Here is a 72,089-nt window from a genome sequence, read left to right as displayed (position 1 = left end):
TTCACCACACATTATATTAACACACATATAAAATATCCAAACATACACAGAGTTATGTGTAATAAAGTGGAATGAAAAAGTATTGAACGTGCCTACTGAAATTTGTTCAATACTTTGTGGGAAAGCCTTTGTTTGTAATGACAGCTTCAAGACATTTCCTGTATGACAAATCAGGTATGATTTTGGCCCATTGTTCTAAACAGATTCCAGGGGTCCCTCTTGTGAATCCTGATCTTTAGTTACTTCAGAACTGTTTAATTGAATTTAATTGAATTAAATTCTTCAATTCTTTCTGGAGCTTTCTCCGAGTGGTCCTTAGCTCTTGGAATTGACTATCCTTCTGACTCCCTGGTCAGAAATTTTGCGAGGAGATCCTGTGCATGGCCAGTTGATGATGCAGTGATGTTCCTTCCACTTGCAGATAATGGCTCCCATGCTGCTTACTGGAAGATTCTGTTTTGAAATGCATCTGTAAACAGTTTCATTGATATGTTTTGCAACAATAAGGTTGCAAAGGTCTTGGGAGAGCTTTTTGCATATATCCATCATGAAATGTTTCTTGTGTGACACCTTGGTAATGAAAAACATTTTTATAGCCCATCAATATGTAGGCTACTAACCAAGCTTATATTCATTTGCACAGATAGAAAGGATAACTACTCTCTAACTACTTACAGATTCCAGCTCGTTCCTTCCCTTTCCTTGCCTTTATAGTGCTTTTTCTTAGCATGTTCAATACTTTTCCCCTGTGTTATTCCACTTCATTACACATGACTCTACATATGGACTTGTTTGGATTTTTTTGTGTGGATTACCTGAGTTATTACTAATGCCTGGTGAAAATGTTGTGCCCCCCGTATTTCACTTTTCAAGGGCCCTCTCCTCCATTGGGGCCCTATACTTCTCACCCACCCGCCCTCCAGTTCGACGCCCTTTTATCTGCTGAACCTTCTGCTCATTTCCAAATATAAAAAAACTCTCTGCAACTCAACATTGGCCTGCCTGCCTCAGCTGCCTGTGTGCTGGATTACTGTTCACTGCAAAACAACCAAGGATGAGTGCAACTAACTAAAAATCAACTACTGCTCAAACTTAAATGAGAAAATTTTCACATAGATCTCCATTTCTCAACGTCACCGAGTACTGTCGGTATGAACAAAACTGAAACAATCGGTTTTACCTAGCTCGAGTTGCTGCAGCTACAGCACTACACACTGGGAGCATGAACATCGCTGCCTTAGCTGCTGGCTGCAGCAACTCGAGCTAAGACAAAGTCCACAGGCAAAAGTACCTCCACTTTCGGTGGCCATATTGCAAGCAGCTTTTTTTTGGGCTCTTATCGGGCATCTATTTCGGCAGAAATGCATGTGCGTAAGGCTTCACGACACCAATCTTGCTCCAGTGGCGAGATCACAACAGATGATTGGCACGATGTCTTCACAGCACACCATATGATTGGCTCAATGTATTCACAACACACCACATGATTGGCTCAATGTATTCACATGTCGACGTTTTGCCGCGGAAGGGTTGTGATATGTGTAGACAACTGCCATATTGGCGTTACAAACCCCATGCATTATTATGGAGGATTTTTTGAGTGCTGTATCTCCTCATTAGATCTCCTCATTTAGTCTCTGGTAAAACTGGTTGTTCTGGTACCCCCCCCCCAAAAAAGTAACTAAGTAACTTTTACTTAAAAGCCTTACGCACGTGCATTTTAAATGAACTACTTTTTACTTTTACTTGAGTACATTTTTCAGATTGGTATTTTAACTTGTACTTGAGTAATATTTCATCAAAGTATTGGTATTTTTACTTGAGTACAATATTTTGTACTTTTTCCACCTCTGGCAGGTACTAGCAGACAGCATCATGTATGACAGAAACACTTACAGTAAGAGTGCATAACATCGTAAAGTGTTGTGGGGACATTTTTTATCCTGATGTTTTATTTTCTCTGTAGGAACCAGTGTCTTCCTTTATATACATACCCTGTGCTGTGGCTGTCTCCAACATAGGGCTGGACTTGTGAACTCTGTGAATATCTGGCTTATATAATACATCTACTGTAATATGTTAACATGTAGGTTACATAATACAAAGACCTGTCACAATGGCAAGACATAGTTCAAAGCTCTCACCTAAACTACAGATACATATATGCATGCAAATTTAGAACATTTCAAGTTATTTTTTGGCTGAGACTGAGTTCTTAATGCATTTATTCACTTAGTCACTTATGATGTTGCACCTTACTATTAATAGTATATATATATATAAGTATATATACTCTTTTGATCCCATGAGGGAAATTTGGTCTCTGCATTTATCCCAATCCGTGAATTAGTGAAACACACTCAGCACACAGTGAGGTGAAAACACACTAATCTAATGAGCTGCCCTGCAACAACAGTGGCCGAGAGCAGTGAGGGGTTAGGTGCCTTTAAGGGCAAGGGCACTTCAGCGTGTGCCTACTGGTCGGGGTTCGAACCGGCAACCCTCTCGGTTACAAGTCTGAAGCACTTACCAGTAGGCCATGGCTGCCCCATGGCTGATAGCACACTGGTGCTAATGATACAGCACTTTACTATTTTATTATAATGTAGAGATACTTGGTGTTGTGTATGGTTGTTTGTGTGTGTGTGTATTGTGTGTGGGGGTAGTCTATGGTGTCAAAATAGGGTCTTTAATATTGAAGGCTTGTGAAAAGATGTTCACATGTGTAATAAAGTTTTGCCTGTGCAAAGGAGTTCTGCATGTGCAAAAAAGACATTTCGTACCTGTAGAAATATTTTGTAGACCTACATGTGTGAAAAAAACATGTATATGTACTTGTGAAGAAAGAAATGTGTATCACGATGGGGAAAAAAATATGTACCTGCACAAATACTTTATGCGATGTGTGAATCTCCCTACGGACGCTCTGTGATGCTTTCCTAATGAAACACTGAAAGTCTGGCTTGTGAAACTGATTTACAATGCGTCACGGACTTTTTGACCCTAATTTACTAACTTTCAAAGAGCCAATCAGCACATTGCTTACTGCCAACCAATCAAGCGTTTTCCACCGACCACCCAGATTTTGGTGCTAAACAGATTGGCTTCATATCAGGGCTCTCAAGTTTTGAAGTTTGCAGGAGTGAGACTTTGTTTCTCGGCGGGGCGTGGTATTGTCACAGTGCCACGCCCCTCTGATGAATACACATGAAAAGTGCTACGTCTGCTTGAACTACCGATCAGCTCCCCATAACCCATGGACCCAGCTTCATGAGAGAGCACAAAATTCCATTATTTCAAACACACTGTTTTATTTATTCTAGAACCCTATAGTAAATAATAATAAATAATAATAACTATTATTATAATAATTATAATAATAATTTCACCCAAATGGGCCCCTTTGAACAGCAGTGGCTCATTCTGCTCTAAACAAACAGAAAACAACCAAATGAGAAAAAGCACATTTAGCCCCAAAATGGTCTTTTTGAACAGTGGTGATTCTGTCCATGTGTGTGTGTGTGTGTGTTGTGTGTTTATGAGTGATGTTGTGTGTTGTAAGTGTTTGTGGCAGATTTTGATGCCTTGATGACTGATACTGGGGGCTCCACTTAAAAGCATTGTGGTTCAATGTCAGCCATTTTCACAGTCATGAGGCCATCCTTAAAAATATTCTTGTTTTGCAGTAACAGCCATTCTTTTTTTTTAAAAAATGGGTGGGTAAAAGTAGGTCAATATTTTTTATTTTTCAAGATTCAAAGTAAAAAAAAAAAGTACAATTTTGGTCATGGTGATTGCGTGGTATGAATTTAAACAAATGTGCATATTGTGCCGTAACTGACTGGGTCCTCAACCCGTGCCTTCAGGCGCATCACTGCAAACCTCAATCTGATGCAGGTTATGTAGACCAGCCTTTTTCAAACTTTTTTGACCTGAGGCCCAGTCATGGCAGACTTTGGGGTCATAGGGCTCATCTACACGTACCCAACCCCACTCCCTCCAAATTAAATTGTCATTATCATTATCACAATAATTATTATGTCTATATTGTTATCTATGCACTTTCACTTAAATGTTTTGTGACATGCACATCAGAGGACTGCTTTACTAATGTAAGATATAATTAGTTTAATTGCTTTTGCATGGTTGCATGATGCTTGCATAAGAAAAGAAATACTTCTCAAAACAGCAACAATTATATGGGTGCTATTGTTTTGGGATGTTTCCCTCATGCAAGCATCATACATTGGTGGAAATGGGAGAAAAAAAAAACATGTTTTTTTAATGAAGTTTAATTTGAATGCCTGAAGGATTCAGGAAACACAATACCAGCTTTTTTGGCGAGCAGATAGGCGAAAATCACTGATCTGTTGATCTTTAACAGATAGAAAAAAGAAGGCTACAATAGCTTTTGGCCACGTTATATTCAAATTTGACTATACAATACTCAGTGCTATACAGTGTATTATACAGTCTCTGCTCTGTTTCTATGGAAGTTCCAAAAATCAACGTTGTTGTCAAGTGTCGTTAAACAATTAAATAGCATTCAACAGGTTGAAGTGGAGCTTTGATACCAAGCGTTATCGATTAGTTTCCCAGTTTGGGGGCGTTATCGATGCATTGAATGAGCGCTCATACCACCACTTTATTGTATGGCTCCATGTTTAATGATATCGATAGCAGAAACCTTTGTTTTTCTTTTTTTTGTCGGTCGCGGTATCTTGATCAACTGTGCAGCAAATTATCAGCGAAGCACCGGGCCTAATTTCACTCCCGACTCCGGCGGACCAGCAGTCTCCCGTTGCAGACCATACCTCCATGTTGCAGACCCACATCAAAACAAAACTATTTCCTGATTGGTTGAGAAATTCTATTTTCTGATTGGCCGATAGGTTAGTAACTCAACAGCAGCTCTCTGAACTGAATGAGTGCACAGACAGCAACGTTGTGTGACACGTTTGTAAAATATAGCCCTTAGAAATTTCTGTGCGGGCAAGTTAATAATTTCTCGGAGTGAGAAATGCCATGTGTGGCGTGTGAGCGTGTGAAGTCATTGAAATGCGTGTGTCTCACGCTCAATGCGTGAGACTTGAGAGGTCTGCTTCATATCAAAGAGTATACTCAAAGCCCGTCTAATGTCTCATTATAAATTCTCTGGTATACTCTTTGATTGGGGTTGCAAGATTATAACTTAATTAAGAGTGATGTGGTAGCTCAATTTATACTGTGATCGCAAAAAGGGTTGAAGCGGAGCCGTAATGGTAACGTTAGCTATTCCCATCCGCTTTTTAGACTGTATAACGTTATAGGTTAGCTTCTAGCTAGCAGTAATGTTGACGAAATAGTTTAATTATTCATTCCATTTCCGAAAGGGTGATTCAGTGGTGTCATTCATGATTATACTGTAAAACAGTAATACTGTACACACATGTTTATCTGCTATTATTATTTGATATGAGAATACCTTTATTTTATCACCCTTTGCAAGCCTATAATAATAGCCTAGTGGACGGCAAAAAGACGAATCAAATTAATGGGTTGTAATGGGACATCCACAGCTAGGAGATTATAGTGAGATTTAACCGTAGTATCCAATAATATATCCCATTTTCTTACATAGGTACATTTTGTTTTGTTTTCTTTGTGTTTCGGGAGTATCTCATCAGTTTATGAAGCACAGCAGCGGTTGCTATAGCAACCATAGACTGAACAGGATGGTAGACTACCAAGCAAGCAAGCGCTTAGGCAAAGTCTATGGCAAGATCTGAATGTAAATGGATAAACCCGTTCAAGCGTTTTCTTTATTACCTATTTCTTTCAATTCTTTAACTTAAGACATGTAAGAATTAAGCCTACTTATTCGCTGGGCAACGTACAAACGGACGAGTTACATTAGCCCTAGCACTATGAGCTACGATAAATGTCAGCTAGGATAGCTAATATGGCAGCTACACTTATTATTTCATGTTCTGGTATGATATTCTTAACTTTTTGACTATGTTACAACTGATAAAAGCATGACAAATAAAGTAACCAAATCGCTTTGCAATATTTTAGTCCAGAAATACTTATGGGTGTTCATTTACAGTAATGTTACGACCTATCTGCCCTTGCTGTTACCACCGGTTTTAGTAACTAGATCTGTGGTTTAGCGGCAAAATCTGGGTGGTCGGTGGGGAAGGCTGATTGGTTGGCAGTAAGCAATGTGTTGATTGGCTCTTCAGAAAGGCAGTAAAATTAGGGTCAAAAAAGTCCGTGCGCATTGTAAAATCAGTTTCACAAGCTCATTACTTTCAGTGTTTTCACAGGAAAGCATCAGCAGATCGTCGGCAGAGGAGATTCACACCGCATTAAAGTATTTGTGCAGGTACATATTTTTTCCCCACGTGTACAAAATATTTTTACTATTTTTACTAATATTAGTTTCACAAGCTCGTACTTTCAGCAGTGTTGCCAACTTAGCGACTTTGTCACCATATTTAGCGAGATTTCAGACCCCCCAAGCGACTTTTTTTGTGAAAAGCGACTAGCGACAAATCTAGCTACTTTTTCTGGCGTTCTTGGAGACTTTTTGAGACTCTGATGTGGTGGCATGTAACGTCCCTTTTTACTCTTCTGAGTGAGCAGTGAGTTCGGCTGTGCTGTGTAAGAGTCTCAGCGCTGTTTCGTTTGTGAATTAGGCCTATACCCTACTGTACATCGAGTTCGCCCAAAGCGTTGTCACGACCTGGTGACGTAATTGATACGCAAATTAGTGCGTGACATCATCTAGTGACATTTAGCTTTAGCTACTTTCCATTTGAAATAGTTGGCAACACTGACTTTCAGTGTTGAGCAGGAAAGCTTAGTGTAGCGTCGCGTAGGAGATTCACACACATACAAAGTATTTGTGCAGGTACATATTTTTTCCACACGTGTACAAAATATTTTTACAGATCCGCATTTCCCCCCCACATATGTACAAAACATTTCTACAAATACACATTTCTTTCACACAAGTACATAATATTTCTACAGGTACATATTTTTTTCACACATGTAGCCTACAAAATATTTCTACAGGTACGAAATTTGCATCTGTATTTGCACATACAGAACTCCTTTTGCACAGCTGCAAAACTTTATTACACATGTGAACATCTTTACACAAGCTCTCAATATTAAAGACCCTATTTTGACTCCATAGTAGTCCTGTTGTCTGTGGTCTGTTGTCTGTCTGTCTATCTGATAAGCTGTATGGTGCAAGAAGAATTTCCGAAAAGGATCAATAAATGTCTATCTATTGCTTGTATCGCTGACAATAAACTTGTATCTTATATACAGAATATGTTCGTCATGTCCTCGTCATGTCTTAGCCATACAACACTCCCGTTTTTTCCCCGTATTTCAAGGTCATCTCCCAGCACCCTCCCGTTTTGTTATTTCTCCCGGAAAACTCCCGTAATTTGCATGGCCATCAAACTTCATTTTAAAATCATTGATCCATTCAGGTTGCCAGATTATGTATGAAATACACCCTACACATACATCGATCACTTAGTTTCAATTTCAACCGCTTTGTCATAGGCTAAAACCTGGCAACCCAAAACCCAAATAAGGAAGGGTGCCGACTAAAGCCTGAGTCTCGTCATAAGCAAGCGGGCTAGTTGAATGGCCTACTCCAGAACTAGCTGTTGTGAAATTGTTGGGAATTTAATTGATTAACACATCACATAAACTGTTATTGAGTGTTGTTGATACACTGAACTTATTGCCCGAACCAAATCTGACAGCAAGCAGCTTTGGAGTTTTGGAAGTAGGCTGCAGGCAGGCAGCTGGTGGATACATAACTGGCATGCGTAAGGTAATGGTAAAGTAAAAGCAACGACCGAATGCAAACACAAATCCGGTATAAACACTGACACCCAAAAAAAAAAAAAGCTAAATGTTTTTGGAAAGCTAAATGTTGACAGGTAGGCCTATGATAAAAGCAGCCACATATTTTATTTGTGCCGGGAAGGACATACCAGGTGCACGAAAAATACAGATCGTTGTTGAACCACTCATAGCTGGACTCAGGCTCGGATTGGTAATCTGTACAACCGGTGGGCCGGTCCACATGTGGGCCAGTGACCTCCGGGATTTTTTTTTTTTATTTATTTTTTTTTTAAGTTATTTAGCCTATTTGCGGACCGTTATGTAGACCTAGGCCTAGCCTATAAATGCAGTTGCATCCATTTGGATTGGGGGGTGACAGGTAAATAATTTTGGTCTCTTCATGACGGGTTCACTGTGTGTTACGATCGCGCCCCCCTGACCCACCCCTCAAGTGGATTTGTCCAAGCAGCCGCTTGGTTTGTGGGGAAATATAGCCTACGAGTCCATGCATGGTAGCCTAGGCTATACAGTAAGTGCCCTCCGCTGGCTGGTGTTCACATCATCGCAGAGACGTTGGCCTTACGTCACCCACCAACAATGGGCCAACGTCACTTTGGCCGTCCGGGACATGTTGGGCCAATGTTGGCCCAACATGTTGGCCCAATGGTATAGCAGCCGTTGGAATGACTTTGGGCCAACGTCATTTTTGACAGTCATTAACTCGGTTGGCTTATGACCAATTGCCAACGTTGGCTTATAACCAATTGCCAACTTTAGCCATGTTTTTTCCTTATATAGTTATAAGCATGATATTTGAGCTTCTAGGATCTTACAGAAGTCCATTTATAGCTTAAATGTCATAAGGAATTAAAACAGACAGCAGTTATAACCTACAGGTAACAATATAATTTATTATAAACAATACAAACAAACAAACAAATAAATAAATAACTTAAAAAGTCGTCATCATCCATGCTGCTGCTGCTGCTGCTGTCCCTGGACACTGTATCATCACCTGAAGTAAAGAAGATGTTCATTAGACCAACAGATCGGCAGACATTTGGCTGCAGGTAATGTTTGTTTATGCCTCCTAATAAAGTTGAAGGGAGTCAATTGGCCTAATTTTCAATTGTTGGATATGTTTGCAACACCATGTTTGTAAAGAATACTGAATGATAAGGCTGCCATGATGCAGAGCTAGGGAAGTTGAGGACAGAAAACAATCATATTTGATTAGAATTTCTGTGATAAAAAAAGTAAAAGCGCTGTAGTTTTTAGCTCCTAATGCAGAGCTATTAGACAGTCAGCGTGTGCATAAGGCCCTGATCAGACCTGTATGATTCACTCATTTGGATATCCTATTCAATTGAAAAATAATAATAACAATAGTCTATAGGCACAAACAAACAACTAAGTAATAATTGTTTTTTGTATAATGTATTATTGCAGTGTCAAATTGTTTAGTTTTTTATTCAAATAACCAGTGCAGGAGTAATGCATTATCACAAGTAATGTACTGCAACACCTGCATGTCATGACTCATTGTGTCTTCATTTCTTAAAAGCTGAAGGATCATGAAGCTTTGGCTGTGCATACCTCCCTGCTGTCTCCCCAGTTCTCCTCTTTTCTCCCTCCACTCCTGTCACCACTGTACTTTAGCCAGTTTTTTATGACTGCCTCACACTCACTGGCGGTTATTTTCTGAACCGCTGATGCACCTGAACAGGTAAGAGGTTTTTTTTAACTCTTGGCAATGCAGTACAGCAGTACAAAACTCATTAGATGCACACTCACAAGATGCTTATGTCAGCAATAGAGTGATTTGGTTACACACCTAGTATTACAGCAGTGATCTTAAAGGCTGAAAAAGCCTTCTTTCTCCCCCCTCGCCCCAGCCAGTTGAATTGCTGTGAGAATTCGTCATCCATGATGTGGCGCAGCATTCGCCTTACCACATCCCCGGGGTTGCAACCTCCAAGTGTTGCGAGGTATGCAGTCTACAGATGAGAACAGAATGGATACTAGTGTTTTAGAAAGATTAGATTAGATTAGATTAGATTCAACTTTATTGTCATTGTGCAGAGTACTAGTACAGAGACAACGAAATGCAGTCGACAACGAAATAACTTAATGTGATTTACAGAAAATTAACATTGTTGGTCATTTGGTCTTTTGAATCAGGGCCCAGGGGGCTAATATTTTTGACATGATTTTATAAGTGATTAAGAGGGTATATGACAAGTCTGGTTTTATATGGTATTGCCACCATCTTGCAGTCAATATCTTTTTCTGTTATTATTGATGTTTCTGTACACATCTCTTCTACAACAGCTGTTCCCATTTGAAGAGAGTTCACTGGGTAGTTGAAGAAGGGCTGCTGTTGTACATATTGTCGCACCACAAACGAGGTAACACCAAGAGTTGTTTGTATCTTCTCAATTTTGAAAATGGTACTGGCACACGATATTATGTTGTTACCCTCTTGAACAAAGAGTGTGAATCTGTCACAGGTGTAGTGAGACAGTGAGGCAGTGAGACGGATGGAAGGGAACCTGATGGCAGACCGGACTCTGCTGATGTTCAATTGTTCAGTTAGTCGTCTGACAACCTGTTGCAGGGATTGGTTTGGCTTCCTAATTTGTCTTTTCAATTTGTGTAAATTTTTTTCAAAGGGAAAGGCAGACATTTGGGGGCAATGGGCCAAATTTTCAACATCACTTGCCAGGTGAATCAAATTATGGACATTGTAAACAACAAAATCACCATCAATGACTGGGAAATTCTGCACAAAAACCATCAGGACGTTCTCAGCATAGTCGCAGTAATGCTTATGCAGACGGGGTGAACATAATGTAGAAATAGCAACATGCAGCAGGAGGAAGTGGTCATACATTAGCTTAGGCAGTGTTTTTTTCTTTAAAGCAATGGGGCCAGTGTACAGCAAGAATGTTCTGAACTAGGTGGCTTTCCACCGATCAACCTCCCTCAATGACCTTCCCTTTCTGCCAAACTCTTTAGGGAGATTTTTTCCCCAGTCTTATCAGCCTATCTGATATGACCGTTATCGACTGGTTTCCTATTCTTGTTGGGAGTGGGCCTTTCATCCATAGCCATATATGAGCTTTCCGCACCACTCCCAGGCAGACAACAAGGTGCATAAAGTCCAAAACAAATTGAGAGACCATGCCTATATCATATTTGGAGCAGAGCACTCTCACCCTCTTTGTGATGGTGGGTTTGTGTTTGTGCTCTAAAGTGCTCATCTGTCCCTCAGGACAGAATTGGTATCTGGGTAGTTGAGGGGTGGTTTAACCAAGCACCCTCTTGAACACATCGCCTCACATCCGTAGTAGGAGTTGTGGGCTTTTATGTTTTAACAAAGGCTCTTGCCGGTGCATCACACAAAAAATGCTGAAATTTCGATCCTATAGAAATTGGACTGGTACTCTAAGCCAGATGCAAGCTTTTCCCATCTCTGTGACAAAGTCAGAGAGATACTCATTTGCATCTGATGGCTTGGAATATCCACAGTACAGAGATATTACGAATGGAATTCGGCAAGGGTCTTCTTCAATTAGTCCTAATATAGGCCAAAATTGTTGATTGCTGCTCTTGAAAAGAGGCAAGCCGTCAATATTAATTTGGAGATGAAGTGTGTGAGTGCTCTTTAGTATGGCGTTATCATCTATTCTTGCCCTGACCCCATTTGCTACCCCAAAATAGTGCATGGAGCCCCCAGCTTTTGACTGCACCTCTGTGGAAGTTGGAGTTGAGAGGAGAGTGCGGCCATCCTTTGGAAGGTTTACATTAGGCAAGTGCTTCGAAGCACAGAGAGAAGACTTGAGAGGTGACTAATAGGTGTGTTGATTGCAATTGCCCATACTTTTTTTATGTCATCAATGCCAGTTGCTGTCATCAGTTGAGTTAGTGTCACTGTCTCCCTCTTGCTCATCGGAGCTATTATAATCATTAGTCATGCCAACGTCTTCCCTGACCAGAGGTGGCTCATATCCTCTGAGTCAGAGGCCATAAACCAGTCCCCTTCTTCGTCACACTCGCTCTCAGTGTCAAAACACGGGATATGCGAGTACAAGAACAAGAACATAGACATAATATACATAGACGATTGGCTGCTGGAAACAAGAAATGCGCCGCCATCTTGGACCTGTCATACTCCTCATTGCGTTGCAGCAGAAAACACAAGATGACAGCACTGTGCAGCATGTTCCTGCTCAAATCGGGCGGACCATACTGGGGATTTATTTTTCACAAGTAAGATTTAACATTACCATTACTATTGGTTGTATTTTGTATTTTCGAACAATGTGGCCTGTATCATAGCTACATGTATGACCTTTGCAGCAAAAAAAACCGGCGTGAAAATCTGTTCGGGTATTCAGTGGGATATGATTAATTAAGTGTGCTGACAGCTCATTGCACCGGCCAAACAGATTACACTGAGTGGAGTGGATGACCGGTCCAAGATGGCGGCTCCAAATCTCGTCAAGGCTAGTAGGGGAGCAGCGGTCGATCGGGCGATCTATGTATATTATGTCTATGAGCTAGAAGGTGGCAACCCTGTGACGGTGGTGGTAGTTACTGAGGTCGGTGGTGCAAGTATGTAGCCTTGCCATTATGCTTGTCTGTGTTTTTTTCTTAACATGTCGCCGCGAAGAACGACCTTTTTAGATAAAATGTTTTGCTGTCGGCCATGGTTAACAATAATGTTGTTGACAGCTATAAGAATCAGCCAGGCTTAACTAAGCCCGTAACGTTAGCTAACCGATAGCACTATAGCTAACCAGCAAACTAACGTTAAGCGCCGTAATCCGTTAGCCAATCGCACAAGCCGCAGAGAAGGCTTTTGATAACTTTAACGTTAGTCGATAGGCTACGCTTACATTGATGAGGTTAATTACCGAGGTGGTTCTTACCTTGGCTGAATGTGGATCAAATGTATTTTAACCGCTTAAATGGCAGTCAGAACAAATCGCCTGGGCAGTCTGGCAGTTGACATTAACGGTATTTTTTTTTTTATAATAATCGTGTGGCTATTGTTGTTATTCGCATTAAAATGTTCTCTCAAGCGCTTATCTTTCTCTTTATCTGCCATAGCCTAAATGTAGTAGTCTACAATCTGTTGTTAGAGATGCAAGATACATACCTGATCTGTGATGAACTGTAGGTGGAGATGTCCTCGATGTTTAGCCATTTTTTTCTTAGGAGAGCCTTTGTCCCATTATCTTTCCAGGGTCTCACTTCCAGACTTTTTGAATAGTTTTTTTTTATCGCCATATGATGTACAGCACTGCACTTTATGGACTGTCTTCTTTTAGCTACTTATTATGATGTAGTAGCAGGAGACCCATTCACACAAAGTTAGTCATTCTGTTTGTTTCATCTTGCTACTGTGCATGTACCTTTGTATCACTGAATAAAGTGGTCACTATTACATACTGTATCTTGTCTGATTCTTTCAATAAGGACAGCCAGCTAAAATGCATCTACATTGCAATTTCAGATAGTGATTTTGGTACTAAATAGTGTGCATACTGACGATCACCTAACCATTTCAATTATAATGTAAACAAGTTATAGACCGTTGCATTGAAAAGGAGGTTCTAAGTCAGGGGTTCTCAAAGTTTTGATTGGTGAGGGCCAATTCAGGAACCCAACATTGAACTGAGGGCCGCCAAAGGGGCGGGGGGAGAAAAAGAAAGGGGAAAAAACTGGGAAAAAATCCCATTTGTATCATTTTTTTAAGACTAAGAAGAGAGAACACATCACCCCTGTGTTGGCTGAACTGCACTGGCTCCCTATTTCCTATAGAATTGATTTTAAGGTTATGTTAATTACTTACAAAGCTCTGAATGGCATAGCACCTTCATATATATCTCTGAGCTTTTAATATCTTATCAACCACAAAGGAAACTTAGATCATCCAATTCTAATCTTTTAATCATTACCCAAAGTGCTCCACAAACAAAGTGGAGAAGCTGCGTTTATCCATTATGCCCCAAACTATGGAACACCCTGCCTCTGTACATCAAGCAGGCGTAGTTCAGTAAATATTTTAGAAAAAAAAAGATCTGAAAACATACCTGTACAGGAAAGCTTTTAGTTAACTCCTCTTATCCTGTAGACTACATTTTCAGATTATTCTACATCTGCTACTATTGGTATTTTAGCCAGCCAGAAGCAGATGGGCTCCCCTATTAAGTCAGGTTCTGCTCAAGGTTTCTTCCTGGAATATGGGAGTTTTTCCTTGCCACAGTTGCCATATGGCGTGGGTGGGGGGGGTAAGAGGGTTAAGGCTGCCAGTCTTATGACATGTCATTTTCTATATTTTTGATATGTTGCTGAGTAGATCATAAACAGCAAAGAAAAGTGATTGATAATGACTGACTGACTATTATTGTGTTACATGCTTCAAATGTAAAGCACTTTGAGCTGCATTCTGTGTATGAAAGGTGCTATACAAATAAAGCTTATTATTATTATTATTATTATTATTTTAATAACCAGGTTGCATCTCTACAGTTTATATTTATTGCATTAAACACATTTTAATTCATAACTGGGGCCAAACCTGGCAAAACTTGTGAAAATCTTAAGAAAAATTTCAATGCACACACAATCCCTGGGGTTCTCTACCCTCAACAGACAAATTTGGGATATAACTGTTCTGGTTGCAGTCCATTTCAGTCTCAGTGTGCCTTGCTTCTTATCAGCTTAGGCTTTATTCGGGGCCAATTCCAGCTACCAAAGCACCACAGGAAAACCTGAAGGCCACGAAACACCTCTAAACGGAGATTCATTTTTTTCAAAGCACACAGTACAGTTGTACAGTTTTACAGATGTTAATGCGTGCGCCAGAAATGTTTCGCTGGCCGCCATTGGCCCTCGGCGACACTTTGAGAACCTATGTTCTAAGTGATACTGGTAGCAGCAGTGACTGATCAGATTGGATTTGCAGCGGAATATTCTGAAAGTGACTGCAGAGACATGGAATCACACACAAAATTGGCAACATCCTTGATGAATGCTTCAATTTACTCGGTCACACAATAGGAGGATTCGACTTGGTGTAGCCTGCAGCTGTCTTAAGCTGACTGAATAATGTGGTCATTTGAGATTCTTATATGTTTTTCAAAACCATGGCACAATTAAGTGGGTTGAAAAGCGTATCAGAAAAATCAGAAAATCAGAATCTCAGAAAATAATCATGTTATGCAGTCAGCTTAAGACGGCCGCAGGTGGCTACACTAAGTCGAACCCCTAATGTCTATGGCCACCAGTATGCTTTTTAAATACTCATGTTTAAAATTATACACAATGTAAGTGGAAATCAACTTAATGACTTGCTCATCTTGATCAGTTGTCACTGTCTAACATCACTTCCTGGGTTAACTTCTTTCTGGGTTGGGCCATTTCTAGGCTTTTTCCCCGACATTGCACTGTGCACTGTGTCCCAGCTCTTTTGGCCTACCATCGGATGCTAGACCTCTTTAGAAAGAGGCTAGAATATTGTTTTTTTATGGCTGGATTACAAGCATCTCTGAAGTGACCACATTTCAGCCCTCTAGGTCACTTGATAGGACTTAAAAAAACACAACTGAGCCCTAGCAACAGGTCTTGTGAAGCTGTGTGCAAAAAAATAGATCAATACAGACTGGAAAATTAGTACTTTTAGACCATTGTTTGCTACCCAAAATGCATACTGACAATAAAAGCCTTACTGTGTGGCAACCTCTTGCTGTAGAAGCATAATCCTGGTCTCTAGTGAAAGGTAACACTGAGGTTTCTTGTAGACTATTTGGATGGGATATGTCAGAGGTTCTGGTATAGAATGAGTGGAATAATTACACAAAAAAGTCTATTTTTGTATGGTTGTGTATAAGATTGCCTATACATCTGCACAACTACTATTGGATAAAACAACATGAATATTTAATTTCTATGGATTTCTGTGAATATTTCAAGACCCAATATGCTGCATCTACTTATTGCGACATAGCAATATGGTGCATACAATTGATTTAGAATGTTACTAATATGCAAGTTGTTACGCCAGAATAAATCCAGATTCCAAGCAATGTCCAAGCACATTCTGTATGTAAAATACAAAATGTTATACTATTGAACAACAAAGCACAAAATTTGTAAAACAGGTGATGGCTCACCATAAATGAAACAAAATGAGAAAAAAAAAACAGGATTGACCAGGGCCCGTAAGCAGTTGAAGTTTACCGATAGCTATCAGCTCATGCAGAAAATGGTGAAAATATTTCATTTTGTAAGGGTCTGTTAAAACAGGTGTAATTCCAACGTTGGGCCAACACTGACCCAACGTCAGCTGCCCAACCAATAATATCAAATTGCAATTGGTTGGGCAGCTGACGTTGGGTCAGTGTTGGCCCAACGCTGAATTCCAACTTGCTGCCAACCATTACCAACGTTGGGCCAACCTCTGCTTGCTATCTGGGTAGTTTTATTCCATAAATATATTGTTTTTATAGACGTTAGTTGCACGCTAAGAGCTTCCATTTACTGCACCATGTAGGCTACTGTAGTGCGGTTTGTCTGTCAACATAAAAAAAAACTCCGGGTAGCCTACAATTTTCGCACAACTTGGTGGAAAAGTGTAGCACAGGTTAAAGAAAAACTATTCATGTTTGGACTCAAAAGGAACTTCAAAGTATAGTAGCCTTTTAGCTCACAACGACAGTGAAAGTGAAACTTGGAAAGTGGAAGTCTCTCCACGAGTGTTACATTAGATGCACAATCATGGCCGGATCTAGAATAGGGCTGGGAGGGGCAATGCCCCTCCAAATATTTCTTCTGCCCCACCTAATTGGTCAATTTTAATTGACAGCTATTGAATCTGCCAATCACACTTTTCTAATTCGTCCCGTCTGAATTTCGAGGGTGCTAGCATGCTGATTTGCTGGTTGGATAGTATAAATAAGCTACCTGAGCAGCAGACGCGTTCCCCTACCATTCCACACTGAGTGCATCACTTGCTGTTTCATACTTCAGTAGCGAGGGCTTAGCTATATTTCCATAAAGGTTATAGGCCACTAGATGTAATATAGATTCTTGTTGCTGGTTTAAATAAAGACCTTTTTTGGATTATTCTCGTTTGAATAAGGTTTGTTTTTAGCTAATGTGCATGTTAGCTTTCTAAGGTGATCTAGCCAGTTAACATTGGTCATTCCTTAACTGTGTTATAAGCAGGGTGGGAATTTTACGGCGGCCACGTCGTTGCCCCTTGCGTTGGCCGTGATGTCCCTTCCCTGTCCCATCGGAGGTTCACAGGCCACTGTGGCTTTGGTGCCCATTTCTTTCTATATTCTGCTTTGCATCCGACTAGCGATTTTTATTTAGCCTATGGCCTGATTAAGCTTAGCATTCACAACGCAAATTAATTTAGCCTATGTCTTTTACGCAGTAGAGAATGTGACAGCGCACGGCAAGAAAGGAAGTGCGTCCAAATTCACCCATTCTTTGCTGAAATAGCCTACTCCGATAGCCTACTCTTCACAAAGACATTACATGTATCACATCACACGAAAGAGCTTTTTCTCAGCTTTTAAACGATGTTGGCCGCAAGTTGTGGTAAACGGTATGCGAGAAAAGTAACTTTAATTTATCATGTTACATTCTGTGCCCATCTCCCTACCCATTCATCTTGTTGGAATACTTCACGAATCTTTCCCGAACACATGACAAACCATATATTAGAAGAAACAGCAGACCTTACCGAATAAAAAGGTGTAAAGCATTCCCCTGTACCGTTAGCCATTCCAGAGTAATCCGGTTTTACATTTGCAGCAATGTCTGCATGTCTCCAACTTTGGGCTTCAGGTTTCAGAGTGTGTTTAAATTGTCCAATACATGATTTCATAACCAGGCCAAATACAAAATAAATGTTACAAATATCGCCTAGATATCTGTAAATATTAAAATCAGCTGACTAAGAGTTTGTCAAAGTAGCCTTAATGATGACAAAATGCTAAGCATTCATGTAGACTATTTGAGTTTCTTAAAGCTGAACTGTGCTTTAATTGTTCAAAACATGATTTCATAACAGGCCACATAGAAAATAAATGTTAAATATAGCCTAGATATCTGTGAATATTAAAATCAGGTCTATGATTAACAGTTCTATGTAATATGTCATGTTTGCTATTAGATACGGGTTTTAAGGTGAAAAGTAAGGCATTTGTAGGTGAAACTAAGGGGGGGAGGGGGTATTCATTGTGCCCACCCCAAATTTCTATTTGCCCCCCCAATCTGAGCAGCCTAGATCCGGGCCTGTGCACAATCAATCGCGAGTCGATGCATGTAAAAAGTATCTACTGGTAGATTAGTAGGCTAACGAAGGTAGCCTAATTTTGCAAAATGTGATGACGGCACACAAACTTGGGCAAAACCATTCAGTATACACTTTTGGTGATAGCCTACAGTTAATGTGAATCGCTGACTAACCAAAGTAAAGAGAAGATTTGCACCAAATAGGCCTAAAGGCTGTGGTTGTGTTTCTACAACCTGTTGGCACAAATCGTAATTTCTGTCAACTATGACGATCTCCATGCATGTTCAGTAGCCTATATTTTTCATTTAGTCAAGCAGTGACATGTGGTTTAATGCATGGGGTAACATGAAGTGAGACAGACAGAAGATGAGCCTGTCTTTAGTAGCCTATCCCTGAATCCTGTCCCTCTCAAATCACTTTAAAATGGTGTGATTAGCAAACAGAATTAAAAAAAAATAATCCCAGAGAGACCCCCCCGGACACCCGTGTTATTGTGATTATAATAACCTATAGGTCCAAATCTAAATGTTTGGGTTCAGTTTATGAAGTGTCGCTACAGCATGATACTGTGTGTTTGTTATTTATGGGGGGGAATCGGGGGGATTTTGGTATCAGTGGGCTTGTGTGTGTGTGTGTGTGGGGGGTCGTCGGTCCAGTAGTGGGCCGGTCCAGGAGAAATTTGCCAGGGCTGAATTTTGTTCCCAGTCCGACCCTGGCTGGACTTGACTCTTTTGCCTAGCCTTCACATCTCAAAAAAAAAAAAAAACAGCGAATAGAAAGGTAGATTGAACCCAAGAGTTATGAAACATGGAACCCACAGGACATTGGCTCTCTTGGAGAAACACACTTATACTGAAATCATGCCACGTGAAACCACCTAACCAAAGAATAGAGGTTTTATAATGAAAGAGGGGTTGGCAAAGTAATCTTTTTCAGGTGCAGTGTGTGTAAAAAAGAGGGGGGTGAGAAAGACGGGGAAATGAGTAGGTGGCCAGACAGACAGTAAAAAATTCAGAAACAGAGAATCAATCAAAAGTTGGAGGTGAACAATGAAAGCCTCCACAAGTAATGAAAGAATGAGGAGACACATAGTTATAGAGAGTGGGTGAATTAATGAATGAATGAGAGAAAGATGAAAATGAAAAATGATGTTTTATTTGATTTAAAGTCTCCCTTTGTCAGTCTTCAACAGGCTGCACAGTATAGACTCGCACATGTCTTCTCCCCCTGGACCTCAGTGGAGGATCAAATGGCCATCCGGGAGAAGTAACACCTGCAAGGACACAGAGGCACGCTGAGCTGAAGAGGCCGGAGCCTCAGGAAACATTATGGGATGCCCAATGGGTCTGTGGGCGCGTAAAAGGGAAATGGCATCCTCAAAGTGAACAACTGCAAGGGGATTGAACATTGTGCAGCTTTGTGTGTGTGTGTGTGTGTGTGTGTGTGTGTGTGTGTGTGTGTGTGTGTGTGGTACAATAGATATGTGAGAGGTTTTTACAGAATTAAAGAAATAAAGAAAGGGGGAAAAACGTAAATAATACTAAATCCTATCAGAGAATCCACCCATTCCCGCTTTCTCTCATCACGACCCCAAAGTCTCTGAAGTCCATTCAGATGGATTTTTTGTCCCCGGAGAAGTGATCCGTAATATCATTGACACTTTTCAGTCAGGTGGCATCGGGCCAGGCAAATAGTTCCGCTGGGCTGATCACATTTAAAGAGCCCTTGATCGGCTCGTGGCCTTTGTGGGATGATTCAAATGTGGCCCAACACTCAACAAAGAGTACTGACAAATATACTGGCCTGATCTGAGGGCTGGAATACAGTCATACACATGAATACACACACAGATATACAAACACATGCACACATCACACACACACACACACACACACACACACACACACACACACAATTACGCATACATAGACCAAGACCTAAACACAAAGACACCCACAGACACGCACATACATACATGCACACACGACTACGCACCAAATGTATTTTAAATGGCCATCTTGTTGCTGGGGAAACCAGACTCAAGTAGTCTTCGGCAATGTGTTCTTTCAACAGCAACAGGAAGATGCATGGGGGGAGAAGAGGATGACATATAAAGGAAGAGTCCTGCATTACACTGGCCCTTTTAATTACCCCCGGAACGAGATGTGTATCCGCTCAAGCCCTGTGTCAGTGAACAAATAAAAACACTTCACACAGCAAGTGCAAGACTATTTTGAGTTAAATACAGGTTAGGTAAGGTTTGCTGTCCTTCATAAAGCTACTTATATGTATTCCTTTAGCAGAGGCTTTTGTGTGAGATGGGTTCCAACACAGAGTGGCTGCCCTTGGGCATAAGACATGTCCTGGGGGTTGTGCACTAACTGAGCTATATTAACTGCATTTCCTCCTGTGCAACTTTATTAATGCTACGAAAGTAACATTAGCATTGAGGCATTTTGAGGGACTGAGGAGGCCGCCCCACGTTTTGGGAGCAGTGCCACTGGAAGAGGAGGCGATGAGGAGGAGGAGGTGGTGAGGAGGAGGAGGTGAAGAGAGAAGAAAGTGGAGGGAGAAATGCAGATTTATTCAGTAGTCCAGATGCAGGCTAAATTTGTCCAGGCATAGAAGCCAGAAAACTAAGATCCAAAATCAGACATTATAACTAGGCAATAATTCAGAGTAAACAACAAAGTCCAAACATGACAACCCTGCATATCTTTGGAACAACACTTACAGCCATCCCAGTTGTGGTTAACAGGGAGTGTTGAAGAGCTGAAAAGGAGAGGTCTACTTATCCTAGGTGAATGAAGTACTAGGGTGCCTCATGCATAGCTACAGATTAGTGCACTTGAAAAGGCTCAATCCAAGCACAGGGACACCAAATTGTACCTTAGCTTCTTATAATGATGCACATTGAGTCTTATACTGTTTTATATTATCTTATCCAATATGCTATACAAACTTTACCTTTTAACTTGACCTATTCATTTACTTATTGAAGTGGAGAGTGTTGTATAGTGTTAAGTCATTATGACTGTGTGCCTGTAACTGCCTACTTTCAAGTGCACTGTGTTTGCACAGATAGAACAGAGGGATAATTTAAATACTTCAAGTGTTAAAGGTTGTATCAGCGATTTCAGGCCCAAAAAAAGCTCAAACATAAATGATCACATTCATCTAATCTTTCCTAACAATCCGCTATCTGCTTGCCCCATAAGCAGGCTGTCTCTTTAGGATCTGTACACAAAAACAATTGCTACCAAGTGTTGGCAACCACTCAAAGGCAAAATAAAGTGTTCCAACCAATAACCGACAAGATGTGCGTTTAGGAGAGTTTGAATTGCATGGGAGGGAGGGGGAGGGAGTAGCGAACTAGCTCTCTGTTTTGTTTGAACATCAACAGAAGTGACGTTACCCCGCAATCGCTGATACAACCTTTAAAGTAGGGATGTTTGCTAACCGCCTCGACAGCAAACCTTTGAACAGGAAAGTGCTCATTTCAGATCTCTATCTTCACAGAAGTGCTTAAAGGGGGCTAATTTAAAGGCTACACACAAAAAATGTGGTCCAATATTAAATTACTGGACATAAATGAAAGCTGGTTACAGCTCATAGGTATGTATCACAGCCATACAAGCACACTGACGTGGACAGGAATACTTCCTCACCCACTAGTAACAGACCTATGCCTGAACCCACTTTTCAAAATAGGAATTCAAATCAAAAATACTCTGAGACTGTAGCCTGCAGCACTTTAGGTTTGGGGCTGCCAGGCTGAAGACACCCAATGGGCAGACAGAGAGAGAAAGCGAGAGAGCGCTGATAGAAAAAAACAGTGGCAGCTTATGTGCCTCAAGGTGTTTTGACCACTTGCACACACACCTCCATAATCCCTCACCTGCCCCCCCCTCCGCAGGTGGAACTGGACAGATACAGCCTTCACAATGTACCAAACCTTACTGATGCACACATCTAAGGCCTCCGTGAACACAATAACACACACACACACACACACACATACATCTGCAATGCATCCCGTCCAGGTGCCAGTGGGCTCAGGGGCCGGCTCAGGCTGGCAGAGTGAGGATCCTTTGCAGAGGAGCGCCAGGCCCGGAGGGCTCGAGTGAGCCAGTGCCCATGTTCTAATGCCAACCGCAAACTCATACTGTAGTTGCTGGAATATGCCAATAATCTGCTGGTTCCTCTAGAACAGCCAAGATTGTTGCCTGGTGAGGAGATGTGGTTTGAGCTCCCTCTGGAGCAGTGTGTATGGGGAGTGAGGAGGTGATAGGAGCTCCAGGATCAACACTGAGATCTCAGATATTCTGCACAAACTAGGGAGAAATGACTAAAGCTGTGTTTTTTGTGTTTTTAGGTTTAGGAGACTAGGAAAAGCAATGTTTTTCATTTGCTTCTGACCAGCCTCTTGATAAAGAAGTAGAAGTTATAGTCATTCAGTCATCTCTAACCTACTAAAAGTTTTGAGCAAACAGATCCACTAATTGGTATGTTGCCAGGTTTCTAAATTAAATTAGGTTTTGTTTTGGTATCGACAAACTAATCCCCTGATTTGATTTACCTTCAAACATGATGGAAGAGCAATCAGTGCGGTGCTGTCTGCCAAACATTTATTAGGTTGATGTTAATTACTGTTGATTTCAAACAAATAAGATTTCCGACAAATAAGAGACTTATCAGTGAAAGACAATAAAATATAAAATAATATAATATAAAACGTGGGAAAATGTCATCATTTCTCCACTTAATTGTTCATGCGTTAAACTCCACTTAATTGTGCATAAACAATCAAGCCCCATCTTCCCATTGGTTTAAGCATGCCTTGATAGTCCCAACATATTATTTTGCTGCTAACCCACTCCATTCTTCTGCTCTGAAACAGTTGTCACTGTGACCCTGTGCTTGTGCTGGATTCACATATTTCTTTGTGTGCTCACAGCCTGATTCCCAGAAGCCCCAGCTTAGAGCTCTGACACTGTAGTCTGCCTCTGTCGTTACTCGGTGCTCCTTTGAGTTTGTCTCCCTTCTCGCTTACCTCGTTTCACCTTGGCGTCTGTCTCACCCACCTGGCAACCTGCCTCTCTGTCTCACCGCCACCACCCCTCCCCTGGGCACAACTTTATCAGTGCAGGCGGCACAGTGCAGCCGAATCACATTACTGGGCTGAGGCGGAGAAGTGCCCACATTTATTGCTCCTGAGACAAAACACCATTCAGCATTAATTCAAAGTAACCATTTGATAAACGCATAAAAAAGAAAGACCATGGCATTATTGCAAAGTTGCCTGCCCATGATGATAATGATATTTGATGTGCAGTAATTGTGGATAATCAAAATTCAGCATTCATTCAACATTCACTTTTTGTTACACTTCTTTAAAGGGGTATAAGGAGGAGTTTAAAAATGTTATGTTTCGGCTACTCTTGCAACCATAAATAGTATTAAATAGTGCTAATGTTATGTTGTGCTGATAGTTGTAGCAGTGTGTGTGTGTGTGTGTGTGTGTGTGTGTGTGTGTGTGTGAGTGTGGTGGGGAGGGGATGCAATACCTTTTGCTAGACGGTAGCAGACTGTTGTCCTCTGTCCTGTAGACCATCCTGCCATCAGGCTGGGGTTTCGTCCACAAACGTGATAACGTGAATCTCACCATCTGCACGACGTTGTCTTTACAGCAAGTCTAGGCTCCAGCTGTACAGGCTGGGGTTGAGACCACGGGTTGGTGTTGAGTCTGGAGGGGACTATGGTGTCACATGCAGAACTGTATTCAACAAACTGTATTCTGACATTCTTCTCCAGGTGGGTGAGAGCTGTGTGCAGTGCTGTGGAGATGGTATCTTCTGTGTATCTGCATGGATTAATTTTAATTCATCTCAAAATCTAATCTGCTACCATCGACAACATTCAACAACAAGACAGCAACAAGAGAACAACAAGACAACATCACTGATAAGATGACACAGGTGTCCAAAATGATGAGCAATATGCAATATCCAATACTAACTATGCCACCTCTGGCAAAGTGTCATATTGCTATCAGCAATCAGCCAATACAGCAATAAAATACAATAATACAATGTCAAACCAATAAGAATCATAACAATGCTGGCTGTTGAGTCAGATACTATTAGTCAGCAGTTGTTGTTAGCAAATCTGATTGCAAGGAACAATGGATCACCTACATCTGTCTGTGGAGCATCTGAGTAAAAGGAGCCGTTGACTCCTGCCACTTTTTACAATCATGTTATGCAGATGATGGTCCTCTGGTGACAGAACACTCTTAAACTTCCTTGTGGCTCTTTGCTCTGAAATAACTTCCAGAGAACTAGGGCTTAGACCAGGGGTGGAGAACATCTGGCCCATGCGACATATGGTGGATCGGCCCATCTGGGGCAAATTGGCCAATACTCAATAAAAAAAAAACTAGCTCAAAAACACAAAACAAAACAAAAAATCAACAAGCACACTCACTCTCACACACATACTTCACAACACTACCATTGGCTGTGCACAAATGTTTGTGGTTTTGTCTCTGCAACTGTGTTTTCTCCAGTTTGACTTGACACAGAGGGCCAGATGTACTAACGTTTTTGCACCCAATGCAGGCGTATTTGATTTGCAACATGCACGTAAAAACATGGCATAACAGGCCGCACACTGCCTGTTGCGGGAGCTGAGAATGGCTATTTGCGCTTTTCCGTGTCATGCATATGCATTCATAGGAGGGTCAGGGGAAAGTTTGAGTATCGCGCAAACACAGACACGTCTGTTTTGCGGTAAAAGAATTTGCGCCTGTTAAAAGCAGGTGTAATCCAAATCACAGTTAAATGCAGCAATTAGAGAAACTGAAGATTAGGTTAAATGTGTCAATTTGAGAAACTTTTAGAGACAGCTGAATCAGTATTCAGAGTATCGGTTTTATTCATTGCGCTATGTCAAAAGTAACCTTAACTTTTGTTTTCCTTTCTAATATCATATTTTCACTTTCACGACATACACTTCCCAATCGCCGATCAGCAATATTTTTGCCCGAAACTAAAGAAACTGACTCAAAAGATATTCAATAAGCATGTTCACTTCCTACTATGTTTCACACAGAACAAGCTGCTTTTCACACACATGCAAGGGTGTCATCGCTGACAGGTAGCTAGCATGGTGACTGTAAAGAAAAGAAAGGTGGCTGTGGAGTGTTGAGTGTTTGAAGAGAAATGGTCAAAGGGCTCCATTTTTGGTTGAAGTGAGGGGCAAGCCAGTGTGCCTTGTGTGTGGAAAAGCTGTAATGAAAAAGGTTAACATAAAAACATGCTAAACTCAACGAGTTGCAAGGGCAGCTAGGCACAGATAGCATAACATTGAAACTGCTGCACCGGACAAAAAGTTAAATTGTTCCAAAGTGTGCCTTGTGTGTATGGCCCTTAAAAAGCTGTAATGAAAAGGTTAACATAAAACATACTAAACTCAACGAGTTGCAAGGGCAGCTAGGCACAGATAGCATAACATTGAAACTGCTGCACCGGTTAATTTCCTAAAAATGTTGGTGTGTTCCTTTAAGACGGTAACTGATAAAATCCTAGGAACATGTCATGGATGAAGTTACAGTTGAAATAGTGGGAAGAGTTGGGTACAAGCTCTTCAGAATTGATAATGATGCTTCCAGAGTTCACCCTTTATGAGATGATCACAAGCCTTGCTATGCAGGTTTATGTTCTCTCTCCCTCTCTATCTCTCTCATCCATTAACTTACTTCCTCCTCCACTGGTACTGAATGCTCTCTGACTTTCTCTCAGTCTCTTTTCTTCTCTCTTTCCTTCCATCTCTTGTTATCTCTCTCACACACACCCTCCTTCTTTGTATCTTTTCCCATCTCTCTCACACACCCACAAATGCAAGAACAGTCTTTGATGAGCTTTCGACCGAACCAAAGTCCTGGAACCTCCTGTTCCTGTCCGTCAGAGGAAGAGAGAGAACGAGAGAGAGAGAGGGTGGAACTGATAATCTCTCTTCTCTGGATTCTTATCAACACAAAAGCCCCCTACATCACGCACCCCAGCTGTGAGAACTGCTTTCCAGTGGAGCTCACTCAACGCACTTAAAAGTCGTCCACGTAGTGTCTCTCTCACACATATCAACACATACACCTCCACACATACACACACACACACACACACACACAGACACACACACACACACACACACACACACACACACACACACATACACGCGCGCACACACTTGCACGCACACACTTGCACACACACACACACACACACACACACACACACACACACATGTGCAGTGCATGTGGAAGGGTCCAAGGTTCCTGCCCATGTCCTGCATCATAAAGTTGTGAAAAATAGATGTGACCAGTGGGGACTTGGGCTTCTGGTACACCTGGTCCTACTCAAATGGCTCTGGCAGAATTCCATTAACACTTCACATGTGTGCTTCAGTCGTCAGATTGAAGTGTTTGAAAGGAGCACAGATGATTCACACTGATTTCAAATTCCTCTTGAGCTTCTTAGTATGCGATTTTACACACAACATTCCAACTTGAACCACTTCAACCAATACTTACATATGAATACAACTTTTTAAAGGCCAACTGAAGTCTTGCCTTAAGAAGATATTAAAAGTGACAGCAGCTAATCTTGACAGCACACAGAATGCTTTTTAATCTTATGTAAGAGAGAAATGATTTCAATATCCCTGGCTTTCATTTGCAATTTTAGATAAACATATTAATATATCTATCAACTTTTATCAACACAACACCTTTTGAATACTTTAGAAACTTCTGAAGACAGATTAAATTCAAATGCAGTCAAATTTGACAGTGTAAATAGAGGCTTTTCTCTGATCCAATCAGATGACAAATAAAATCGTTATGCCTTGCGTGTGAAATGAATAATTCATGGCACATGTGTGAAAGCAACTCAAGGAGGAAGGACGGAGGAAGGGGATTTTCATTTCAATCAGGATCACATGTGCATCATAAACATGTTCTCACTGTGGCGCTTCATCTTGTAATGAGCTATAATTTATTGCCATCACACAGAGAAACTGAGTGAATTTGTTTGATTACCCAGGAGGCAAACTATGGGATAGAAGGGTTGGCACAGCATTTAAAAACACCCGTCCAGGAGGCAGAGGAGTTGGACTTCCACGAGTTGGACAGCAGGTGCAGCACGGATGGGGAGAAAGAAAGAGAGAGACAGACAGAGAGAGAGAGAGAGAGAGAGAGAGTGTGTTAAGAGAAAGATAGAGAAAGAAGGAGAAAAAGAGAGGGGGGATAGAGGCAGTGTGTTGTAGAACGAGTATTGTACAGAGGGTTTAAGAGGACAAGAGAAAAAGAACAAGGCAGAGAGCAAGATTGGAAAAGGGGAGAGATCAAACATTCTTTGTGTGACAATCTCAGAGAGAGGGGGGGGTACAGAGGTAATCAGAGAGTGAGTAGAGAGGGACAGAGAAAAGACAGAGGGGCAGAGAGAGAGAGGGAGAGAATGAGAGAGAGGAGAGAGAGAGAGAGAGCCTTTGTGATGTGCTGCACCTCACACAGTAGGGGGTAATCTATCATTCCTCAGGAGGGGGATGCTCAGATGCAAAGTAATCAAGATCAAAATCAATTAAGAGGAGAAAAGACAGGCAGAGACACCAGAGGAGGATGAGAGAAGGAGACAGGGAGAGGAGGGAGAGAGACTTTGAGAGAGAGAGGGAGAGAGAGAGAGAGAGAGAGAGGAAGAGAGAGAGCTGCATCCATGAGTGGTTGAGCGAGGGAGTGAGACGCAGCGCACGACAGCAGCGCTTCTGAGATAAAGAGTGTTGCAAGTCACAAACAGAGAAAGAGAGCGGCAGAGTCAGATAGACCACAGAGAAAGAGAGAGAAGGACAGGAGAGAGAGAGAGAGAAAGCAGTGAAGGAGGGGAGACAGAGAAACGGAGGGAGAGGGAGAGCGCATGCAGCACAGCAGAGGAGTCCGCCGCACGTCTGCTGGGGATGGGAGGATCACAGGGAGAGAGAAGAGGAGAGAGAGAACATAAAAGGATGCCATCGCTCCTCTCCTCCTTCTCATCCTCCATCCACTCTCACTGAAGGCAAACCTGTTCCTTCTCATCACTTCCTCAATACAACTGGACTTGTCCTTCTGGAACTACTGATAACATATGGTAAGGATTTTTTTGTTATTATTTTACCCTAGAGATAGTTTTTGATCCTACCTCGGGCTTTTTCATGTTGTTTAGATTAAGTTAAAATGTCTCATTCAAAATAAATTCTATGGCAATACCAGGCAATACCAGAAAAACAGATGACTAATAAAATTATCCAAATGCCATTTGTGCGTAGTTTTCAGGGAAAGCTGTATTCAGTGTGTTAAAACATTTGGTTGTGTAAAGTAATACGTACTAAATCATATTCATTTCAGAGAGGGAATTGCACTTTTTCTGTCGCTTTTGTAACTGCATATATAGCAGTCACTCATTTTGTCCCTGGCTGAATGTCAGGCAGGAGTCCCGGTAACCGATACAAGGTTATTTCATACATGCATGATCATATGCTGTTGTGACTGTGCTTCACACACATGCACACACGGATTTGCAGAGACACACACGTGCGTGCGTGCATGCGTAGACACACATACACACACACATATACACGCGCGCACGCACGCACGCACGCATGCACACACACACACACACACACACACACACAGAGAGAGAGGATCGCCACAACACTACCAGTGCACAGTATTTCCATTCAATATCTGTCTCACCCAGAAAGTCAAGGGCTTTGTGCATTGCATTCTCCCTGTCCAGAGAAAGCTGTGTGAATCATCCTGGCTGTTCGTTACTGTCACAACCCTAATGCCACATTACGACTCATTACCTAGAGTTAACAAAACACCCACAGCCAAAACCACTCACCATTTGTCTGCTTTTCTATGTCCTCCTCCCCTGTTCACTGTAGAGACTCTCCTGTGAGAGCCTAACTTAGGGAATAAACAAATTCAATCATTTGACAGTAACACGCTATCAACAAACATGGTGGGGTGTTGAGTGTTGATGTTGTATTTCAATACCCATGATAAAAACTCCATGTCGGTAAACGTCTCAATGACACAACTGGGGTTTATCAAAAGTCAATACCTTGACAGTAACACACTATTAACAAGCACTCCAAAGCACATGGTGATCTCTCCGTTTGACTGGCAGATAACAGAGTATATCTGACACCGTGCAGCCATTGCAATCCTCATCTGGCTTGCAAATTGTAACTTCTCACAGTGAGATGAGAGACAGAAAAAGTCAGTTAAAACTCCACTAATTAACTTTTAATTCTGAATTAATGAGCTAATTAAGGTCTTCATGACAGCATCGCAAACCACACTGGCAGAGAGACAGACAGAGAGGGGTGGGGGGGGGGATCACCAGCTGACATTATGATGAGAAACAGATCAGGGAGGGAGAGCCAGAGGTTTGCCGTGTATCAGACCAAATGGAGCCGAATCACATTGAACTGAATGGAAATTAATTAAATAAACACCTCAAAGACAAACTCGAGCAATCGGATCCGCGTCCAGTGCAGAGGGTGGATCCTTGTAGCAATTCACGGATGACTGCTGCTGAATTGTATTCCTAACGGCAGGCAGGTGGAGGTGATCTGCTGCCTTGGTGGTTTTCATCCAGCAGGAAAAGACTGTGCTGTGTTGTTTTCATGGGCTGAGTTATTGTACATGACACAACAAACAGGGGAAGATGGTGTTTGTTTCTATGCTTGACTTGCTTAGCGATTAGCAGATTTGGTAATGTAATGTGTACATCATCTCAGCTTGCTACAGTACGTGCCTCGCTGTTCGATCTGTTCATTTCAACTCATTCCTTCTGACTCATCTCACAGATGATACTTATGCAGCGCGGCCTTTTTTTTTCTTTGAGAATATGTACAAGATGTGAGTTCATTTGTGATGTGTCTGTTGAGAGAGTAGCCGTAGGCAGGATCTGTGTGCTGATATCTGTACATGCCTATGCTCAAACATACATATGGACCATGCCTGGACAAACACATGGTCATCTCCCTCACATGTTAACATAGCCAATATATTCCCATACATGTATCTCTCTCTCTCTCACACACACACACACACACACACACACACACACACACCCACACACACACACAGTGCCTCAAGGAACGTCAGAGTGCTACCTCCCTCCCTATTCTCCGCTACAAGCCCGCTGTGCCAACAGTAGGCACAGGTGCCAAGCGCTTGGCCAGAGCCTCCGCCTCGGTTGGCCAAGCTGGCGCACGTGGACGCGCACGCAGCCCGCTCTGGCTCAGGGTCCGTGGCAGACGCCAAGAGATGGAGGTGTGACCTCAGCAGTCACAGAGCCTCCGTTCCTCTCAATGGCAACGATCAGAGCGGCAAACATTCTTTCAAGGATGCGGAGGAGACTGGAGTGGGTGGAGTGGGTGGTGTGTGTGGGTGTGTGTGTCTGTGTCTGTGTGTGTTTGTGTGTGTGTGTGTGTCTGTGTGTGTGTGTGTGTGTGTGTGTGAGTGGGTGGTGTGTGTGGGGGTGTGTGTGTGTGTGTGTGTGTGTGTGTGTGTGTGTGTTGGTGTGTGTCTGAGTGTGAGTGGGTGGTGTGTGTGTGTGTGTGTGTGTGTTGGCAAGGCACAGGGAATAAATGTTACATCACCAGTATTTCGGTTATCACTTCAATAGGTTTGAGGTCTTTGACTCAGCCTGTGCTGTTTGCTGCCTCCCTGGATTATTTTTGTTCTGCGGTCTGTATGTTCTACCCTGTAGCATTCTTTGTACATTTTAAATAGTTTTTCAATATCAGTTATACATTTCATTATGGTATGTTTCTAATGCTTTGTTTCATAATGTGTTTTTATTGATTTATCAGTTTTTAGTAATAATAGAATAATGATGATCATGGTGATGATCTAACCTCCTCTGCTCTGCAGTTTCAACAAACGTAAAACAGCGATGAGCTTATAACTCAACAATGCAAAACATTTTTCATCTCAATATATGGCATCATTATTGCAAATGTTATGTTATTACAGTGTAATTAATGTAGTAATAAGTTAATACCACATAGTCGTCATGAACGTTCATGTTAATACATGATTTCTAGTTACATATGCACCTTCATGAATTGATCATATGCACCTATCAGTTCATTATTTCATACATACCAATGGACACTCCTATGGAGAGGACAGTTAGATTTTAACGTTTTAATGACCGTATGGTCCCCCTCTCCCTGATCTCCTTCGCGTGTGAGATATGACCAGAGAGCTCCTCCTGACTGCATTGACATGCGTCTCACAGAGCGGGCATATTAAACAGTGTGTAATGATCTGCTGTGGCGGGCAGTGGCAAGGGCAGCTGAACAGTGGTGGGCAGTGGTGGGGGCAGTGGTGGGCAGTGGTGGGGGCAGTGGTGTCGGGAATGGGATTTCACGACAGAATGTCATGGTTTCAGTTTTTCCATTTAGTTGCGGTGGATCCCTTGTGTACCGCTTGAAACAATTGGAGTTGACTTCCAGCCATATTTGTGAGGAGACAAGGAGAAAGATAAGGAGAGCGTGGTGACACGAGCTAGAGAGAAGACAAACAAATAAAAGACGGAAAATCTGAAGAGACACAAAACAGAAAAATTCATGAAAAAGGCGGATCACAGGAGCTTTCTGGATTTATTTCTTGGGATTTCCTCTTTGTGGTTCTATAACATAACCTGCTCAAATTTTTGACATTTCCTGGGGACACACATTTCAGGCCTCATATTCATGCCAGGCGTCTCCAGGCAGGTCAATGACTCATCTTCCGATGTTATAAAAATTGACTGCTCATGGTCTGTTCCGTAAAACCAATCAATTGACCTTTTCATCAGTAGGCTCCCAGAAGTGCTGTATGCGCGCACACACACACACACACACACACACACACACACACACACACACACACACACACACACACACACACACACACACACACACACACACACACACACACACACACACACACACACTTGCCCCAAGAGTAGAGACACCAAGGATAGAAAGTAGCAGAGCAGCAAATTCGCTTCAGCTTATCCTCTCGAAGCAGCCAGTGAAGAAAACAGACAGACAGCACTACTCAGACAGCACTACTCAGACAGCACTACTCAGGCCGATAAAGTCATGGCTGAACAGACCCAACAGACTCTTTGCCACTTTTAAAATGCCACAAAAGTAGCAAACTTAAAAAGGAAGTTCTGAGTTCTGAGAGGAAACGTGTAAATCGGTGTGTGAGAGAAACAGAGAGAAAGTGCGAGAGAGAGAGAGAGGGAGAGAGAGAGAGAGAGAGAGAGAGGAGCAGACCTCCTCAAAGGCACTGGCAGGATTAGGAAGGAAGCCTTTTTGTCTTGATGAATTATTTATTATAAATATCGGTAACACTTTATTTTAATGTGTCGCTGTTACAGTGTACCTACCTAATTAGGTACAGTGGTACAACCTGTGTAACAACATGTACTATCAGGTACTATCATTGTACTTGCATTATGTATTTGTGGGTACCTACATATAGTTGTTACATTGTAATACTGAGTGCTTTTACAAAACTTTGCCAATTTGCCTAAATTTTCATCAGAGGCAAAGAGCTGACCTGAGACCTGCTGGATGGGGTAAATCTGCCCATGATAGATTTGATATACAAACCATTCTTAGCTCCAGTCAAGGCCTCATTGTCTTCAGTGTACATGTAACAGCTGTGCTGCTACAAACTTGTTACTCTTTGATACAGTGAATAAACCTATTAAGTGTACCAGTTAATACTATCTGAATACTATCTGATTTGGATGTGACCACAGAAAAGGAATGCTTTTATTATTATTATTATTAGGTTTACTGTAAAGACAGGGCTCCAATTTGTATGACTTACATTGTGGCAGGCAATGCTAAATCATGAAGTTAATGCACATGAACTAAAGCTGATTTGATTTCTAGTCAAAATCATTTTGGTAATTTTTGGGTGTGTTTGCACACACAGGAAGAAGTTCTCTATGAATGAATTCCTTTAATTTCTAAAACACATAGAGCAGATCTCATTTATTAATCCGCCCCATGTTCCTCTTCTAGAAGATGTTAAAAAGCTCATGAGTACTCACCCCATTTTTGCTTCATTGCATCCTGCGCTCTGCCAGTATATTAGCAAATATTGGTTTATTGGTATTACAGCCTGTTCTCACTGTGTGATTGCCACTGCTAAAGACTGTTCACTATTTGAATTTTCCAGTTAGAGGCCAGAGAGTCACAGAGTCACAGCTCATCTTCCTGTGCCAAGACATAAGGCATAAATCTTATGTCTAGCTCCGTGATGGCTAGTGTCCCATGTCCTGCAGGTGTACATGGCTGATGAGCAGTGTGACTGGGTGGCCCTGCGGAGGAGAGATCTGCTGAGGCTCTAATGGGCGAGGTGTACCACTGCTCACTCCAGTGTGCTGTGAAGCCCTGATGACTTCCATCCCCCACTGGAGCAGAGACACAGCAGTGATTTTAGTAAATGACTGTAGCGAAGAGGAGAGAGAGAGAGAGAGAGAGAGAGAGAGAACACATAGGGGGGTAGAGAGGGAGTGATGGAGAGAGTAATGGAGAGAGAGAGGCAGAGAGAGAAAGTGGGCCCTTGGTAATCTCTGAAGTAATGATGGAGAAAAGGATAGATTCCCAAAAGCATAATGGGTGAGAATATCACACATTCTCTCTTTCCTCCCCCTCTCTCTCTCTCTCACACACACACACACACACACACATTCTGTGTTGGTGTTTTGTAGCGCGCACACACAAAACACACACACACACACACACACACACACACACACACAAATGGTTTCACATCTTTTCTGCCTAGCTGAAAACCTACACACACATACACACAACCCTTGAGTCCTTATCTGGTTGAAAACCTTTACACACACACACACACAGCACACACAATGACCGTCAAGTGATAACTGGCTGAAAGGGGACCATGTCTCACTCTCACTCTGAGCTCAGGCCACTGAGGAGACCGATAGAAAATGCCTGTGCATTTATTTAACCCCCAGAAAAAACACTACCGTAATTGAACTGCTTCAGGATGCTCATTACACAAACCCTCAGCCTCATTGAAAGTCTGTCCTGGTTGATTACATTCCATCTCTCTCTCTCTCTCTCTCTCTCTCTCTCTCCTCTCTCTCACTCAGAACCTCTCAGCCTCTCTCTTTTTCTTTGATCTGATTCTTGCCCATATTCCCCTCTTTTTAACTAAAATGCTCATTTTTTCCAGCTTTGTACACCAAGATCAAGACCAAATCATGAAGGACACCACAATATTGAAATATTGGAAGGGGTTTCGGGCTTGGGGCTCGTGTGCCTTGGGACAATTTAAATTGTTATTGGTGCTTTGTGAATAAATAAAGTTCAATTGAATTGGATTTTTTAAATGCTTGTGATTTTTTAAATGCTCAGGTTTGGTATTTCACTGAAATGCCGTCAAAAGCATATGACCACAACAAACATATATTAATCACTATCTGTGACATTTAAACAGGCTATTAAAAGGGTCTGGTAACCTTTGCTGGACAACACATGTTACAAAACGTGGGTGTGTCGGGAGGGGGGGGCATTCCATATCAGACCACCAGGAGGCTCCCGGCTCTAACACGACCCCCCCACCTCACCCCTCCCCTCCCAGCCACCACACACACACACACACAGACACACACACAGAGACACACACACACACACACAGACACACACACACACACACACAGAGACACACACACACAACCTTCTCTCTCTTCTCTCCTCCCAAAGCCACAGGGATTAGCTTTGCTCACTGTCATTGATTTGTCATTTCGCAATGAGTTGAATCAACAAGTGTTTGTTTTCTATCTCTGGTCTCTGTAAATTGTATCTCTCTCTCTCTCTTTCTTTCAATTCAATTTCAAATGGTGCTTTATTGGCATGACAAATATGACATAAATGTACAGTATCAGGATCTAAGCAATTATACAGGTATATACAAGAAGTAGGAGTACATGTACAAATAACAGTTTTTTTTTTTTTTTTTGGGGGTCTGTGTCTGTGTGTGTGTTCAAAACAGGCAACAAACTTACAGACATACAATAAATCAGGGCATATATACCAAATGGATTGCGCAGAAAATTCAGGTATGGTACATACAACATGAGGAAACTGTAGTGTATTTGTGTGGGGCTGTGAGAGAGGGGTGCGTGCATGTTTGTGTGTGTGGTGGTGGTGGTGGTGGGGGGGTTGTGTGTGTGTGTGTGTCACATGTACATGCATACAGAAATCACTGTGTCTCTCAGCTGGTGACAGGCAAGGACATATTGGGCAGCAGTAATACAACTGTCTGTGTCTTCTGCCAATACAGTATTTTATTCGGGTAAGGTAGGTCATAGAAATCAGACATTTTTTCTTCAATTTTGGGAAGTATTTATTGCGAATTGATTCGAATTTTGGCCATTTTGTTAAAAAGTGTAATTCAGTTTCGACAACATCATCTCTGCACTGCTGGCATAGACGCTCATCTTTTGGAAGCCATCTCTTTTTGTGTCTTCCTGTTTCTTAGGCTAAGCGGTGTTCACTGAGTCTGTAGTATGCTTCTCAAATTTGTTTCTTTTATTTTTGTTAGGTAATGTGCAAGTGCATATTTTCTGTTTAGGGTCAAATAGCATTGCATTTTGCTTTGGGATTGTGTTTTAGATTGCCAATATTCATCATAAATGTCTTTGGTTTTGGGGGTTTGGTTAATCCAAACATTTTGTGTGGATGTGGCCAGGTCTTGGGCTTTTAAAGTGCTGGATGTTTCTAGAGAATGCCTGAAGACCAGGTTGGTAGGGGAGTTATCTTTGCTCAACTCTTGATGTTTCAGGGCTTTATAATGGAATGAGTTTGGAAAGACAACCCAGTATTGCAAGGATTGGTTGTACTGTCACGTTTGGTTAATCTATTATTCGTGCTGGGGTTGGAGGAGCTGGTAGGGAGGGCAGTTGGTATTTTGCCTGAAATTGCACTGTGCCTGTACAAGGGCATTGTTCCCACCTCTTTTGGGGCCTACTATCAAATGTTTGACCTCTATAGAAAGCTGAGAACCTGTAGTTTTCATTAACCTGACTCCGCCAGATGGATGCTTCGCATTTGCTCTGCATGTCCATCTGGGAACTTTCCGTTGGAAAACTTTTGGGAAGGGGCGGAAAAACTGGTTAGCTGATTGGATAAACCATCTGTCTATCACCACATATGTTGGTTATCGACGGGCCAAATCAACCAATTAGATGAACAAAGTGTTCTTCTAATGCCTTCGTTTAACATACAATTAAGTTAAATTTTTTAACTAACCATTTGTATGTGATATGAACCTAATCAACAACAATTCCCATCAAGTTTTCACGGTAGGCCCTACACTTCTGAAGAAAGTATATTCCTCCATTATGAACTGGAATCAGCAGTGGAGGATGTCTGTGTCGTTCATTCCTCCCAGCTGCATGGCTGAGACTCATAGCTTCACAGCTTCCCCAAGAATACTTTCTAATTTGAATAAAACTTGCGCGATATGCTCATCTCATCTGTGGATGCCGTCATGTTGTTAGTTGCGTCACACCTAAACCCACCTCAAAACCAATGCTGATTGGCCGTTCGTTTGGTAAACTGCTCCAAATTTTCTCTATCGAAAAGATGCCAGACTGATCTGCGAGTGGAAACCTGAGGCTCGCAAGATTAGGATGGTCTCACGAGGCTAAGTTTTCGTAGGAAACAGTCAAAATAACTGTGTGATGTACTGACACAGAGTTACAGAGGCTAGAATATTGTTTTTTCTTTCTGCCGGATTACAAGCATCTCTGAACTGACCACATTTCAGCCCTCTAGGTCACCAGAGGAAAATTGATTATCATTTAGGGACCCAACTTTTGTATTCATGGGACCAGGGCCTCGCATCTGATGGGCCTTGCACCTGGCCAAAGATGACATAAGCGTTTATTCTTCATTAACCCCTATTGTAGCCTAAACAAAAAGCTTAACGTGGCTTAGGCCTAATGTCCTAAAACAACGATCAGTGATCACCAAATTTCTCTCATATTGTTCCTCATAATCACTAAGAACATTTACAAAATTTAGAATGAAGTCATATAAGGCCTATGAACTTTGAACTATGGATTAGGCTACCTGACGTTTCTTCTATCTCCTTCACTGACACATATGGAAAAGGCTTAACGTCCCAAAACAACAATCAATGATCATCCAATTTCTTTCTCATATTGCTCCTCACAACCATCTATAAAAATCTATCCCAAAGTTTTTTTTCTTTTGGAGCACGTCCGAATCCCAGGACATAACGCACTGTAGGCTACCTCATAATAGGCTCAAGATATAATTAAAAAGGGGACAGATAGGCCTAGGCTACAGCACTTAAAACTTAAAAAGATTGAACGAACCTTCCCGAACTTTTAAATTGCGATCAGTGACTGGCATCGGGTGAACAAAGCTTTTTGAAGTCGAATAGGCAATTAAAAACTATTTGCGCACCTCCATGTCACAGACTAGTGGGCTCGCCCGAAATGAAAACAATGTCTATCTGCAAGTTGACCTATGATTTCATGGCTGAGTTTGTGGCAAAGTAAGCAAGAAAATGTTTTTTTCTGAGTCAGGATATGGCGAATCATTGTCATTTGTGTCCAATGTTAGCCTACAGACCAGTTTCCATAGTGCACATTTTATCAATAGTTTGAATGTCGAGTGTGTCTCTGCTCATTGACAAATAGAGTTCAGCACAATGATTCATGCCCAATTAATTCCCCCTGTTAAGGTGCTTTGTTACACTAGTTTGGTTTCGTGATGTAGGCCTACATGTAGATGATAAATGGCTTATGGCCAAATAGTATGTGACTCAGCTAATGTTATAGGCTACAATTCCCCATCTTAAAGACAAGCTGGTGTAGCCTATTAGCCTACTAAATGCACCGACAGTAGGCTACGTGTAAAGTAGGCTATCGCGTGATTTCATGTACGTAAATAAAAAGGGCCTCGCACCTGTCAAGTTCGCACAGGACCTCACACACCCTTGCGACAGCCCTGCAGCTCCTCCTAAGACAGCGGGAAAAAAAGTTAAAATACGTGATAAACCCGGAAAAGGTTGACAGGTATGTTTCGGTCCCGGTGATTATTTGTTAAATTGTGCCTTTTCAGGGCATTTCATGGAAGTAGTGGTAGCATGCAAGCTCCTAAATTGACCCAGTACAGAAGGCATCAATAAATTGTTGGGGAGGGTCATGCGTTTTTTTTTCAATCACTTTGGAGGGTCATAGAAAAATGTCTTGCTGGCGAGGGAGGGTAGCGTCTTTTTTGACTAACACTCCCAAAACTCCTCCGGTGGCCCCATAAATAAATAACAGTCCCTTAGAAACACAACTGAGCCCTAGCACCAGGTCTTGTGAAGCTGTGTGCAAAAGTAGATCAATATGAAAATATGAGTGCTTTAGACCATTATTTGCCAAGGTATGCTCATGCCTTTTGTAAAATGCCTATGGAAACGCTCCTTTGGTTATCCAAAATGCATACTGACAATCAAATGCTTCCTGCACATGCACCCCTGCCAGGGCTGCCAACTTTTCAAAAAACCTTGGAGTGAGATTTGGTGGTGCCAACCCAAATTTTGCTGCGGAAAGGGAGAGAAAAAAATCGCACCCTAAACCACTAATGATTGCGGAGATATTTAAGCAAACACCATGGGATTTCTTGTTTTGACGTTTGTGCTCACCTTTCTTTGGAAAGAAGTTTATTAGCAGTTGTTTCCCCTCATTTTGATGTCTCTCTTTTTCCTGTTTTGGCCTTTGTTTTTAGTAACCTGACTTGGCTTTCTTGGAGAAAGACATTGCCTCAGCAGCAAAACAATTAGCGGTCCACTACTAGCGATGCTCAACTAAATAAACAAAAGATAGACTACCTTATGAATCGTGACGGCGGACTAAACCATTTATCTCTTTAGCAAGGGAGAGTGAGAGTGACCTTACACAGTTTTCACTATGTTTTGTATACAAAATCCAGTCAGACTTTCATTTTGACATTTAATTTGGAAGTTAAAATATTCAGGTAAAATAAATATATGGTGGAAATAAGTATTGAACACTTTTTTTTTTTTTTTTTCAGTAATTAGCCTAAACTTCCAGTGAGTCTATTCGAAATTTTCACCACACATTATATTAACACACATTTATTATACGGCTCTTCACAATGCAAGTAGAATGCTCCATTGACTTGAATGGGATTTCCGAAAGTTCTAGCGGTCATTATTTCTTGGGAAAGGACCTCTGAAAACAAGAATGACCGCTGTCAATGGCAACGGAGTTTGCGCTTGGAATTTTATTCAAAAGTGAAAGCAGACGGTTGATCAGCTGTGTTCTAAAGAATGTTTGATTCAAGTTCAGCGTGTGTTGCGAACTATTTGTTTCTCAGCAAAAGCCACGACGAAACGGTAACAAATAAGTGTAAAGAGACATATCATGGAGTTTATTTTTTTCGTTTTGGCAAGTAGCCGTATAATAAGCGGGATAATGTATAGAACGGCGGTCATTATGGGAAAATAAGTCCCTTCAGGGCGAAACAAGACCCTCCACTGTCGGGACTTATTTTCCCCATAATGACCGGCGTTCTATACATTATCCCTTCCTGTATGACAAAACTTATTGGTCGCAGTATCAGGTCTGATTTTGGCCCATTGTTCTAAGTTCTAAACAGATTCCAGGGGTCCCTCTTGTGAATCCTAATCTTTAGTTACTTCCAGAACTATTTAATTGAATTGGCTGCCTTCAAGTCTTTCTGGAGCTTTCTCCGAGTGGTCCTTGGCTCTTGGAATTGACTATCCTTCTGACTCCCTGGTCAGAAATATTACGAGGAGATCCTGTGCATGGCCGGTTGATGATGCAGTGATGTTTCTTCCACTTGCAGATAATGGCTCCCATGCTGCTTACTGGAAGATTCGGATGTTTTGAAATGCATCTGTAACCAGTTTCATTGATATGTTTTGCAACAATAAGGTTGCAAAGGTCTTGGGAGAGCTTTTTGCTTTTATCCATCATGAAATGTTTCTTGTGTGACACCTTGGTAATGAAAAAAACCTTTTATAGCCCATCAATATGTAGGCTACTAACCAAGCTTATATTAATTTGCACAGATAGAAAGGATAACTACTCTCTATACAGATTCCAGCTCGTTCCTTCCCTTTCCTTGCCTTAGTGCTTTTTCTTAGCGTGTTTAATACTTTTCCCCTGTGTTATTCCACTTCATTACATGACTCTACTTATGGAGTTGTTTGGATTTTTTATGTGTGGATTACCTGAGTTATTACTAATGCCTGGTGAAAATGTTGTGCCCCCTGTATTCCACTTTTCACGGGCCCTCTCCTCCATTGGGGCCCTATACTTCCCACTTTCTCCCCCAGTATGACACCCTTTAATCTGCTGAACCTTCTGCTCGTTTCCAAATATAAAAAAACTCTCTGCAACTCAATATTGGCCTGCCTGCCTCAGCTGCCTGTGAGGGGCTTTTCAGTTGTGCTGGATTACTGTTCACTGCAAAGCGACCCAAGGATGAGTGCAACTAACTTTGAAAATCAACTACTGCTCAAACTTAAAGGAGAATTTTTCACATAGATCTCCATTTCTCAACGTCCTTTTCAGGCAAGTACCTCCACTCGGCGGCCATATTGCAACACTTTTTGGGCACTTATCGTGCATCTATTTCAGCAGAAATGCGTGCGTAAGGCTTCCGACACCAATCTTGCTCCAGCAGCGAGATCACAACAGATGATTGGCACGATGTCTTCACAGCACACCACATGATTGGCTCAATGTATTTTACAACACACCACATGATTGGCTTCAATGTCGGCGCTTTGCCGCGGAAGGGTTGTGATATGTGTAGACATATGATGTGTAGACAACTGCCATATTGGCGTTACAAACTAACCCCATGTATTACTATGGAGGATTTTTTGAGTGCTGTATCTCCTCATTAGAAAGTCTTTGGTAAAACTGGTTGTTCTGGTACCCCCTTCCAAAAAAAAAAAAAAGTAACTAAGTAACTTTTACTTAAAGTACATTTTGAATGGACTACTTTTTACTTTTACTTGAGTACATTTTCAGATCGGTATTTGAACTTGTACTTGAGTAATATTTCTGGTCCTCCCCCAGAAAAATTTTTTTGGACTAGATGCAATTTCCTGAATTCTGGTACATTTTAACAGGTTATTTAGATACTTCTATATAACAAAATAAAGCCAGCCTACGAAATTAATAAAACGTAAATTATGCATAATTTAAAAATAACTCAATATATAGGCTACTTGGCTACGCAATAAGGTTTCCATTATAGCACCGTGGACCTTCAATGAACACATGAAAGGTTTGTTTGAAATCCCAACACTCTTTCAACTACATACGTAATAGTGATCATCAAATACCTCCCCAGATTTCAGTGCCCATCAGTCCCAACATTTAACAATATAATCAAACAGTCCAAAGTAAATTAAATATCAAACTAAACCGAAAATGTCATACTTTTGAAGGCCTACCAGTATGCCGCTCCAAGAAACGCATGTCTCAAAATAAAACTTGCATAAGAAATAAAGGGCTGTCTCGAATACAATCCTGCCCCTAAAGGCCTGTACTTTGTCTTAAGACCCCGGCCATAATTTGAGGATTTACACTTACAGTATCTAAGTAGACAAACTGGCTTCAGATATCCAACAGAGTGAATACGAGATTGTGCAGTCGCTGTGGTTAGTGACGTGATGCTGTTAATGGGGACATTAACATACATAGCCTAGCGTTAACCTATAGGTTATTATTTATTTGGCATACCTACAGTATAAGGCTTTTTACCTTATCAAAAGTGAGGGGGATGACTGATCTCTTCAACACTGCGGGGCATTTGGCGCTTGTCACTGTGTGTGTGACAGAAGAGGAATGGGAGAATGTGTGTATTACAAAAAAAAAAAAAAAAAAAGTTTTTTTTTTTCCAATGAAAATGACAAAAACTAAACAAACTGAAAAACAATTTTAAAAAAGTGGGCAAACTAACAATTTTGGGTGTGTTTTGTAAGAATTTAAGAAATGTTTGTATATTTTAACTTTTAAATGCATCAATCAGGCGCACTTTCAAAATAAATTCAGAGGTCAGACTTGCTTATTTTTATGGAAATATTTGTGCTGTAGCCTAAGCTATTTTGCACTTCAGAATTATAACCATGCACACACAGGTGGAATAGTTATGGTGATATTGCAATAAGTTCACAACCACAAAAACATATGCTACATTTCACAGTTCAGAAATGTTCAAAAATGTGTGTACATTTCAGCACTCCATGAAATTATGCAGAAGTGGTCACCTGTGTTCTTCAGCTAGTTTATTTAAAGGAGAATTCCGGTGTGATATTGACCTAAAGTGTATTGAAACATGATACCGAGTGTGAATGTATGTCTCATAGCCCATCTCGGCTTGTCCCCTGCACTCCAAAATCTGGCGCTAGTTAGCTGATGCTACCAACAGCTTTTTCAATAGTGGTGCTTCGGCATCGGGCTAGCCATGCAAATAAGAACCATGATAGTGGGATAATCTATGGCTGAGCAATTTACAAAAATGTATGTAGGCCTACTGACAAATAGTTTACATTAGAATACATTATAATTTCGCCCCAATGAGGCTATGTAGAAATGTGTTGCAATTTCAAAACCGGATTACTCAGGAACCACTTATTGCACAGAGGCATGCTTTATATCCTCGTATTCGTTTTGCTGTTTATTGTGATATTGGGTTTGCCACGTGTTGTGTGAAGGGTTAGTGAAATATTAAACCGAGAGTAATGGGTGTGCACTGTGTGCAAAATGCAAATATGATTAGCCTAAATTGCACGTCGGTTCAATGTTAATTTTCTCGCGAACCATTTATTACAGCAACTTGCCGCTAATATCATTGGAAAGCTTAGATTCCGCACGTTCACCTGATGTGTGATATCATATGTATAGGTTTAGTTTAGTTGAACCTCATCTGCCAGGTATTTGACCTACCAGGTTGACAATTCAGCGTGAAAAATACTCAATAATACTCAAAGCATACCTGAAGCCGGGGAAATGCGGGGGGAATGCGCCTGGGACAGCTTCTGAAGTAGCATCGCAAATGAGAGAAATTTTAGAAAATTCCACAGACAGGGGGTGCTCTTGAACCCTCTCACCGTCTCTGAAAGCATAACCGTGGCTCAACAGGTAGATCTTTAGATAGGCTAAACTCATTTTTCAGGCATCTGACCAACCGGGTTGACACTTCAGCGTGAGAAATCAGGGGTGTGGCGTGTGAGTGTGTGAAACTAATCAAATGCGTGTGTCTCACGGCCAATGTGTGAGAGTTGGCAGCTAGATAGATAGATAGATAGATACTTTATTGATCCCCAGGGGAAATTCTATGAGTGTAGACGCATAATCCTGGTCTCAAATGAAAGGTAACACTTTGAGGTTTCTTGTAGACTATTTAGATTGTATGTCACGTGTTCCTAGACTAACTACACAAAATATGGAATAATTTAAAAAAAAAGTCTCTATTTTTGCATTTACTTTATTGGTTCAATGAGTGTATATAGGATAGATGATACATCTGTACAACTAATTTTGGATAATACAACATGAAGATTCAATTTCTATGGATTCTTGTGAATATTTCAGAACCCAATATGTTGCATCTACTTATGGTGCTGCAGCTACACTGCAGCCAGAGGTCAGGGTAGCACCAAAAGCAGAGGAGGGGGAGGGGGGCATTTTGGATCAAATTTAATTGAGACATAATAAGATTAATCTGAGAATGTAAAGCACTATACAGATTGTACATGAAAAAAGTTGTCATTTCAAATGGTGTTTAACATTACTATGCTACATAGCAATATGGTGCATACAATTGATGTGGTGCCTAAGAATATATCTAGGAAGTTTTGGATTTCATGATTTTCTGCGACTTTCTTGAATTCCTCTGTGCTGTTTTCAGCCCATCTGTATGATTTCTTTATGTGAAACAGCTTACTGGGCTGTGATTTGAGGGTGTTGTTTTCTGTCATTAGAGGGGATGCATCCCCTCTATTGAAATCCGGAGACTTCTTCTTATTACAGTGCATGAAAATGCACTGTACTGTTCTTCCTAGGCAACTTCTTCTTATTACAGTGTATGAAAATGCACTGTACTGTTCTTCCTAGGCAACTTCTTCTTATTACAGTGTATGAAAATGCACTGTACTGTTCTTCCTAGGCAACAACAACTTTTTCTTCTTATTATTATTCCGCTTACCACTTTTTCCGTACGCTATTTCTCTTGAACAGTTTAACTTAGAAACTTCATTCAAACTTTGTAACGTAGGTATTCAAACGATTGCACTTTTCAACTTTGAAACTTCTATACTTTTTAAACTATTAAAAGAACTTTTTTAAAAATCCATAGACTTAACATTGTAACATTTTGACATCATACGGCCGCTAAGCAATTGACTCCTATGGCAGGTGTTCAGGCCACCTGGATCAACTGCCAGTCTCAGGCTTTAAGCATACAAACTGGCATTATTAAGACTACACATCCTGCAAAACTGCTTCCTCTGCCAAAACTGTTTCAAAATAAAAGTCCTCACTACAACATTTCACTGTTAAACAATTTAACATTTTAAACTACTGAACTTTTTAACTGTTCAGCCATTGTAACTTTTACTTGTCATCAACTATGACTCCTACCCAATGATTAGTTAGCATAGTTAAGTAACATGGTTAAAGATTTTAGCAAAACTGCTAAAAATGACTAGCTAAGTTAGCTTAACATGGTTAGCATAGTTAGCATAACTACTAAAAATGATTAGCTAGGTTAGCTAAATCACATGGTTAGCATAGTTAACATGTTAGCATGCTAGTTAGCATAACTACTAAAATGATTAGCTAGGTTAGCTAAGTCACATGGTTATTATAGTTAGTATGTTAGCATTGTTAGCATGTTAGTTAGCATGTTGGAATTGTTAGCATGCTAATTAACATAGTTAGCATAACTACTAAAAATTATAAGCTAGGTTAGCTAAGTCACATGGTTAGCATGTTAATATTGCTAGCATAGTTAACATGTTTAGCAAAACTGCTAGAACATTTTAGCTAAGTTAGCTAAGTAAAGATGGTTAAGATAGTTAACATTGCTAGCATTGCTATAAAACATTAGCTAAGTAAAGATGGTTAGCATAGTTAAAAATCTTAGCATAACTGCTAGCAAACATTAGAGCCATTCCAACTTTCAGTTATCGTCAAATATCTACTTATACACAGCCATTAAACAATTTGAATATCAACATTGATTAAACTGCTAGAAAACGTTAGCTAAGTTAGTTAAGTAACATGGTTAGCATAGTTAAAAATCTTAGCAAAACTGCTAGCAAACTATAGAGCCATTCCAACTTTCAATTATCGTCAAATATCTACCTATACACAGCCATTAAACTATTTGAATATCAACATTCATTAAACTTCCAGTCTGTCAACAACTTTTAAACTATTTACCTTCAACTTTTAAACGGTCTACTTTTAAACTATCTATTAAACTAGCTGTCTATCAACAACTTTTAAACTATTTACTGGCTATCAACAACTTTTAAACTATCTACATTCAGCTTTTAAACAGACTACTTTTAAACTATCAACTTTTATTAAGCTATGCAGCCACCATGTCTATCCTAGCATCACCGTATTATCTATTTTAACTATACATGATATTTTACATCACAACTTTAGCATTTTCATGCACTGGTAATTCCTTGGAATTGCATTTCTAGTTATTATTATTCCGCTTTACCACTTTTTTCCGTGACTATTAATTTCTCTTGAACAGTTTAACTTAGAAACTTCATTCAAACTTTGTAAAGTAGGTCTTCAAACGGACCAAGCTGCTATGTCTTTTCAACTTTGAAACTTTTATACTTTTTAAACTATTATTATTACCATTAACATTGTGATTGTGACATCATAATAATGCCATTAAGCAATTAGAATCCTATGCCAGGTGTTCAGGCCACCTGCAGTCTCAGGCTTTAAGAGTTAACATGTTAGCATGCTAGTTAGCATAACTACTAAAATGATTAGCTAGGTTACCTAAGTCACATGGTTATTATAGTTAGTATGTTAGCATTGTTAGCATGTTAGTTAGCATGTTGAAATTGTTAGCATGCTAATTAACATAGTTAGCATAACTACTAAAAATTATAAGCTAGGTTAGCTAAGTCACATGGTTAGCATGTTAATATTAATAGCAAGTTAACATGTTTACAAAAAACTGCTAGAACATTTTAGCTAGTTAGCTAAGTAAAGATGGTTAAGATAGTTAACATTGCTAGCATTGCTATAAAAAACATTAGCTAAGTGAAGCATGGTTAGCATAGTTAAAAATCTTAGCATAACTGCTAGCAAACATTAGAGCCATTCCAACTTTCAGTTATCACAACATCTACTTATACACAGCCATTAAACAATTTGAATATCAACATTGATTAAACTGCTAGAAAACGTTAGCTGTTAGTTAAGTAAGCATGGTTAGCATAGTTAAAAATCTTAGCATAACTGCTAGCAAACTATAGAGCCATTCCAACTTTCAATTATCGTCAAATATCTACCTATACACAGCCATTAAAACTATTTGAATATCAACATTCATTAAACTTCCAGTCTGTCAACAACTTTTAAACTATTTACCTTCAACTTTTAAACGGGTCTACTTTTAAACTATCTATTAAACTAGCTGTCTATCAACAACTTTTTAAACTATTTACTGGCTATCAACAACTTTTAAACTATCTACATTCAGCTTTTTAAACAGACTACTTTTAAACTATCAACTTTTATTAAGCTATGCAGCCACCATGTCTATCCTAGCATCACCGTATTATCTATTTTAACTATACATGATATTTTACATCACAACTTTAGCATTTTCATGCACTGGTAATTCCTTGGAATTGCATTTCTAGTTATTATTATTCCGCTTACCACTTTTTCCGTACGCAATTTCTCTTGAACAGTTTAACTTAGAAACTTCGTTCAAACTTTGTAAAGTAGGTCTTCAAACGGACCAAGCTGCTATGTCTTTTCAACTTTGAAACTTTTATACTTTTTAAACTATTATTATTACCATTAACATTGTGATTGTGACATCATAATACGGCCATTAAGCAATTAGAATCCTATGCCAGGTGTTCAGGCCACCTGCAGTCTCAGGCTTTAAGTCAAGTCAGATTTATTTGTATAGCGCATTTAACATGCACCCCAAGTGCAACCCAAAGCGCTCCACATATAAGACATTGTCATTGACACAGACTAACAAAGACAATAGATGCCGGACGGAGCGGCGTAGTCGCCAGCGTACCCGTGACACCAAGACATACATTTAAGAAATAACAAACACAAAAGATGCCGGACGGAGCTTCGTAGTCGCCAGCGTACCCGTGACACCAAGACATACAAGACATACAACAAACAAATTAATAATAATAATAATAATAAAAATAAAATAAGTCCACGATCGAAAATAACATAAATGAAGACTAGAAAAATAAATACAAAAAATTAACAGAACATTACATAAAACTACGAACATTACATAAATACAAACAAAAACATGATGCCAGACAATCTTTAAGCATACAATCTGGCTAGCTAGTTAGCATTGTTAGCATAGTTAGCATGTTAGCACAGTTAGCATTGCTAACATTTTTTAGCAAAACTGCTAGAAAACATTAGCTAAGTTAGCAAAGTAGCATGGTTAGCATAGTTAACATTATAAGCATACATAGCAACATAGTTAGCATGTTTAGCAAAACTACTAGAAAACATTAGCTAAATAGCATGGTTAGCATAGTTAACATGTTAGCATTGTTAGCAAAACATTAGTTAAGTTAGCTAAGTAGCATGGTTAGCATTGTAAGCATAGTTAAAATTGTTAGCATAACTGCTAGCAAACATTAAAGCCATTCAAACATTTAGTTATCGTCAAATATCTACCTATACACAGCCATTAAACTATTTGAATATCAACATTCATTAAACTTTCAGTCAACAACGTTAAACTATTTACATTTAACTTTTAAACAGTCTACTCTTAAACTATCATTAAACTATCTATCTATTAAACTAGCTGTCTATCAACAACTTTTAAACTATCTACATTCAACTTTTAAACGGTCTACTTTTAAACTATTAACTTTTATTAAGCTATGCAACTACCATGTCTATCCTAGCATTATCACAACTTTTGCATTTTCATGAACTGGTAATTCCTTGGAATTGCATTTCTAGTTATTATTATTATTCTTTTTACCTTTTGTGCACGCTATTCAGCCCAAACCGCTTAACGTACAAATTTGGTTGAAACACCGTTCCGTAGATCTTCCAAGGCTTTACCATCCAAAATTTCTTTACCATCCAATCATTTTTGAGAAGTTTATACTTTTTGAGATATTTGTAATTAAAAGTGTATTTTTCCCCCATAGACTTGAATGGGGGCTGTGATGTCATAACAGAGCCAGCTGCGCTCGTTAAGTAGTTCTCAGAGCAGTTCCCAGGCTGATCAGAACACTGGCACAGGTGTCACCTGTGAGGAATCCAACTGTCTCAGCTTCTAAGCATACAATCTAGCTCTACCTGAACTATACATCCTGTGTGTCAAAATAAAAGTCCCAGCCATATCTCATGCATTCAGCATTATATCTCCAGAACGGCTTGACGTACAGTACATGCTTCAAATTTGGTACGAGTTTCATGGACTCAAAGATGAAGTGAGTTGATGTTGGAGGTTGAAGGTCAAATGTCAAGGTCAAAAACACCTTGAGTGTGATATCTCATAAATGCCATGTCACAGAATGAGCAGTGAGCAGAATGTGTGTCTCCAAAGGGTGTCTCCCCTTATCCTACCATTAATGATATACAGACCCAGATTGCGACAGAGATGCAAGAGTTCTTTTCCCTGTTTGTTTGTAACTGGATCACAGTTATTTCTCTGAGAGTACATAGGATGATTAGTTTTATCAAGGGAATGACCAATGTAGTTATTGCCATCTGTGTTTACAAAGTCATTTTGTGTACCTGTTCGGGCTTTTAGGTCTCCACAAACGAGAACATTGCCCTTTCTGTTTCTAATGAAGTGCTGTGCATGTGTCTTCAGAGTAGTGTGGGGATTCATGAGGGGGTATACATTGCACAAAGGAAGAGATCATTTTGTGAGATGATTAGTTCTTTCTTGACTTTTAGCCAAATGTGGTATTTACCAGATTTTATTACACTGAGGTACCTGTCCAGTTTTGATTTATACCACATTACTAGACCCCCCAAGTTTCTCCCCTGTTTTACAGTACTGAGTTTTTGTGGGGATACTATTATTTCCTTGTAGTCTGGGGGACAAAACTACAAGGAAATAATAACTCTCTCTCTCTCCTCAGTGTTATAAATGGGATTCACAGGGAAAAAACAATGTTTATTCATGATCCACACTTTGCCTATCCTCATAGGGGGCAGCCGTGGCCTACTGGTTAGCGCTTCGGACTTGTTACCGTAGGGTTGCCGGTTTGAACCCCGACCAGTAAGCATGGCTGAAGTGCCCTTGAGCAAGGCACCTAATCCCTCACTGCTCCCCGAGCGCCGCTGTTGTTTCAGGCAGCTCACTGCGCCGGGATTAGTGTGTGCTTCACTTCACTGTGTGCTGAGTGTGTTTCACTAATTCACGGATTGTGATAAATGCAGAGACCAAATTTCCCTCACGGGATCAAAAGAGTATATATACTTATACTTACTTACTTATATAGCGTAGTGGTGCATAATGTAGTTCTACTGTAGATCATTCCTCTCTCCTTCTGGTGCTAAAGCTAGAACGTATGTGAATATGGGGTCGCTACTGTATGCCACAGTGTTAGAATCTCAATGCATGAGCTCCACGGTGTTCCACTTCATTATGCTTCCACGGTATGATTGTGTGGGTCAGAATGCATTATTATCATCCACACGCCAGACTGGGAGGATGGAGGCCAACGCTCTGAACTGGATCTTTGTGATGAATGCCTCTCCCTCCCTCCTTCCCCCCTTTCTTTATCCTTCCTCCCTCTCTCTCTCTCTCTCTCTCTCTCTCTCTCCCCTCCTCTAGTCTGACTAGCTGCCCTGGCAGGCCCAGACTTTGCCCACCTCTGTAATTCACTTTAGCCTTGATGTGCAAGATTGTCCAGCTGAGACTTGCTTCTCCCCTCTGCCTCTCTCTCTCTCTCTCTCATTCTTTCTCTCTCTCTGCTTCTCTCCCTCTCCATCTCTTCGCTCCTCTCCACCTCTCTCTCTCTCTCTGTCTAACTCAGTCATCCTCTTTGTTTCCATCTGTCTGTCTCTGTTTTTCATCGTTGTGCCATTTCTCCATTCCCTGTCTCTCCTTAAAAATCCAAAGTATGCACACTTTTTTTTTCTTACGATTTCTCTCTGACGTACTCTATCACTCATTTTCGGGAGCCTCTCCAGGGAAGTGCTCTTGTTTGCGTTCGACTCGTTCACTTCAGCTAGTGTAATAGCAGTGTGCATCACTCCACCCTCTCCTCTCTCTCCTTCATTGAAGTTTTCTGTTTACCCCTTCAGCTATAGATCAAGGTGTCATCAAGTTTTCAGTTGCAAGCAATAAATGTTGAGCAAAGTTTCTAATTCACTCTCACTGAATATGCCTAAACTAACTTTTTAGTATATGCAAACCATTATAATACATTGTAAAGTAGTCTATGTCATGGCTTAATATATTTTTAATCAGTGATATGCATTTATGTATGTACATCTCAGGTAATTGATGTCATTATCTTCAAAGTGAAGCTGTTAAGTCAAGCTAAATATGTAATGAGCTCTACTGAAATGGCTGACTTCAGTCTTTCAACATACACATTTTGATCTGTAAATCACATAGTATTATAGTGTGTGTGTGTGTGTGTGTGCGTGCGTGCGTGTGTGTGTCATAATGCAGGTAAGAGAGCCTGGAGCCTGAGTGCACATGAATAGATGACAAGCATAAAAGACCCAAAGACTTGAGTGTGTCACAAAATGGAGGCAGCAATTGACGGGGAGAGGAAAATGTGTTTTTCTTTGAAAAGAAGCTTCGGCTGCTCTGCCTCTTGTCGCCCTTGTGAGCGTCTCTTCATGGGGGGTATGTCAGTCAGAGTCTAGCAGGCATGTCTCTTCCCAGACGTAATGATGGGCATTTGTGAATGGCTGGCGATGAGTAGACAAGACACGTGGGAGAATTTTGACAGAAAACGGCAGACACGTGGATATGAAATTTCATAGATGGATTCTGCCTCTCTTTGCCTCTGCAGGCTACCCATCAGTTCAGACACAATCTGATACGGACACAGGGGCAATATCGGAGCATGTAGCCGCCTCCTCTCTCCACAAAACAGAAAACAATAACCCATGCCGAGCGCAGATGATATTGATCAGCAATAAGAAAAGAATAGCCTGCTGCGCGTGCTGCACTGCTCGTCTTATCGTGGCAAGGGTCATCTCGGTCCGGCAGAGCCCCCTCCTTTTACCCCTTTGATTTTCTCCGCTCATCCTTGACCACAGTGGGGGATCTGTAGATGAGGTCTTGCCATGGCTGTCATGGCTATGTTTGGATTTCATTCCCTCGCTAAGTTGTCTGTTTACGCTCTTCTCTCACACACACACATACACACACGCACACACACTCTCTCCCTCCCCTCAAAACAAGACAATTGATTCCCCCCGACAGTCTTTTTCACTCCCACTCCACGACTCGAGACGATGTCTGTCCGACATCCTTGGGCCTTGTTTTCCCAAAAGTACTGCGGCGCGGACTTGGATCACGGTTAAATGAAAGATGAGCTATCAGCTCACACACTCGGCGCTGAGTTTCTTCTGTCCGTCTCTCACTGTCTCACTGTCAAAATAATCTATTACGCATTTTTTGGACGCCAAGGCCCAAATAGCATTGCGTGTGCCAGCGCCCAGATCAGGCATGATTACACTTCCATCCTTCCACGGGCGTATCCTTGGCACCCATAATGGCATGTTTTATATGCCAGCCACGGCACCGGCGAGCAGCCTCTGGGCGAGGCGACTGGCTACTTTTTGTTGAGTTAATGGTGCCCACATTACAGGTGAGAGGGGAGGTAAGGGAAGGGCAGCGAGGCCGAGCGGCCGAGGGAGAGGATTAGCACTCCTCTCTCCGTCTTTTCATCACAGGTCTGGATGGAGACACACTCGTTTTTTTATGTTTGTTTTTTTCCCCACCCTTTCTTTTTCCTTTTCCTTTCATTCCAGGTGGTTTATGCCTCACCAGCCAAACACAGAAGTGGTAAAGGTGCCGCTCTGCATTGCATACCAGAGCTAATGGGATGGCGAGAAACGTGGAGGTGGAGAGAGGGGGGGGGGTGCATGAGAGGGGATATGGAGGGCACAGACATCGTGGCTGGGTGGGTTGATGTCTAGTTGACAGCCTGGCATGTCCCTAATTGCTTCAGCCTGGCATTGGTGTGTGTGTGTGTGTGTGTATGTGTGTGTGTGGATGCCTTCATATGCATGCATTCTCTCACTTTGTTTATCACATCATCTTAGTCGTGGCTTTCTGACCTCTTGGCTCCTCTGCACTCTGAGTCACTGTCAGGAGGAGAACAGAAACACGTCTCGAACAATGTCTGCTTTAGTTCCGCTGTCTTTCCCCAGACGACTCACAGTCACTTACACTACCGCTCAAAAGTTTGGGATCACTTAGAAATTTCCATTCCACTCCATTATTGACAGAATACCAGCTGAGATCAGTTGCATTGTTTTTTAATCAGGGCAGCAGTTTTCAGATTACATTATGTGCTTACATATAATTTTCAATTGTTGTAGAAAGAAATGGCTGATCTTTAATGCAATATCTACATGGCCGATTATCAGCAACCATTTATCCAATGTTTCAAAGGCACATTCTGTTTACTAAACCTGATATAATTTTAAAAGGCTAACTGAGAAAACATTGGAGAACCCTTTTGCAATTATGTAAGTGTATTAGTCTATCTCTTCCATTTACCCCTCACTCCAGAGCCCATAACTCCATAATTATCTTAATCCACATCTACCCATGAACCCCATATCTTAATTTAAATCTTAAATCTATCATAGAGTTTGAAGTTTTTATGTCAGATTCATCCCATCTTCGCACATGACTCTGAAATTGCAAATTGCTTTTAGAAGGGAGGAATAAGCATTTATTCATGCAAATTAGTATGTAAATGACACTTTTTCAGTGAAAACTCAATCTAAGCACGGGGCTATTTACCAGAGTCATGGCGACGACATCTTTCATTTCTAACTCCTCTGCACGGCTTTTCTCTGTTTTATTCTCTCGTTTCCATAGGTCTCTTTCATGGGAAAATTAGATCGCGGCTTTGAAAACCTACAAGCTGAACCAAAGAGGTGGAGAGCGAACCAATCCTCCATGGCAACCAAATGACCATCTCTCACAGAGCACCTTTTTTTTTTCAAACGGCAGGTACTGCGTACCACAATCTTTTCCAGTGCGGAGCCATTAAGGAGGGAAGTTTTGAGGCCGGGCTGTAGACGAAGGCTAGCAGCAAAGCCGTGATTCCCGCAGACACGGAGCAAACCCCCCTGGCGGAGGGGGAAAGGAATGTTCTTTAGCTGCCAAGGAACGTGTGTTTTCCCCCGACCCTTCGCGAGCCAAGCCCTTGTTTCAAACACAAAAGAAGGCTGTGGAGCAGTCGCACCTGCAGCTCTCACACACACACACACACACACACACACGGGGCTAAAAAATCTCAAGGTTTATTATTGAATGGAAACGAGGTGCTGCGAGGACTGCTCAACAGATGATGTGGGTTTACAGCACACGGTCTGCGACTGATTAGCCGCTCTGTTTAAGTCCAAGGTTGCGCTTTTTTTTTTTTGATCCTGCAAATAGGAGTCAATGGGACTGCGTAGATTGGAGAAATCCAAGAATTTCAAGGACTCCTGTTAATACAGTTGCTTAGCCCTCACTGGAGTCCATCTGGGGCATGTAGAGGAGAAGAAATAATCAAATAAAACGTTTTTAGTGTTATTTCACCCTATCCTAGTGTCTGTCAGTTTGGAAAATAAAAGGACTGACATGGACCCTCTGAGGCATGTAGGCCTGTACTTTCTCACAGTAAATAAAAAGCTGTTTATAAGATTGATTTCTCCGTGGACAGTTTGGGTCAGGTGAGCCCATATTTCTATTTGCTTTCATCCCGATAAAGAGCGGGCCCGTAAAAACACGATGGACGTGCTGGGCTTTAACGGCAGCGGGTACGACGCCTACCCGACGGGCTTCCCGTTCAACGCCACCGGCGACTACGAGGACTACGAGCCGGAGCCCGACGCCAGCAAGATCATCATCCCGTCCATCTACGCCCTGGTGTGCTGCGTAGGCGTGACGGGCAACGCCATGGTCATCTACGTCATCCTCAAGTACGCCAAGATGAAGACGGCCACCAACATCTACATCCTGAACCTGGCCATCGCCGACGAGCTCTTCATGCTCAGCGTGCCCTTCCTGGCCACGTCGGCCGCCGTCCACCACTGGCCGTTCGGCTCGCTCATGTGCCGCCTGGTGCTGAGCGTGGACGGCATCAACATGTTCACCAGCATCTTCTGCCTGACCGTGCTGAGCGTTGACCGCTACATCGCCGTGGTGCACCCCATCAAGGCGGCGCGCTACCGCCGGCCCACCGTGGCCAAGGTGGTCAACGTGTGCGTATGGGGGCTGTCGCTGCTGGTCATCATGCCCATCATCGTGTTCGCCGACACGGTCCCCGCCGCCGACGGCGGCATGGACTGCAACTTCCTGTGGCCGGAGTCCTCGTGGTCAGAGGTGTTTGTGGTCTACACGTTCCTGCTGGGCTTCCTGCTGCCCGTGGGGGCCATCTGCCTGTGCTACTGCCTGATCGTGGCACGCATGCGCGCCGTGGGCCTCAAGGCCGGCTGGCTGCAGCGCCGACGCTCGGAGAAGAAGATCACGACGCATGGTGCTGCTGGTGGTGGCCGTCTTCGTCGTCTGCTGGATGCCCTTCTACATCGTGCAGCTGGTCACCGTCTTCCGCCGGCCGCCTGACCCAGTGGTCACGCAGCTGTTCGTCATCCTCAGCTACGCCAACAGCGGCGCCAACCCCATCCTCTACGGCTTCGTCTCGGACAACTTCCGGCGCTCGTTCCAGCGCATCGTCTGCTTCCGCTGGCTGGAGACCGGGCTGGACGCCGAGCAGGTGGACTACTGCGCCGTGGCCCTCAAGCGCCAGGCAACGCTGGGGCCCAAGGACTTCCCCAAGGACTGCCTGGCCTCAGACATGGTGTTCCGCAACGGAACCTGCACCTCACGGACTACCGTGCTATGACTGGACAAGACGCCTCACACGTCTCCCCGACAAGGACATCAGAACATTACGTGAACATTACGTGAACATTACATGAATCAACATTACGGTTGACTCTGCCATCTTCATCAACTGAGCAAAGTGAAAACACTAAACATAGCTGTGAATAATGATACTTGGAGAAAATGTCCTCTCAAATGATTAAGAACAGAATGAACAATTACACTGTGAATTTAATTATAGGATGTTCTAGAATCACCCAAAAGGCAAGTTGATAGTTGATGAGTTTTGTGGGAAAAAAAGAAAAAAATATGGCAAAGGGGAAAGTTCATCAGACAGTGATTTTGATTAAAATGGCAGAGGTGATTACCTACTTCCTATTCTGAACGTTGTCTTTGGATCACCCGATAAGAAATGGGAAACGTGGGATTACAAGAATCCCACAGCAGGATGAGCAGAAGGGCGTAGTCGTGTTGTAAAAACCAACTAATCCCTACAAAGACTAGCTTTCACCTCTCTTCTCTTTGCGGCCGCCAAGGGAATCGTCTGCGATTTTGACTTGAGAGAAAGGGGCCAGAATGATCCTGTCTGGAAATAAAGAAGACGAAGAGCGAGCGTTTCAGAATGTTGCAGCAGACAGCGATGGGAGGTGGTAAAAAGCACAAAGCAGACAGACTCCACATATGCCAGAGCTCTACTCAGCCCAGTGTGAGTTCAGGCCATTTACCATGTGTGATTCTCACAGAGGTGGTCCAGTTATGTTACGTCTGTGGCTTTAACACTGTCATGCTGATTTTCTGATGGGTTTGTTGTCTTTGTATCAGTGTTTTACATGTCCTTTTGAATTCTGGTTTTAGAATCTTGACAGTGCAGTGCGTTTCAGACCCAAATCTGTTTTGTTTCACAGTTTTGTAGCTCTTTGTGTTTGTTCTCTGTTCTGTGAATCTGTTTTGTTTTCATGCTATGGTAAGTCAAAATTGCATTGGACTACCGTGCCGCTTAAGCTTGTGCAATGATGCGCCACTGACACGGCTCTCTGATCGTCTGCCAAAGGAGTTGGGCATTCTCAGACACAAGTGCTTGTTCATATTGTACGCTGTTCTGCTTTTGGTTGCTTTTGTTAAAAGTTATTACGCCTTAAAAAGCTGACCTTTCTGTGTTAAATATAATTAGAATGTATGTTTTCTTGTATTGATGTAAACTGAATTGCAATATTAAAAAAAATGTTTGCAGTGTCTCTCTCTCTCTCTCTCTCTCTCTCTCTGTGTGTGTGTGTGTGTGTGTGTGTGTATGAGAATGTCAGTGTGTCAGAGTGTGTGCTAATCAACTCATGAATAAACTATTTAGCTAATTTGAAAAGCCCCACATTCAGATGGTCATTTTTGTTTTCCTCATGGTGGATATTTAATATCATGGGATTCATGCATTAAAGGCATACCTGTCAACATTTAGCTTTCCAAAAACGGGAGATTTTTTCGGGGGGGGGTGCAGTGTTTATACCGGATCTGTGTTTGCATATTTAATATGTTTCATACACGTGTTTCAACACTGCATTTCGGTCGTTGCTTTTACCTTACCATTACCTTACGCATGCCAGTTATGTATCCACCAGCTGCCTGCCTGCAGCCTACTTCTAAAACTCCAAAGCTGCTTGCTGTCAGATTTGTTCAGTTCAGTGTATCAACAACACTCAATAACAGTTTATGTGATGTGTTAATCAATTGAATTCCCAACAATTTCACAACAGCTAGTTCTGGAGTAGGCCATTCAACTAGCCCGCTTGCTTACGACGAGACTCAGGCTGCGCAGTTGGCACCCGCTTCCTTATTTGGGTTTTGGGTTGCCAGGTTTTAGCCTATGACAAAACAGTTGAAATTGAAACTAAGTGATCGTGTATGTGTAGGGTGTATTTCATACACAACCTGGCAACCTGAATGGATCAATGATTTTAAAATGAAGTTTGATGGCCATGCAAATTACGGGAGTTTTCCGAGAGAAATAACAAAACGGAAGGGTGCTGGGAGATGACCTTGAATTATGATTAAAGGTGGTCACCAGTGTATACAAATCGTGTGCCACGCTGCTGCCTCGTGCAGCGCGCTGCTCCAGCAGGCTGTGTTGTGTACTCTGGACATGTCTCTGAACACAGGTCAAGATCAGCGTAACTGGGGCCAACATTCTAATATCCCGACTCTGTGGCTGTGTGTTGTCAACTGTGGAATGAAGCTAGCGTAACATTGACCTCACCTTGAAGTGAGCGCCTGAGCGAGAATAACATTCTATTAGCTCTTCCCAGATGTATCTGCTTGGCCTTAAGTCAGATCTGACACCCATCAAAGGAAAGATACATTGAACACTGCCTCGAAACATGTGATTGCCACCCCACATGGCAAATATTCTCCTATTCCGACTGCCAGGGAAATTCATTTTCAGTGAAACACTTTACGCTCTCTATGTCATATCCCGTCCACATCCGTCTAATGAATCCTTCTCCTCTTCCAAGCTCGAGCAGCGCTGCATTCCGCTGACAGCGGAGAGTGACACGTCGACTTCAAACAGGAAGCCAGAAAGGCCAAAAAGTGCAAAAGGGGTCTCCCTTGGAAAAAAATGCACCATGCCTCAAATCTGTACGGCGGCGCCCCTAAGACCATCTCCTGTTTCGGCTCAAGGGATGACATCAGCGTATCTAATCGTGTTGCGCCGTGACAGAGCGCTCCAGTCACTTCGCCACCCTGGCCAGCTGTTTCCATTTAGCACCCTGATTAGCTCAGGCTGCTAATTAAATGAACCCGTCTTTATTTGGAGACACTCAGATGAGAAGAGATGCGCAGAGTTTCTAAGGCTCCATAGCCCGGAGCTTATCAGCCCAATGAAAACTATACTAACTATTTTTTTCTGTGAAACTCGCTCCGAGGAAAGGTTTCATCTGCAGCTTTCGGAGGTGACTGCTAGTACTTTGAATTTTATTGGGCTTTGCCATATCTTTGGCAGGATGTGATAAATTCAGCAGAACAACACAACTCTTAGGCTACAAATTGCTTCTCGTTGGTGGATTGTAATCAGGTACATGTGTCAAACACTGACATAAAACTGTTCTGCATGAGCAAGCCAGGAGACATGATGGGAGGCAGCTATCCATAAGAAAAGTGGATGTGTTTCCACGCTGGAAAAAAAACACAAAGCACTTCCCACAGTCAGGTCCCAGTCAGTTTTTTGGCTGCCAAATAATGCATAATAAATCAGTCTAGTGTTTCCCTCATATGCAGAGGACTTAAGCATGCATTACATGCAATTCAGTGTATGACGAGTGATCTGTCTTCATTTAGACGGCAATCACGCTCTGGAGCAGGGTCAGAACGTGCTGAGAATGTCCAAGCACCGTCCTCAGTATGAATCATGTGTTTCGCAAACACTTCTGTCACGTTTAGTGCATTCAACCCACACATTCCCATCACTCGTACACTGCACATGGTCTGTTATGAGTGTCAAAGCCACCATATGAAGGATGATTCAGTATAGATTTTCATATTCAAAGGATGCTCAAAACACAAATATATGAATATTACTCTAACACTGATGCAACTGCACAGATCCAGCAGTAAGTTTATAAATAAGTAAGTAAGCAGTATATTTATAAGGGCTGGGGTTAAACAGCTTTCTCGCAGATCACAGAATCCAACTGCCCTATTCAGCCATGGAGAACAAAATGTATTACTCAGGCCTTCACTGAAATTGCGACACAAATTGTATTACTTTGTCTAAATTAATCATTTAGCATTGAATAAGTACCAACCAAAATATTAAACAAACATGAACAGTTACAAACTGATTAAATAACATGTACTTTCTGCAGAGGGTCAAATCATGACTGAATGCTGAATAATTGTTCATTAGGTTCATCTTAATTATTAATCTAGTAGCAGTGATTAAAGCAAGGCACAGATAGCCTTGGTAGCTTTGTGATTGGGTTCTCACAAGTATATTTATCAGTAATGGCTTCATTTGCCTGCATAAATATTTTTAGTGTGGTCCATAAAAGTGATGTTCTAGCAGTTAGGTATTCCCACTGCAAAAAAACCCTCAAGGGTTTGATGTCAGGGGTTGCTATCACTGTGGCCCTGAGCAAAGCACTTAACCTGAGTTGCTCCGGGGGGGACTGGGCCTGTAGTTAGTCCTCTTCCACTTGCTCTGGGTAAGAGTGTCAGCTAAGTGCCTAAATAATACACAAAAGGTAGTAGATTCACAAGGATGTCTTCACACCTGAACTTATTGTATAAGTCCAGTAATGCAGGCCTTACTACAAACCATTTTCAAGGAATTTCACTGTCGCAGACAGATTGCCAAAGTCTGAAATGAAATTATGAGAGTTTTCCTGGAATTCTGGCGCACCCCTGTCATCTTAATCGTTTAGTGTAAGGTGCAAATCTGAGCTGCTTTAAGACCCTGTGTTTTTCCCTGTGTTGACATTACCATAATATCAAACCGTATTGGCTCATGCAAGTAACACTAACATGGACATTAGCAAGCTCCAGCACCAAACAGAAAGAGGGAACTAGTGGGTCCAGTGAGTCGTACAGGATTATTGTGATTTAGTTCCTTGCAGATGGTTATTCCATCTGACAGAACAATTTCATAGCCTGATGACCAGCCAGAAAATATTTATATACATCTAAACTCTTATTAACTTACCCTTACCTGCTTGTGCCTGTATTTAAACCTGATGCAAACTCATTTGGTGATGATATGTGCATAGCGCTGCAGAATGGGGATGTCACACATGCAACTACGCTGCAGAAGCACCAAAAGATGACTTTGGAAGGAGTAGGATATGGATCAAATGTACAAGCTTTCTTGAGTTCCTGTTCATAATTGGTGCACATTCTTTTCAGTCATCAGGTGTATGGGCTGCATTAATTCACTTAGGTATGCTGAGTAATTTGGACAGTCATTTGAACACAGTAATCACCCTCAAAACCAAAACAACCGCATGGAGACCCTTGAGAAGAGGTGGTCTCTTTATGGTTTCAGATGAAATCTGGAGCAGTTTGTGTGATCTGATCTGATCCATGTATCTCTCCAGAAGGTTGAGCTCAATGACCTGAGCATGAAGCTAGGCCTGAGGACTGCACATCATCTTCTTTTCAATGTGAAGCGGTATAGTAATTTGTATCATTTCTAAAATTTCCCTTGGCATTCTGCTGGCATAGTTTTACCATGATAATAGGTAAATCCTAACACTGACTTTAAATTGCAAAACAATGTTTCTTTCACAGAAATATGCACTGTTCACACAGAGAGCACAGGACCTTCCACCTGAGTCAATTTTGACCAATTAACAAATCCAACGTTCCCGTTTGTTGTGATGAATTTTGTTATGTTCAGTGCATTGCATAATCCCCCCGGGTGAATTAGTTTCTTGAGTCACAACAGTTTATGTAAATGTCACAAGGATGTAAAACCAACCCAACTGACCTAGAAAACATATTTTATAAGTGTACAATTTCAAAAGCAAAGTTGTTCTAAAAACTTGTACAATTTAGTTATAGTAGTTATATCATCCTCCACAGAGGAAACTCATAGAGGATAGTAGGCCAATTCACACATTGGCCATGTCTTGCTTAAAGGTGCGATTTGTAGGATTGTTACCGAACGTTCTGTAGGCCAAAACACTGGTGAACGTTGACTACCAGACGCGAGCCTCTTCTGGGTTGCCAGATGCAATGAAGACTTAGCTAACATTAGTTGACCTGCAGCTGCTTTAACATTTCTCCAACCATGACCCAGCTACACATTACGGAAACAGTGAAAACAAAAAATACCTCTCTAACCAACGTAACATATGTAGCTGAAGTTAGCAATGCAGATGAAGTTTAGCCGGGCTACCTGTTGTGGAGAAATATGGCCAGCTCTGCGTCAGACTTGATATTCTTTGTTTGACGAAGACGTCACCATCTCAGGAAGCTCACGATGTCCACTTAATTTGTTTCTTGTTTTAATTTTGGAAATTTGCCTGCCTCTCGTAGGCGTTCATGACTAGGCCTACAACTGACAGCTGTTGACAGTTGGCCTTTGCTAATTTGGCAACCCAAATAGGAGGACGCCGCTAGCCCATTATTATCACGCTATTCTAGAATTAATCGTTCAAAACATAAACGAAAATTCCAAGAGATTCCGCCCCGTAACTCATTTTTTTAATGGGTTTTACAGGGTTTTACGGGTTAGAGTAATGTTGTCAAATAAGCCATTTCTTCAATTCATCAATAATTATGACCGCCGCGCAGCTAAGCGGTCATATAGGTTTAGTCAGATTTTTTTTTTTTTTTTTTTTTAGCATGTCCAAATTTCCGTCAATGATTCGGGACACTGAAAGACCGGGGTAGACAAACTTGGTGGGCATGTAACCCCATATGGATAGCATGGAACCATCGTTTTTCGTTTTGATCTGTAGCCCCCACGCTGGACTGCACCCCCCGAAAGGAGGGTAGGGCAGACACAGTTTTCTGTGAATATCTCGAGAACCGTAAGGTTTAGGAGGACCACCTTTTTTTTGTATGTTGATCTCAAGGGGCCATGTCAACCCATTCCATAACCACTAATTTCATGTATAGCGCCACCTAGTTAAACACAAAAAGTAAAAATGAGGTGTTGTAATTGTAGGTATCTGTGACCTAACATAGTCAAAACTGCACGAAATTGGAAGTGTAGGATCATTTTGACACCTTCTGAATGCACGCCAAGTTTCGTGGAATTTTGTTCATGGGGGGCCACACAATAAATTAATTTATATTACTATACACCAACTGGCCTGTAGGTGGCCGGAGACAGTTTTCTGTGAATATCTCGAGAACCGTAGGGCCTAGGGGTCCACCTTTTTTTGTATGTTGGTCTTAAGGGGCATGTCAACCCATCCCATTACCACTTATTTCATGTATAGCGCCACCTAGTTAAAATTAAAAGCAAAAATTAGGTGTTTTTTCATCTCAATATCTCTGGCTGACAAGGTCAAAACTGCACGAAATTAAAAGTGTAGGATCATTATGACACCCTCTGAATGCATGCCAAGTTTTGTGTACTTTCGTTCATGGGGGCCTTACAATAAAATAATTTATGTGTACATTTAGTGGCGTACACCAACAAAGGATTCGGGACACTGAAAGACCGGGGTACACAAAACTTGGTGGGCATGTACCCCACATGGATAGCATGGAACCGTCATTTTTCGTTTTCATCTGCAGCCCCAGCTGGACTGGACCCCGAAAGGAGGGTAGGGCAGACACAGTTCTCTGTGAATCTTTTATGGTATGTTGGTCTCAAGGGCCCACATCAGCCTGGCTCATAATCACTCATTTGTGATTTGCCCCCGGTAAAAATGAAAATCAGTAGGATTAAAAGAAAGCCAAAATAAATATTCATCATCATCATCATGGCTGCATTTTCAGTATTGGTGGTTTTATCGTTTGTCCACTAGATGGCGCATCGTTGCAGTGAGGCGTAATTTTGTTGGAAGTTAAAAGTGGGTTGGAAAAAACAATGGGCGCTTCATACAAGGACTGTAATTTACGCAGCGAACATCTAATAAGGATAGGGCGATGTTCACATGAAGTGTAATTCCCATTTCTTCTTGAAGCCCGAAATAAATCTCAGGATGTTTATCGGACATGCTTGGTTTTTACTGCAGATACGTTAATCTTGTAATATCAATAAGGACCTAGGTAATGTTACCGTTAAGCGTTGGTTGAGTGATGGAGGCATTTGATTTATTGCATTTGTAGAAAACTATAAATGCGGTTATACCAAGCAAATGTATAGCAGCACTGTTTGTATCTTCGACTGTCATTTATTGCGCGTGCTACAAAATCATTCTGTGCAATGGAAGATTTACCAACGTTACACCGGTCTGATACAGTTTTGCCTATACATGCGTGAGACTGAGGCGCCTGTTTATTTTGTTTTAAGTGCGTGCAGGGGTGTGAGGGGAATCGATGTGCTTTGATTACAGCTTGGTAGTTGTAGTCTGTGAAATTAAAAAGCACGTGTGTGTTAAGTATCCAAACAATGACACCTTCATTTCATTATGGCTGCTTTAGCAAAACACCTTAAGCTACTGTGTAGTGGGTCCCATTTAGAAGTGGCTACTTCATTCGCTTTCCTTGACTCATGGAGCTGCGTGAATGTTATTACAACACCGCCCACGATATGACAGTTTAAGTCCGCTTGATACTGTAAAGTAAGCCATTGGTTTCAAAGGAGATTTTATTTGTGTCGCCAGCATAGCCTATTGACAATTTATGTTGTCATTAGGCCTACCTTATAATCCTACCTGTAGCTTAGGGAAGCTAACAACTTTCTATTAGGATCTAGTTTGTTAGTTACCGTTTTGTCATAACTCCTGATGCATTTTTGCATTTAGAATAGCCAGGCGTGTATATCTCAATCGGAAAATTAAACAATATCGGGTGCCTATGGACTAGGCTGGGTGAACCCAGCCTGATCTGCTCCGCTATTTATTTTTGATTTCTTAAAAGATTGAGCTTGGTCTGATGAAAGCCAGACTAGCCATGGACCTCAGTTAAACAATGCAAGGGAACATGAATCAGCCTATATTTGCACTAACAATAGCGGACAAAAGCTCTTCAACTTTGGCCCGTTAAAATGTGTATGAACAGTCTAGCGGCGCATTTCATCAAGGCCCATTTGGACATGTCAGTTATTTGCACCACTGGTTAGATGTAAAACAGCATTTCGTTTCAGACTAGGCTACTGTTACTTAATTTGTGCATTAACAATAACGTTTCAGACTACTGTTACTTAATTTGTGCATTGACAATAAAGTATTACATGAACTAAAGATGACTAAAATCTTATGTAGAAGAAGAAACATTCACAAAAATCCATCCATCCAAAATGACCTTTGTTTTTGATAGCTGTTGAAAAGCGGCATGGAACTGACAGAGATGGTTTTGTTTATAAATACATAAAAATAAATAAATAAATAACATTATGCTGATACCTTTTGCTTTTCCCAAATACAATGTAGCCTACAGGTGTAAGTGACCTTTCATCAATCCAGTTGCAATGGATGAACTGTGATGAACTGCCCTACTTGTGATTGTTTAGAGATTTTAAAAGGTTTTATAACAATTCTACATCTTCTTTGGCTATTCTACAATCTATTCACCTTTTCAGCACCAGTAGGGTACTTTCTGTGCAGCCACACACACACTCAGGCATGCCAAATAAGCATACACAAAAGTTTCAAAGAGTGGGGGATGGAGTAAAATATGGAGACAAATTGAAGTGTGATTTATTTTCGCGGAACGGATGTACAGGACTGAGCGGCGGTCATATTTTGTACCGCTATGCGGTACATCTAGTTATGACTACTTCTGCATGTCATTTTAATTATCACTTATGTTCTGACTCTCTATTGCTTTGCCATTGCAGCATGGGTCACTGAAAAATTGCTGACAGCTAAAAGTCTGGACCTGGAGCATCAGCTGACTTATTGAGTTAGCCAAGACTTGGACTGACGGGGGCCCCCGTCTCAAGCAGCCGGTCCAAATCAGCACACATTGACAAAGAACACACTGTGCAAACAGTCACATCAGGACAGTCTGCAGAGCTTATGGTAACTAGCTTCAGTCAGCTGAAGCAACAGTGATAAAGGCAGAGTGATGAGGTGTATTCTAAAACTGATAGTTCCGGTCCTTGCTTGTGATTGGCTGAATCACGTTTGATGCTGTTGTAAAATCCAGCACATACATACAGTACACCTTGACCGCATTCCGTTCTATATTACTGCGCTGCCACAACTTGATACAAAAGTTAAAGTAGCTGCGCCTCGAGGTTGCTTGGCAACCATTCAGATAGAGGAAATATATTTCTTGGCGGAAGAATGATTATCTTAGGAATAACTCGTTATATTTCTAGTTGCTGTGCCTTTACTTTATGAAACTTTGCCAGGTATTTAAAGTAACAATTTTAAAAAAGCAATAAGCCACTCGAGTCCATAGGTTACGCTGATTCTACAACAGCTAAGGGGGGTTTTAGGCACTCCGCTAGTGCGTTGTGCCTAATGCCACTTAACCTACGGCCTCTCGGGGCTTATTGCTTAATTAAATACATACTACAGGAAGTGAAATATAAGAGGGAATTATGATGCGTTAACATACAAACATTTATTGAGGAGACTTAAGACTTGATTAGATTAGATTAGATTAGATTAGATTAGATTCAACTTTGTCATTGTGCAGAGTACAAGTTCAAAGACAACAAAATGCAGTTTGTGTCTAACCAGAAGTGCAAAAAAGCGCAAAAGATGTCGGGATTGCAGGAACCTATGTCCAAAAGTTCCTGTCGGGTATACGATATGTACGCTAAACTGTTTTTACAGAAAATACTTGAAATAAACAAGCATATTACCACAAGGGCGTCACGATGTGTCCTCGCCGCCATCTTGGTCGAGTAAGTGTAGCACTATGTTAGAATTAGTGAACCTCTACAAATGAGATTATGAACCTTGTAACCTTCACACAGAATGCTGATGAACTGGAGTTGACAAAAGAGCCATTTAGAGCCATTTTCTCATATTTATTCATTTGCACAAAGTTTGCTTATCTTTGTGGTTTCAGGATACACAGACCGAATAACGGTGAATGAAAAATAAACAGAAAGTATTCCCTCATCTGGGGTAAGGGAGGAAAAAAACTGTAGAACCATCTGACCTGAATCTCAAGTCAGGCTTGCTCAGGTTTAAAGTCAGTAGAGGCAGAACTATCGATTGACCTTTGACTCGTTTTTTGAGAAGAAAGTTTTCCTTTCCGAAGCACATGAGAAGTTTTGGGGGATCCAACACAAGAAGACCCTTAAATACAGCACAGCTTACTGAACAAGAACATGAAACCTATGGCAAGCTGTAGTCCAATGTGTTATGAAACAATAGCTTATGCAAGTTCTACCAGAAAGATTCACTGTCTAGATCATTACGGCTAGACCAATTGGAACATGTTTAATAGCATTATCATGATGTCGCTAGGAAATATGATACCCTAGTAAAGATGATACCCTAGCTTCTAGCCAATAGCTGCCTTGCATCTGTCTCATAAAGAAACATCTGCCACACCTCTCTGCTGCTGGCTTCAGTATGCTTCAGGCTTCAGTAACGTTTAGCCCACTGCCATGAGTTGAGCCTGTCCCTGATGCTCAAATGGGCTCCTCAGCATTCTCTAGTTGGCTGGGGCTGACTCATCCTTTGGACTTTGGATGAAGGCCTTAACCAAAACCATAACGCTATATTTCCATTATTGCACATCTTTCTTGCAGTAACATCCTATATTAGATTCAATTTTGAATCAAATTTGATTCAATTCTGCCTCCCAAGTTTTCATGGTAGAACTGACATAGCCTAAAAGATTCTATAATTCTGTAAATGTTTACTTTTTCACAAAAATATATTTTTCTAAAACTCTGGTCCCAAATCCATGTCTATAATCATATTGCTATAGCCCCCCTGTCATGTGTAATCCACATTGTGTGGCAAGGCATCACTAACAGGATTTCCTACAGTATATGGCCTGTAACTCACTAGAGTCTTAGAGATTGATTAACGTTGTGTGTGTCACAAACATACAGTACACAGACACACACACACACACACACACACACACACACACACACACACATAAACGTGTGTGTGTGTGAGCACACAGTTAATGGAGCACTCAGTCATGGTAGATTTAATGTAACTAGAGATATGACTAATAATAAATGAAAATGAAAATGGCCTTTTCTGCTCCAACTTACTTTCCTCACTTAATAATGAAAACCCTTGGTAAACATGCACACACACAAACCCACAAACACACACACACACACACACACACACACACACACACACACACACACACACTCCATCACTTTCCTCTTTAAAACCATCAGCCATTAACAGTCAATAAGGCAGTATGCAAAATCAGCAGTTCGGGGGCAATTTTGTCGGAGCAAAATACACAATGCTACATTGCATCCGACTACCGTCTTAGTGGTTCAGGCTGAGCTCGCTGCAAGGTTTGATTATGCAGATTTCATGTGCCCTTAAAAAGAATTTCCTAAAAAAGACTTGCCTTTTGTGTACCCACAACAAAGAGAAGCTATCGACACAGAGAGACCAGGAACAAAAGAGCTATATTTAGTTCTCTTTTGTCATTTTTGCACACGTTGCACATGTCCATGTCTAAAAGTCAGAAAGAAAAAATAGATAGATCAGATCATCTTTTAAACATGATATTAAAAGTGAATCATACATACAAAAGTACAACGCTGTAATCATTACATACTTTGAGGGGGACATATACCAGCTAATATTCAAAACTGCTCAAAATGTCCAAAATAATCCCTTGTTACCAACTGGAAAATGGTTAATGGTGAAATAACTGACAGAGAAAAGAGAGTGCAGAGATGAGATGATCTGAGTTAAGTGAAGAAACCTGATTACAGAGAATTGCCGGGAAAACACTGACTTGCCTTGCTCAATAATAATCTCTTGAGCCATTGTTTACTCTATGTGTAAGTTGTAGAATACCATGAAATTATGAAATAATGGTTGAAAACACAGATGTAAAGATTGGTCATTATTTCTGAGAAATGACACACTGCCCTCTCTCGTCACCTTTGTCTCCTGTAGCATTTGATCAGTGCTCTTCGTCAAGACCAATCAATCAGATCAGTTCTTTCAAATCAATGAATTAATCATTCAATCAGCCAGGTCAATGGCCTAGATCACTTCGCCAGTTTTTTCTACGCCTGGATGAGCACAGCGAAAAGCTCTTTCTAGGGCTGATTCAAGCCTATCAAAGAAAAGCGTGAAAACGAAATTCGGCTCATTTTCTTTACACACGTTACATTAGTTGTGGTGTGAGTTGAGGAAATTGCATGTGTTATTTTTGTAAAAAGGAAAAAGCACAGACGTTTTGCACCTACTTGCCACCCCTCTCAGATCATCAGTTACAGGGACGGTCTGATTTTTCTCTGACGATGCCGCTGGATACCTGAATATGTCTGCTGTCCTCAGTTCTCTCTCTTTGTCATTTGAATCACCATCCAAGCAGAGTGAGCATGACGAGACGAGAGTGGACAGCACGCTTGTGTACCTGTGTTTATGTGACGGACAGTATTTTTAATGTCTGTATTCAAAATCACAGCATTCATATGTTAAACACGAACATTGTGCTCTTTTATTCTGTGGTTGACAGACCACCTTCCTTCTACAATTTAATGAAGACCAATCATTTATATTCATCATTTCCTACTCTCCATCTCCGTGTTTATTTGAACTATAATGGATAGCCGCTCAGCGAGCAACATTCAGGGGACCTGGGGGACAGGCTGCATTCAACTCTTAATGTAGATTATTTTTGTCCTCGAGCTCTGAACAAAAACCCTATCCTTACTCAATGACATCATGCAAACTAGACCTACTGTATGTAATGAGTGCGTTCAAAAATAAACATGCCATCGGTACGTCAGGCCATGGGCTAACAATAACATTATATGAAGGTGAAATATGTCACGCAGATGATACACAACTCTATCTGTCCTTTCCACCAGATGACCACTCAGGCTCAGCTCAGATCTCTGAATGTCTGAAATTCTGACATCTTCAAGGTGAAGGAACACCACCTTCAGCTGAACCTCTCAAAAAAGTTATTGCTCCCCTCCCCCGTTTATGGAAATTAATAAAAAGTTGATCACAAAAAAGACTTTACTGCTGCTCCTCCCAGCCAAACAAACTATGCATCACAACATCAACATCAAAAATGACTCCCTATCTCTGCTCCTACCAAGGTGTCATGATTAATGACCAACTGACCTCCGCTGACCACAATGCCTTCGTCCAGTCCAGTCATGGTGCTTTCCCCCATTCAACATAAGACAAATCAGGCCTTACCTAAGTGGACATGTTGCCCAACTCCTGGTACAGGCCATGCTTATCTCATGCTTTGACCACTCTAACGCCCTGCTAACGGGCCTCCCGGCCTGTACAGTGAAACCCCTGCAGATGATCCAGAATGCAGCAGCACATCTGGCCTTCAAACAACCCAAAAGGGCACATGTTATCCCACTGGTCACCCACCGCTGGCTACCTTCAGCTGCCTACATCAATTTTGAATCACTAATGCTGGCCTACAAAGCAATCTCCGGTTTCTGCACCCACTTTATTGAATGCTCTCAACTGTTGCGCTCCTCTAAAGAACGCCGCCTGGCACTGCCACCAGCATGCTCACAGCAATCCAAACTATTCTCATCTGTAGCTCCCGATGGTGGAGCACGCTACCTGTTATTGCCAGACCAGGGGCGTCCATATCTTCAAAACACTCTTTTAACACCACTAACAACCTAACACACTTAACAATGGCCTTACACTTACAATGGCCTTGTTCTCTATCCTGTCCATTCCTCCTCCTGCATCCCTGCACTTTACTTCCCTGGTGAACTGAACTGGTATTCTACTCTCACACAAGGTAGTACTTATTGCTCTATTATTGTCTCCCATTCACACTGCACTTTGACAGCTACCTATGTTGTCAGTGGCTTTGGACAAAAGTGTCAGCAGAATGAATAAATGTAAGTGTAAAAAGGCCAACTGCACTGCCGTATATTCAAAGCAAGAAGGCACCTTTAAAGTACTATCCTAATGAAGAAAGATTACTTGTTATAACTTACACAAAAGCTGACTGGTGCAAACAATGTGATTTAAGCTTCAGGGAAATAAGAGTGGTTTTCAATTTCATTTTCTTCACAGGTAAGGGTTGCAGGCAGCCTGCTGCATTGTTTTAAGTCATATTGCTTCCTAATGTTATTCTTTCCTTGTTATTGTGCACAATACAAAACAGTATTTGTTTTCTTTGTTTAAAGCAGAAAATACTATGAAAATATATGAGCCTTGGGCTGTGAACCATGGAGGTTTAACAGCCATGGAAAAAACAAAAACAACCTACTCAAATCAGCCCTGAAGACCAGCAGGCCACTTCCATTAACCTTCGGTTCTGTACACAACCACCCAAACACACAGCTGACCAATGAGAAGCTTATTCTGGACAATGACCAAATATCAGTCCAATGGAGCGCAACCATAAACCGGGTATTGCAAAGGAGTATTAATAGCATGCAGGTCAAGTAGGAGATTGGCAGGAACTTTCCCACAGCACCGTGAGGGTCATGTGGGTCACAACACATCATTAGCACTCTTTGGCGCAGGACCAGAGGGGGAAAAACATTATCATTATCATTAGAGGTATGCGTGCCTGATGTGCCACCCACTTGAAAAGAGCTAGCATTTGCAAGGCTAACCAGGCTGCCTTTTTAGGGACTTCCAGAGGACGTTTCTTCTACTCGAGCTGATGGCAAAACTACAATTCTAGGCAGGCCAGGCCACTGGCTCTATCTCTCTCTATCTAAGACCTCCCAAAGCATGCAGCTTGGGGTCCACTATATACCTCGCATATTCACAGCTTTTCGCTTCAATGTCTTAGGAGAGACAGGACGATTTGGAGGAAGGCCTCTCTCTCTCTATCTCTCTCTCTCTCTCTCTCTCTCTCTCTCTCTCTCTCTCTCTCTCTCTCTCTCTCTATCTCTCTCCACATCTGGTTCCACCTAGGGCTCTAATAATGAGCCCTTGTGTTTTGGGCCGGTGTTTTTCAGGGGAGTAATTTAGGGGGAATTAGCAGCACAAACTGTGGACCCCTGCCTTTGGGGCTGAGGCCAGACAACTGCCTGCCTGTAGTCAACGCAACACTGGGAGGGAGCCCAGGCTCCATAAAGGCCTGACCTGACTCATTGCTTTCGCCTTTCAGCTTCAATAGAGTAAATCAAGCCAGTACCCCCTGGCTCTGTGCAGCAGGAACGCGACTCAGAAGAGCCGGGGCGAGATGACTAGAGGATATGCTCGCTGTCTTCTTTTGATTACAATCTTTTGAGTTTTATGACTGAGGGAGCGCCTGCTTTGCCAAAAGTGCCGAAAAACACTCCGCTAACTGGATCCAAATGGCACAGAGCTCTCCCCTCCTCCCCATTGTTGTGTATATACTGCAGTGCATTAGTAATAAATCCGCTGATTGCAATGCCAACAAAATGGAGACCCGAACGGAGTAGCGACGTCTAAGTAACGCCTTGGCTCGCACAGGAGCGGCTCTAGAGGCGCCTGTTTAGTCTAACACTCCGAATGGTGCAGAGGAGCGAAAGATGAAGAGAGGACAGAGGAAAGATGAAGAGAGGAGCGAAATATGAAGAGAGGAGCGAAAGATGAAGAGAGGACAGAGGAAAGATGAAGAGAGGAGCGAAAGATGAAGAGAGGACGGAGGAAAGATGAAGAGAGGAGCGAAAGATGAAAAGAGGACAGAGGAAAGATGAAGAGAGGACAGAGGAAAAGTACACAAGCAC

At 41.6% G+C, this 72,089-nt stretch overlaps 1 protein-coding gene across 1 annotated transcript; it reads left to right on the top strand.

Annotated features, from left to right (window-relative positions):
* The first annotated feature begins 27,908 nt into the window (after positions 1-27,908).
* sstr1b (somatostatin receptor 1b) lies at positions 27,909-56,891 on the top strand. The gene is given in 3 exon segments (XM_048236864.1): positions 27,909-28,353; positions 53,663-55,306; positions 55,308-56,891. Coding segments are annotated over 2 exon segments (1,113 nt in total). The 5' UTR covers positions 27,909-28,353; positions 53,663-54,562; the 3' UTR covers positions 55,677-56,891.
* The last annotated feature ends 15,198 nt before the right edge of the window (positions 56,892-72,089 follow it).

The sequence above is a fragment of the Alosa alosa genome, chromosome 24 (assembly GCF_017589495.1).
Source record: "Alosa alosa isolate M-15738 ecotype Scorff River chromosome 24, AALO_Geno_1.1, whole genome shotgun sequence".
Classification (NCBI taxonomy): Eukaryota; Metazoa; Chordata; class Actinopteri; order Clupeiformes; family Clupeidae; genus Alosa; species Alosa alosa.
This window is presented reverse-complemented; position numbering and strand designations above follow the sequence as displayed.